The following is a 72,089-nucleotide window of genomic DNA, read 5'->3' as shown; positions in this document are numbered from 1 at the left end:
CTATTTCCATTCCTGCTCAAGCATCGCAAATTATGCCACGAAACATTTCCCCATGGTCACTGCCCCCCCCCCCCCCCCCCCCCCGCCCACAGGAAATCGTGCAATATATCCCTGGAATCTGTGCGAAAAAGAAAATGCCTCAAGTAGCGACTCATCATCTAGCTTTGGAATACATGCACAAAAAATACGCAGCCGCAACGCACATTTTCACAGATGGCTCTACAACTCCACATCACTCATCATGCGGACTTTTTGTTCCCTCTGCAGGGCAACGATTCTCGTTTCGTCTTGAGCGAGCGACACCTGCTACTTCAGCGGAGCTATATGGCATTAAGGAGGCCCTTGTGTATGTACTTCGACAGCAGCCGCCAAAGACATGGGTGATTTTCACGGATTCAGAAGCAGACCTACAAAGTATGTGGAACAGGCACAGGCGTTGCAATAATCAACCTACAGCATTTGGCATTGCTTATCTTCATCACAAGGCTAAGATTGTTGGGCATTGCATCACGTTCCAGTGGATACCTGACCATGCCGGCATTACGGGAAACGAAAGAGCGGATGAAGCTGCAATAAATAGACTCCAATAACGCAATTTCAAAAGAACATTTTTTTTACAAAAGCCGACGCTTCAAACATGTCAAAAAATATGCCAATCAAGAAAGAGACCGCATATGGAATCTGCCGCTTCACCAAGCTAACTTCCTGCGTTACATTGAGGCAGAAATGAGACCGAAAATTCCACGACCACTTCCTCGTCACTTAGAGACATTGCACCATCGTCTTCGACTGAACTTGGCATACACGAACAATTATCTGTACCGCATAGAGCTTGCCACTAACCCATACTGTGATAACTGTCGCAACTTAGAGACAATGGAGCACATATTACTAGAATGCCCCGCGTACCACGACGAGAGACAATTTTTTGAGCAACAAATCGACATGATTTGCCACGAACCGATGACATTACCGAGAACGGCAGAAATCTGAGCTAGTTGGTAAGGATTCATTACGCAAAATAGAAGTGAGGCGTGCAGACAGGACACAAGAGTAGATAAGTGGACAACACGAACGCCGACTATCAACTGAAGGGAGCACTGAGGCGAAAAAAGAAAGAAGACAGAAAACTCATCTGCGCATGCTCAGGAATGGTAACACCACGTGTCAATCGGGTACACGTGCCGGCCAACGTGAAAGATAACTGTTAAGGCACTTAATCTCTTCCTTATGCAAAGTATAGCAGGATTGTGCATTTACCCGCCATGTCACCTGTAAATATTAGTATCAGGTCCACTTGGACATTTCATATTTATTTTTATTCACTTTTCCTCCCACTCTCTGAAATCTTTTAATCCGATTCCCCATTCCTATATAGAGTAGCGTGTCAGCGGTTATATACGCGCCGGCAAAATTATCTGTTTTTCTAATAAAGGGCCCTCTCTGTCTCTCTTCCTAATTCTTTTTCACATCTTTGTCATGTGCTACACAGCTTGGCTGGCCAACCACATTCACAGAGTGGAATAGCTGATGTTGTTTTTTTCATTTCCATTTTTAAGACGATAGCATTGGATTTTTCACGGTCACGCAGTGAGGTACATAAATTGACGGAGCTATGAGTTATTGCTTAAGGGGGTATGAGCCGTTAATTGTTTTACGTGATGGAAATATTTCTTCTTGGGTAGGCATAGAAATGCTTAGGCATTCAAAAAGTCACCGTGTCGCCCAAAACGCGACGAATGGATATCAGTCGACAGCTATACGAGGCAAGGACAGTAGTGTTATCAGGCGTATAAACTTGGAAACATCCGCTTACTAACTGAATTAACAAGAATGGTTTCAGCGCGCTCAAGCAAACATCAACACATCACGTTCGATGAGCGCGGGTAGTCGCTGTCAAAACGCTGTTGTGAGCAACTGTGGCAGCAGCAGCAGCCAGCAAATTGACCGTGCGGTCTATCCATGCAACAGAAGAGCGGCGCGAATACAGCGAGCACACATGCATGAGCCATCTGCAGATCCCTGTCAAGATACGGCGCACACGACAGCGCACGGCCGTGCGAACTACGCACTTGGCCGAATCGATGCGGCCCCTCTTCCCTCTCTCGCTGCCTTCCGGCTTTCCTCCATTTATGGCACGCGAGATTGAGCCGCGATCCCTTGCCCTTGCGCCCGGTGGTCTCTACACGTCATAGATGGCTTTCAAAGCACAGCGGCCCAGGCGATGCGCGCCGCGCCGAGGAAAACGCCCCCCCTCCCTCCCTATCCACGGCGGACATTGTCCTCGTCGCAGATGGCTTTCAGCATACAGCGATCGCGCGCGGACGCACGGGCCTGCCGGAGGAGAAGCCTCCTCCGGCAGGCTTGAGCCGCAATCGCTGAGCCGCAATTGAGCCGCAATTCAGCCGCAATCGCCAGCTCAACCTCGCACGCTTTCACTCGCACACTAAGCATACGTTGCGCGGCGCGAGACAATTTTATCGCCCTTGTACTTTTCACGGAACCTCATGGCGACGGCGACCGCAAAAGTGCGCTTGGGGTATCCATATAATTGCTATCGCAATAGCAAGAGAGGTCAGATGACGGAGGAGGAGGGAAATGTCAGTGACGGCGCCTGTAGAGCTTTGTAGAAACGGCGGCAGCACGTTCGCGCGCCTTGTATACGACGCGGCCTGGGCTCGGAGCCTCATTCCACATCGCTAGGAGTGACGAGGCGCCAGGCATTAGTCACGGGCGGGGAAGACCGAGAAAGTACGCCACGGCGGAAGAGGCTAGAGCAGCTCGAAATGCCGCTCGTCGCAGCCGCCGTCGGGAGGAAGCGGCTATGGATGAAAATGCGGCAGCGGCTGACGAGCACATCAGCAGAGCGTTCATCTCAAAGTTCAACAGAAAGTTCAACAGCAGATCACCAGAAGGCACAAGTGGGTTTCGTCTTCACATTCTTAGACAGTTCTAACATCTCCTCTAATTTTTTGTGCTTGCGCTAAGTTGTCGGAACTATTGTGATCTAGATTTGAAGCGTTTTTTGAGCGAAATCCGCTAAAATCTAGTTTTTTTGGTTGAAAACAAGCGCTAAGTGATCCAAACCAAAAGGGAATTTGCTTCAATCTGCTACTGCTAAACTGCTACTCACACAAACTATACTGGAGCTGGAAAAGTTCACGAAGTTTGCGCAAGTGAACGTCTTTAAGTACATATAGCTTACGGTAGCAGCGAGGTCCTTGCGCGTCCATCAATCCACTCTGACAAGTCATTAGGGCGTCACTTGATGTCTTATTGACGTGAATGGCTGCATACGCGATTATGTTTCATTACAGAACTTCAACAGATATCTGTGACTCACCTACCAGACGTTGCTTCTCCGGGAACAGAAATTATCATCTTGCTCTGGTCAGCTATAAATGCTATAAACATTTCAAGTCACGTCCCTCAATAGTCGATCACATATCGTGACAAGCGTGTTACGTAAATGATGTAGCCCTAATGATCACTAATATTTCTTACAAATCCTAATCCTGTTGATTTTTCTCATGTATATGCGGTTTGCTTTTAAGTAAATAGCATATGGTCACGGTCACAGGTCACGTCAGCATTGTAATATGCCGTATAGGCTGTCGTATCAACGATAGGTTATCCTAGCACTTTTTTAAAGCTCAGCATGGCGCTACTTTTCAGAAACTCCAGAGAAAACCGATAATGGGCATTAGCGGCGCGACGTTAGGCCGAGTCATTGGCGGGTCCTTTAAAACGCTTTTTACTACGCCGTATTTAGACAATTTTTACATTCGCCTGCATTAATCTGAGCTGCAAGCGAGGACGCCGCAGAGTGGCGTTTGAATTCGCTTTCTTAAGTGATGAGAACGCCACACTGGCCCTTAATGACATTCCAGGGCCTTTCGCAATCAACGGCTTTTCCACAGTTGAGGCATAACGCATTGATATTAATATTACTAATACTGCTGCCACTGCCACCACGGCTACCGCTACTGGCCCTGTCGATGCTGCTTTGAAATCTACTAAGCCGAAAATGAAATGGGCGATTATTTGTGAATACAATGGATGCGTAATGCCTACCAAAAATAAGTTTATTGTGTGACTTCAATGTATCTGCCATTGCTTGCTATGAAATTTCAATGTGCAATAGGACGAATATCATTCATTGTTGGTCACACTGCGCATCAGTCATGGTATCTAAGTGGCTATGACGTTGCCCTGTTAAGCACGAAGTCGCAGGATCAGATTTCGTCTGCGCAGGAAGAATTTCGATTGAGGCGAAAGGCTAAAACGCATGGGTACTGTATATTGGGGGGAAGCTAAAGGACTCCAGATGGTTAAAGTTGATGAACTTTGATGCGGAGCTGAGGAGAATCAATTAGGGGATTAGGCCTCGCTGCCTCATCTTGCTGCCTAAAACGACGAAGGGGCTGACTCAGGCAATGTTCTTCACAATATTTTGGACGTCCACACGGGATGTGCAGCTCTAGAGCGAATTCAGCAACATTGCACTAATTTGCTCATACATCATACCCCGCGCGTCCTCTAGTGAATGCTGCGTGTCAAAATGGAATCATTAGGTGTGTCTGTTAGCAATTGCAGCTGTTCCAGAGCGTCTTTGAGCTATTTAGGGCGTTTTGACAAGCACCTCTCCCACTTGCAATGGAAAAGCTGCATTCCTAGACTGACAATTAAAAGATGCAGCTGTGTGCAAATCTGTAAGTCATATTCCTGTGTTCAGATGCACAACAAGTAAGCACTTCTTTCGGTAAAAAAAGCTCTCTTAGAATCTAGAGATTGGGGCTAACTGTCTACGTTAGCTTAATTGCTATGGGGTTTCGTTGCTGAGCACGTGCTGGTTGACCCCCGCCCACAGTGGTGGAATTTTATTGGAGGGAAAGCAAGAAACAGCCGAACCCACTTCGCGCTGACAGTCGACAGTTGTGTGTTTAGCATTGGATCAATACAGTGACACATATCGTCACTGTCGAAACGGGCTATGTATGACGCGTTTCCTTCAGCGAGATTCCTCTTTCTCGCTTCGCTCAGAACACTCAGCACCATGTGACGCCCTAGCGGCGAATCCTACGCGTGGCGGGAACGCAGTTGGCGTTTGCCTCTTGCGTAGCGCGGTGGATCGGCTTCGTCAGTGATTGGCGAGAGCCACGGCGAATTTCGTGGAAAGCAATAAATATTGCTTCCATGGAACTTCTCAAGCTGCCTGGCGACCGAGGACAGCAGTATCATCCAGGTGGGTCCATTTTTCGCAAATATATAGCGATTTTCTGTTCCCGCCTCATGGCGTTGATGGTAAGGCAAACTGCTAAGCCAGGGCGCGGGTGAAAGCAGACGGCTCGGCTTGCAAGATGGAGGATCACTCTGCTCAACACGGTTGCGATCCCGACGGCATGGCGTTGGCGTCAATCCCGGTCCCCGAGGAACAGCAATCTGCGGCTGTGGACTCCATCCTCAATGAGAACTATTTCTCTTGGTGGAGCGTCGCTGCCAGCTCAAAGCTACGATGGCGGCTGCATCGGCACCACCCGCCGGCAAGTCAACTTCAACCCAGAGAGGATCCGCCACCCACGCGGCACAATGATCCAGCGCGAAGCATAGCAAGCCTATAACGACGTGGAAGCCTATGCCTCTACCTCGACCACACCCAGACGACTTCGTCGTCATCATCAATCCTCGTGAGCCAGTGACGCTCGGAGACTTCTTTCAACGTGGCGACCTCAGCGCCGCTTTCATCTCTCTTTGTTTCTCTCCTCGGAGTACAAGAGATGGCGACGCTCAGCGTGCTTCTCTCACCGGAGCAGAACCTCGTGGTCGCTAGCACGCGCGAGGCCCAGACAGCGGACCTGATGCTTGGCGACTTTTAGCCACAAACCGACAAAGGCAAGATGGCCGCCCACGGCCACCTGAAGCAACATGGCGAGGACGTCTGCTACGGTGTCGTCACGCTAGCCAACCGCGGGACGACCGCCACCCCAGCCAGGTTCTGCAGTGGCGCGCAGGCGAACTCTTGGATATCCGTACATTCACGTCGAACAAGGCTCGACTGACCTTTGCTGGCAGAGTCAAGCCTCGCTACATTCATTACAACTCAGTAATCACCTTCGTTTAATCCTTTTACCAGACCGTCAGTGCCTGCGGACTGTGTGGCACAGTTGGACAGCGGGCTGATTTGTGTCCCAACGCCGCCGGTGCAAACTGCGCCCTGTGTGGTCAGCAGGGAGAGCTAGTGCAGGTGGTGCGAGCCCCTCATGCGCGCAACCCTTAGTGCGCGATCTGTGGAGGAAGCCACGCCACGAAGTCGCGCGAATTTACGGCCAAGTACACGCAAGCCGATTTGGCCTCCCCTCGGCAGAGCGGCCTCCCCAAATCTAGAAAGAAGACACGCCATCACGCGGCATTCTGGCGCGGCTGATCATCCCGAATCGACGTCACAACACAGCAAGCGATACCACGTGGAGGTGACGTCAATGGCCGGATGGATGGATGGATGAATGTTATGAACGTGCCCTTTGGAACGGGGCGGTGGGTTGCGCCACTAAGCTCTTGCTATTACACTGCCTAATGTCCTATGTAGACAAAAAATACACTTTGAATTCCCAAAACCATATTTTATCATCCCCAATTGCAAACGTTGCTTTTGTACGTCTCCGTTTTTTGTGGTTTGCCTACTTTTCTTCCACCTATCTTCCAATCGCCTCTTACTAATCTCTATTGCGGCCATGTTTAGTTTTTCACTGCCCTCGCTGTACACAAGGGCTTCAATGAGGCCAGTGGTGCCTAAATCGCCTGCTGGGCAGACGTCCCCACATGTTAATAAAACATGCTCCATCGTTTCCTTAGCTTTAGCGCAGGAAGCACATGCTTCTTATTTGTTCTATCTCGCTTTATAAGTGCGTGTTCTAAGGCATCCCGATCTCGCTTCGAAAAGTGATGAGCTTCCTTTGAGTTATCATAAATTGTTTCTTTCCTGATTTGGTTTTTGCTCTTAAGTAGTTACTCATGGCAAATTTATTCCCAATCGCCGCCACCAATGAAATTGTTTCAGCCTATCTGACTTTCTGCTTGACGTTCTTTGTTGCTGTGTTGCCCAGCCTACAGGGCACTTACTTGCTGGTAAGCTTCCTAGTTCTTTTCGTCGACTGTGAATCAATGCTTTTCCTGTACAGATACCTCAACACTTTCCCAGCCCATTTACTTTCTTCCATATTCCTCAGTCGATCGTCATAATCAATTTTATTGTAAGCTTCCCGCAATTCAAAATTAGTGCAGCCCATATCACCCTGCACAGCTTCGTTTGTAGTCTTCCCAAGAGCACCCAATGCGAGGCGTCTCACTGACCTTTGGTTCCTATCGAGTCCTGACTGTACCCCCGGTTTAAAGCAAACAACCACATTTCCAAATGTAAGTCCTGGAACCATTACACCTTTCCACATACCTCGAAGTACCTTGTACATAGCACTCTGTGCTTCATTATGGCAACATTTCTCTTCCGCTTCACTGTTATTGTTTTTTACTGTGTTTCCATATGTCTATTGCCTTCGTTTATCCATATACCAAGGTATTTACATTCCGTTACCTGAGGTATTTCCTTGCCCTGTATTACCACTCTCTATTCACTGTTTTCATTGAATACTATAACACCTGATTTTCTAACGACGAATTTCAAACCTAAATTGTTGCCTTCCTGTCCACAGATATTAGCCAGACGTTGCAAATCACTTTGCTTGTTAGCTAGCAACACAATGTCATCCGCATAAAACAAACCTGAAAGCTGCTGCTCTACTTCTGTACCCGCGTGTTTTTATGAGAGATTAAACCCTATATTACTTCCTTCTAGCACCCTCTCCATCTTCACCATGTGCATCATAAACAGCAGTGGGGATAAAGGGCACCCCTGCACAATTCCCTTCTTCATATCAGCTTTCTCCTGGCTCCTCATCTCGTCCGATTCAACGCAAACGGTATTTTCTAGGTAAATGTCTCTCAAAAGCTGTACACAATCGTCACCTAAGCCATCCCCTTCCAGATTATCCAACAAGATGTTGCGGTCTACGTTGTCATAGGCTCCTGTAAGGTCTAAAAAGGCCACTTATAACGGTCTGCTTTCCACTTTTGATATTTCAATACACTGAGTAAGAAGAAATAAATTATCATCTAAACACCTACATTTTCTGAAGTTATTGTGAAGTTCTCCCAAAATGCCATTATTCTATGCCCATGCTTGCAGCTTTAATTTGATTGCTTGCATTGCTAGCCTTCATATTAATGATGTAATTAATCGTTAACGGTCTATACGGGTGAATTCTATCTTTCTCCTCCTCACCTTTACATTCTACTTTGCCGCCAACTGTCTGGTATTCGTCTGTCTTTTGAAGTTTTTCCCACGGCTTTCACCAGATCTGCCTTACTTTTTGGTCCTCGTTCATTAATCAGCCTAGCGGGAACCTCGTCTATCCCTGTGGCTTTGCACTCAGGAATTTTCTCTTCAGCTTTCTTCCAGTTGAAATTTTTCAGCACCATCTTTTTTCCACCTCGGTCTCTTTCATGCTGTTTTTTTTCTTCAAATACAACCTCGTCATTGCCTTGGAAAGATTCATCTTTTTGTTTTCGGATATAATTTATTGCTCCATCCCCTTCCAGTTTGTTTTTATCTTCGCCTAGGATATGTTGTTGTATTGTTGTCGACTTGTTGCCTAATAATTTCATGTCGTTCCAAAATATTCTAGGAGCGGCCTTCTTTTTCTCACGTATTTTTGACAACCAACGTTAACTTTCAACTTTTATCTTTGCTTGCACCAGTATTTGAACTCCCGGTATATTTCCCATTTACTGGCTGCTTCATCATGCGGCAACTGCGCCTTCTTTGTCTTCTCTCGAGATGCTTTCTGTCCTTCAGCGATCGCTTCTCGTATCTCCCTGTTCCACAAGCTTTCCGGTTTCTTTCTTCCTTTACAACGCACATGCCGTTTCTCTTTCCGTATTTATGTTGTGGTTACACTTAGAAGCTCACTATATTCCCACTCTTTACTTGGCCATTTGCCAAGTTCTTCCTCGACTCTAGTGACTGTATTTATTATTTGTTCAGCGTTCAAATTTAGACTGGCCATTTTGCACTCCTTGCTTTCTTTCCCAACTACATATCCCATCTTCAAAATGATGCGTTTACGGTTACTCCCTATGCTGCTATACCCATCCTCATCAATTACCATTTCTCTCAACTTCTCATGAATTCATTCTGTCATCAGACTGTAATCAATGGTTGATTGCCTGTTTTCCACTTGTCACGTCATCTGCCCTTCACACTTAGGCCCTGTATTCACGATACCGCAATTATGTTGCTCACAAAGGTCTAGCATTGAGTTCCCGTTGTGTTCGGTATAGCCATCTAAATCCTGTATGTTGGCATTGGTGTCACCTTCTAGGATACTTTTAGCATCGTTCCCGAAACCATTAATATCAGTGGTTATGCATTCCACTAACTCTTTATTCTTTCCTGTGCAATTATTTCCGGTCCACAAATACCTAACGCCCAGCCAAGCTTTTTTACCACGCATTATACCTGATAACCAATGATGCTCTTGAGATTTCGAATTTACTCTTTTCCATTTGGTTCCCTTAATGATGAGCATTCCGACTCCCCCTCCCTTTCTTTCCGACTTAGGTCTGTTGCACCCTTCCCAAACATAACTGTCAATCACTGGCTGCTCTTTCGAGTCTCTACAGTGCGTTTCTGTAACCGCATACACCCCTATTTGTTCTCTATTTAACTGCTCCTCAATCTCTGCCCACTTTTCATTTCTTCTGGCGCCCTGCATGTTTATGTAGCTTATTGCATGGTGAGCTCTCTTTCTTGCTTTCCTACTTTTTCTGTTAATGACGACGATGATATAGTGAGGTGCCCTTAGGGGACCTTCCTAATTACTACCTACTCTGGCCTCCTGACCGCCCGTGGGCCCCCTAAAGAAGCTACAGCGCGACCAGTAAGTCGTCAGCCCACTTCTCGTGCAAGGGTGTAATTGAAATGGATCCCGTCTCGTTCAAAACCACCACACTTCCTCACCTCCCTGTTTACTTCGACAACCTCGAAACATTTCTCTCGACTCATTTTCCATATCGCCTCATTAGCAGCCACTACGGCTCTTTGTACGTGACTGTCACGTACAGGCAGCTCAGGCAGCGCGCACATCATGATCTGCACCGGAGGGGACCGCTCACGCAAGTCGTCCACCCCCTTCGTCAAGCGCTGGGCTAGTCCTGTCCATTTCCTGTTTAGGACGTCATTTAGCCCACCTGCTTCTATGACAAGGTTGCGGACGTGGGTATTTTCCGCGAGGTTTGCTTTTGCTCGCTCTATGACAGAACCCAGCGGCTGCCCCGGAAATGTTCCTACCGCCTCTCTTTTATCGCCTTTCAGCCTCTCCACAATTGCTTATGATCACCTAGCCAGGCTTTAGTCGCCGGCGATAATCATCATTTCACTCTCTCCTACCTCTCCCTGGTTCCCTTTGTCCTTTTCCGCCTGATTCGGACTCGACAAGGGGCATTGACCCATGTGCTCCTGCTTTTTCCGGGTGGCGGCCTCAAGGTAAGTGCCGCTCTTTCCCGCTAGCCCTTCACCACGTTGCACGAATTCCACGTACTTTTCTGGCATTCCCTCGCCTGTCATGTCGGGGGACTGTGTTCCATTGTCAAGACCGTTCTCGTTCACAAGTGCGGCCCTGTTCAGCTTTTCCTCGGCTGCCTCAAGTCTTTTTTCCTCTACCTTCTCTGCATCACGCTCCCTATTTAGCTCATTTTTGAGCTCTTCCACCTGTTTGACAAGCTCTCCCTCGAAAGTCTCGATTTCGTTCAGCCTATCATCGACATCACAGTGTGTGCCGATTCACTCGATTCCATCTCCATTCTCATCGGCCCCCTCATCTGCCGTAGGGAACCCCCGCCCATGGCCCGCTTTCCCACCTTTCTTGGTATGTATTGCGCGGCTTTTGCGCGACGTTTGGCGGTATTGCGTGGTTGTGCGACGTATTGGCATAAGTATTCGTTTGTTGAAGACGGAGCGTTAATTCTTGAGCTCTGTTGATGCGCCGATGAGGAGGGAAGTAGCTTCTACGGCTGAGATAGTGTTAAGTAATCTTGTAGTTTGAGGGCGTTTCCCTGTTCTTTGGGGAGACGGCTTCCGATTGGTCGGGGTTAGCGTGGTTGGCAAATTTGCGCCCGGCCCCAAGAGCCGACTCGTTGAGGTTGGAAGTAGTACACTTTATCTGACCCTGATGTGCGGGAAACCAGTAAATGAAGTGGTGCGTGATTTTCTTGCCCCCAAGAATTCTGAGGGCCAGTTTGGAAACAGTGCCTTTTTCAAATGCTCTAACTACAGACCTTGAATCACTAAAGATGATATCCCGTGAGCTATCCAGCACGGCTAGTGCAATAGCGATTTGTTCATCAACTTTCGAGTTCATCGTCGGAACCGAAGAAGCAGTGGTGATTCCTTGTCGACAATCGACAGCGACGATGGTGAACGCCCAATGTCGCTTACAAGAAGCAGCATCGAAAAAGCTGACCTGTCGCTGATCACTGTGTATTTGCCTAAGGAAGTTGGCCGCCCTTTCCCTCCTTCTATTGCGATTATGATTGAGGTCTATGTTACTAGATATGGGCGCGACTGTAATGTTCCCACGAATCGACGGAGGAACGTAAGAGAACTGCTCCGCTACTTTAATGCGGTGATATCCGAGTTCCTGCAAGATGGATCTCCCTTCCTTCGTTGTAGGGAAGAGAGTTAGCTGTGCACGTTTCTGAGCCTCTGCAATCTCTACCAGAGTATTATGAATGCCACGCTGCATGAAGCGCTCTGTAAAAGTGTATACGGTTAACCCAAGAACCCGCTTAGTAATTTTACTAAGCTGTGCGTTCAATTTATCCCGCTTTGCCCGTTTCCGTCAATGCATGGCTCCCACGGATGTAAAATGGCACAGAACTAACGCATAAATTAGTCGAATGAGGTTATCCTCTTTGAGTACATGATGCCGATTTGATACCCTCCGAACTAAACAAACGGTACTTTCAGTTTTAACCATTAGCTTGCCTATAGTCTTGCCATTTTTACACCCTGACTCAACGATCATACCCAAGACCTTGATCGAATGGACTAGATATGCGGCAACCGTTTCTTCTATATATGTTAACGTCTCTGTCTTCTAACGATACCCAACCCTTGGGCATTGGACCGCGTTTCTAGGGACTATACAGTAAGAGTTCCGACTTCAAGGGGCAGCATCTGAGACCGGTGGGTTCGAGATTGGTTGCGATAGTGTCTATGGCCTCCCGGTAAGGGTCCTTCAACCTGACTATCATTGCCTCCTGTGCACCATATATTTATATCATCAGCATACATGGTGTGTTTGATGCCTTCAATCTCGAAAACCGTTCTGCTAAGGCTGACCATGACTATATTGAATAAACAGGGAGAAATGACTGCCCCCTGTGGCCTGCCTCTCTCGACAAGTTCCAGCAGTTGTGATTTGAGATCGGCCACCCAGAGGGTAGCCTTGCTATCTGAGAGGAACGAGGTAACATAGTTGTAAAATCTTTCACCCAGATGGAGGCGAGATATTAATGCTAGGATATGCGAATGTAGAACATTGTCGAGCGACACTCGGCCCAAAATGGCCCGAGTGTCGCTAGAGTCGTTGTCTATGACTGACTTGGTGCTTGCTCAGTTACGCATGATCCTGTGCGGATAGGCCTGCTCTGAATCCTATCATTGTATGGGGCCAAATGTCGTTATTCTCGAAGAACCGGGAGAGTCGATTGAGGACCGCGTGCTCTGCTACCTTACTCACGCAGGGTATAAGCGAGATGGGTCTCAAGTTTTGAACGCTACGTTTGTGAATGAGTACTCTGAACGCCAGGTTTGGGGATTAGTACGGCAAAAGGAGTTCTCCAAGGCAATGAGATGGTTCCATTCCTCTAAATTGCAATATTTTCTCTGTGAGGTATGCGAGGGATTTATCATCATGATTTCACAACGAATTGTTGGAGATGCCATCCAGCTCTGGTACGGATCTACCATTGAGTCCATGTAGACCCCTACCAGTCTCCTCAACGCCAAACACCGCGTTCAGGCAGGAAGTGGCCTGCCCTGTTAATACAGATGTAATGGACACCGCCCTGACCCGACGTGATATATTTGTCAGCAAGCGTGGGCATTGACTCATCGTCAGAGGTCATTCATGTGGATTCATATATGGTACTATCAATGACATACCTCTGATTAGAGTTAGTACTGGTCTCGTTAAGCAGGTGCTTAGGCAAGTTGCACGTTTTACGATTGCGCATTTGGCCCTCTATGGAATCGCAAACCTCGCCCCAGTGCTGTTTAGAGAGGGTTATACAATGCTCTGCAGTGTGTTTGGTAATTTCATACATCTTCTTAGTAGCCTACAATTAAGTCACTGATACATCCATTTGTTGAGAATGGACTGTTTGGCCTCTAACAGACGGGCTAACCTACTGTCCAGTTTCTCAACAGGAACGTCGCTGCAGACCTTAGAGGTCGCACGCCGAACGTCCTCTTGAACCTGACCCATTATTGCTGTATGGTAGGTCGGGAATCTCAGGGAGGCCTCTCCTCCCGAAGCTTGAGGAATTTATCCCAGTCCGTGTACGAGAATTCGTGCTCTTTTTTACCCACGATAAAAGTCTGGGCGTCACAAATATAATGGTTACTACGAAGGTCCTTAGCCACGTTATTCCATTCGGCCTCAGTCACGTCCTTGACAAAGATGAGATCAGGGGTGTAGTCTCTACACATGTATGTCCCGATTTGGGTCGGAAAGTTAGGTTTAATATTCAGCGCCAAGTCCAGATCCATGGCATTCTGACAGAGGTGCTTACCGTTATTAGTATTATATTTATAACCCAAGACATGAAGCGTGGCATTAAAGTCCCCTTTGACAATAAGAGGGCTTGAGCCTGCGAGGTCTACGACCTTGCGGAGCAGATTCTTATACTCTCGCCTTCTATCGTTGGGACTACTGTAAATGTTATGAACATGTGTGCTGCGTTGGTGGACCCGACCAGGTGTGATCTCTACCATGACATACTCAAATTACTACCAGCCATTTGAGACCTTGTGTTACATGAGTGAGTTTCTTACTAATGAGAGTACATAACCCCCTCCCCCCTGACTGGACGGTGAGAAAGCAAAACCCAGTCATCGAGATGTCAGGCGAGAGCGTCTACTGTAATAAGATAACCTGATCGTTCCTTTTACAACTGCGTAGATATTGGTTTAGGGGAGCCTTCTTTCTAGGGAAGCACCTAAGTTCGAAGGCCAAATTCGGAATGGCTCAAGGGGCGGAGCCATCTGATACGAGCTGGACATTGTGCTTACGTGACGTGTCTTCTCTAAATGGCTGCATTCAAGAGGCTCCAGGAACAGAGCAAATAGTTTATGACATCAACGAAACCTTGTACCGAGAAACCTAACGTACAATAGCTCCGTCACTTTTCAACACCACATGATTGATTGGGTACATTACGCCCGCTCGGAAAGAAGCAATCCTAATTCCAATTCTGAAAGGCAGATAGGGTCCGTACTTAGCCAGCAGGGCTGTTCACATACTGTTGCCAAAGAAACTGTACCTTCGAATAGTATGGAAGAGACAGCTTTTTGTGTCCTCGTGCTTCTTGCTGGAGGCACGAGACACGTGCTGGGACGCGCCGCATACCAACGGCGACCGAGGAAAATACCGTTGGCCGCTAGAATATATGTAAGAGCATGAAATGGCTCCTCAAGCAACACATTTGGGCAACTATGACACCGTGTAGCTTTTACCTTCCGATACCAAAACATATCGCTCGATCCTGCATTTGCACAGCCATAGAAGTGTTTTCGAGATATATAATGGGCCAATTACCGGCTTCGCTGCCTTTTATTGAGCATACCTCCCTTTAGCGATTTCACGAGCATCGAAGGCAGTCTTCAGCGTAAGAGAGACGTCACACAAAATATCTTAACATCATTTCATCATTGAAATATTACGATATGAATTTGATGTTGACTTTTCAAGTGTTCCCCAAATGTTGTTCTATATCGGCCATTCAGCATACATGTCACGTACGCTGAGTCTACCTTGCTACATATTTATTAGTACATCGCATTTACATCAACGGCTCGCCTGTCAACGACACCCACGATAGATGTTATCAAACATTTTAAAGGTACTTTCCATGCCCCCTTTTGATTTCTGTATGAATTCTTTATTGCTTGAATAGCTGCCAATTGCCTTGGCTATATAAGGTAAGCCTCATTTGTTCTGGTAATTTAGGAAGTTGGTTGCAAAGAGGGAAAATCTATCGAAGTGCTTTTATTTGAACGTTTTCGTTGACCAGAACTCCTTATTGTAAAATTTTCAGCTTGCCATTATTGACTGCCACCCACAGCAGTGCAACAGAAATGTTCAGTAGTGCGTACAAATTATGCCAATCAGATGCTACAGTTCTTGCTAACCACATTACTGAATGCCGTTAGTAAACAGCGCTGTGACATCTGAAAAGTTTCAACTACAGAGAGCATTACAGGTAATAACGTATTTACCATAAACTCATTAACGTTGGTATGAAATCTTTCTGATTGTTTATTTCACCTTGCTGTTTATCTGAAAGATCGCTTGCATAAATTTCTTACAACTGGCATACACAAGTGTGCTTTGTACGTGAGCCATGTAAATGCACTGTAATATTTTTTCGTGTTGCAACTAGCCTTATGCTGACTTGGGTGTAGGAATGCCAGGTCCTTTCAGGCTATTCGATCAGCTTTAGTTTATTGTATTCCGTAGCAATGTTGCAAGTAAGTTCATTTCAAATCAAACAAAAAAGGAAATGCCCTATGAAAAATGTGAACCCGATTTCGTCATCGTTACTCTTTTGGTATAAGTTTGCCAGGGATGTTTAAGACGGATGCAAAAAAAAGTATAAAGGAATGTGTCTCCGATAGCCAAGCATAAGTTGCCTGAGTTGCAGAATGAACGCGCTTCATGTTTTGTAGGCCTAAAAGTTCATAAACAAGGATGTTCCGTTCAATGCTAGTTTCTTTCCCCTGCCTAACTCTCATGTGTAGTGATCTTCAATTATTATTTTTAAGTAACTAGTTAAATATATCATTGACGGTGAATGAACCACGATGCACTACTTTAGTAAATTCATTTTACGTAAACCCATACAGGTAGCATACATGATGGTCGTTGTGACCAATGATTTCATCGTCACTTTCTTGTCTTCCTGGCTTCTTATAATCGCATGCGCCACTGTTTGCAAATTTATTAACCTAGATCATTACAACGGCTTACTTTTTCGTTGCTTTTTAGGAGTCGCTTGAACATGCGAAGTCTTATACCGAAGCTTTGTTATTGGAGCGTCCTCTTGGGTAAATAACATTTATCATCGTTTCCTTTGTATTTTCTTCATAATTTCTGCGCTCACTATAGTTTCATATTTAATCTTTATTTTCTAATGAGCAGAAGTGTGTACGGAACAGTGATATTCTAAGTTTTAGCTGGATCATAAAATTACATATTTTATCAAAAGAAATAGTATCCATTCCGAAGTACTCACGCTTTCTTTAAGTCACATTATTTTATTAGTGGTTCATATGAACAAGTACAGATAAAGATAGACAAGACGAAATCAATCTTGGGGCTCCTCTTACCTGTATCCCTGTGCGTGTGATCACTTTTGCCCCTACTCTAATAGCTATGCTTCGTAAGAAACCTAATGGAAAGTTCAGCGCGTTGTGGAACAAACGGAAGGCAACTGAGAAAATCTGAACTAATCAGAAAAAGCATCGTTATCTCTAAAATTTGAACCAATAACTTTCGGGAAATAATTACGGGTTCTGGAAATGAGTTCTTCTTTAACAAAAGTGTTCATTTTAAAGAGTGTGTGCTTTCTTAACCCTCACAAGCAATTTTTGAAGGACTTCGAACGCGTACGTACCACTTCTATTTTAAGAATTACCAGCTGATTTCATTATCCGTGCTATTGACATGATATCATTGGAAACTTGGAAACCCCTATAGCTTGGCTCTTGAAATAAAGTGCTCCGTTACGCCAATGCCAAGTGCAGTATAATATGACATTATTATTGATTTAATTGTAAGCTTTGTTTAGCATACCAATAAGGTTCGCAGTTGTGATCTAGGCTACTGGATGCGAAAAAAAAAATACACGAACCGTTGTTGCATTATGAGCTTTTCGCATGGCAGTATACTTATGCATCTTGACTGTTTCACTGGAGGCTAAAATTAATTCACTCATCAGCACGATTCCAACCTTCATAAAGAAAGCATTACTAACAGTCGCAGAGTTGCAACAGTTTGCGCATGCAACTATTAATTATTTATTATATCTTTATTCAATACCTTATCAGTGTTTCGGGTACGGACAATTAAGCTGAAAAGGCTTGACTTACTAAGTGCCCCAAAATTATGGAAAACCGTAGTGGCAAGCATATAAGCGCAGGGTGCGAAATAAAAGAAAAACATAGCAATGACGACACAAAAACAATATCAGGTTACAGAACAACGTGGTAACTCTTACTGTGACATGTGTCCGTGGCAATATCTGACCACTTCTTCTTTCCGCCTATCTCCCTGTCTATCACACAAAACAAAAATGTGAGAGGATGGTGACGATTGTCAGGTAAAAGTTTGCGTGCCGACCTGGACGGTTTTGCAATCTAAAATGTGATCCGTTCGCGGGGAAATGTGCCAATGGGTATGCTCTCCTGGTGTCACTCGCCATCTGCCACCAAGTATGTTCTAACCTAAATTCAGGCGCGACCGGAATTCGCAAGAAGTCAAGGAGAAAGCTCGAGAGAGCCGCCCGACTGCGATAAACCCTTCATCCATGAATCGTTGGCAGTGCAATACGTCGCTATTGCTCGAATGCTAACTGCATTCACCTCCACTTGCATTGCCTTCGTAGACGAGCTGCGCCCAAATTTTAATTAGGCGTTACTTCTGGTCGTCTCAAATCTACGTGAAAGCGAAGTCACAGTGCCAGAACAATTACAAGAAAGGTAGTATAAAGCAGACGTGATTATGCGTGATGTAAGCAGCAACGACCGTGCTCCAGTCAGCGACGAAGCAAACACTTTCTCGCGTTCATGTCTGGCTCTACAACGCTGCAATTAGCCAAAGACAACGCAATAAAGAAACGCTTAGGCAGATCTTGTGCATATATTACAGTCAATGTGATGTGAGGAACCAGTGAATCGTCTAATGATATTGTCACGTGGAGTGATGTGTGAAGAACACAGTAGCAATACTGTGGAGCACGAAACTAACTTTTATTGGGCGAACCTGTGCCCACAAAAACAGGCTACACTTAAAGAACGGCGGCAGCGGCGAACACAGTCGGCGATCATCAAAATCTGATTAACGGGTGAAGCGCGTCGGCTTTTAAACATCAATCGTCGAGCGTTCGAGACTAGTCGTTGGGACCCGCGTGCTTTCCACAAAGTTCTACACCATTCGCGTCAGGCGATCAAATCAGATAACATAAGGTTCGGCGACAACCGACAGCGGATAGAAGCATTGCTAACTTTCCAGAAACTTCGGATACATGCAGGCGCGTCCCGCGCTGTGCGATAACATTTGTTAGGCGGCGAAACGTGGTCGCCCGATAAATATAAGTACACGCGTCAATATGCTATACATTTGCTCGTTTCATTCTGGCGTCTGTGGCGCAAAAAAAAGTAACTGGCACCAACGCGTGCATTCCCGCGCACCTGTTCTGCGCAATGTGACGGCTGCGGCCATCATTTCGAAGAGAGAGTTGACGTTGCCACAATAGAAATACACGCATAGTGAAACATACGGAAAGAGCGGACACTCAAGCCGTTTCGCGGCCGAGCAAGTAAGGGTCTGACCACCCTCCAGGCAGCGTAGCGATTTGCGCTTCCACTTTACTTCAAAGCTAGACAGCTTATCATAGATCTACGTGGTTACGTCTAAGAATTCCGTTTCCATGGAGACGTTGATGCTGCGCCGGCTATCTGCTGCTGGTTACTCCCATCCCATCGCGCTTTTCCACGCGCCCCCTCGTTCGTGCAGTACGGTGTTTCTTTTTCTCTCCAGAGATAATTTCGCACTTTCTTGCGTTAAGAACGTTGTTAGCAAGACGTTTGTCGGGCTGGGTGAGCGTATTTCGCACAGCTAGCATAGAATAGAATCTGAAGCCGTAACCCCCGTTTATACCGTGCAGCCAGCCGTTTGTTTTTGCACCCATCTTTTCCGCAGTAGCATTTGGATTACTTCCAAGGCATGATTTTTCATATGTCACTCGCAGGACTTTCCGTTTAAAGCACAGAATTTGTGATATGTGGCTAACCTGTACCATCACACAAACGTTTTATTTGGCGCGGAACAAATAGTGTAGTGCGCATTTGGGATCGTTTTTTGAAGGATGTTTACCTCACTGATCGCTGCGTGCGCCTGGCTCGGTTCGCAAGTGCCTATATTACTTGACACGTTGGTTCATATTGCTAGAATATTCTTATTTTAAGTTGTGTATTCAAGAAGTGTGTGATTCAATACTTTTTTTTCTGTCCTAGTTCTCGATGTAAGCAAGAAAACTTTTTGAAAGGAACCACTGTTTCCTTTTTGTGCAACTGAGAAAATCAGCAGTGAAACGGCATCAGAATTGCAATAAAGAGAGCCCTGATTGCAGTATTCTTCCAAGCTGCATGAGCTTCTTAAGCCTTGCTGGTTGTTCGAGAAGTTTGGCAGCTTCTCCACTGAAATGTGTGCGATCCGCGAGATCAGGCGATAATGCAAGGCAGCACGGGCCCCCATCAGATACTGTAAGGAAAATCATGATGGGGTGAAATGAAAGCTTGGCTTTAAGATTTTTTTTGTGCCACAGTAATTATTACGCTGTGAAGGGACAGACAGTGACGAGTAAGAGATTTTGAAGACACCCTGTATAACGTAGCGTTATTTACCATGAGCAGATTTATTTCGGTTGCAGATCTGCTAGGACGGCCCTCACCTCACGTTAAAAAGATCAGCATAATTTAGAAATACGTTAAGTGAGTGTGGCTGAGACACCGCTACATACATGATTTGCTTTGCTAATGAACATCCAAAAAAAAAGGGCATTACACAGTCAAGAAAAAAAAAAAAAACGCCATTCCAATTTGTGAGTTATGCAATCGCAAGCTGCGGGCCACACAAAGACCGTTTCTGGCAGAATAAGTGGCACTATTACGTGATTAACGTTGCGCCTCAATAAGGACACTATTGAATTTCTATATTTTCACACACATTAAACCAGAAAGTGCTTCTTTTACGCGAATCTATAAAAAGGCTTATAAACAGCAGTGTCTCGTGCCATGGTAGTTGGGGTGCACGGCACTCACACCTGTCTTCTTAACATCAGGCCGAACCCACCTCAGGATGAATACGCTCGTTACTGTGCGTAATCTACATGGAGGCAATGCAGCGACACACCGTATTCCCATCGCTGAAACGCGCCATGTATAAAGTTTATACATCCGGGTTCGTCTCACGCGCACCCCACTGGACACACTGCGGCATCTAGCGTGGCACATGTGTGAGTATATAATCCAACAGCATGATATGAATACATAGGAGGCATATTGATTCCAGTCCAGCGCTGAGGACATCTTAAAGACTTTTTTCTTAGAAGCAGGAGGATCGAATGAAGCTCTTGTTTTTTGGGCAGCACTTCCGATTCATCTCCTGAGACGACCGGGGACGAAATTCAATAGGAAAGCAGAGAAAAAATATAAAGATAGAGTACATTAAGAAATTATTGTGTTACAATATAAATATGATATCAGAGCATAAGTTACAAGTCGAGTTACTGAAGTGTCTCAAAAAATTCCAAATTATTAGAAGTTCTTGATTAGCGCACGACAAAGCACAGAAACTTAGACGTCAGAGACCTGCCATTTGAGCACGTGTTTGGCGAAATTCCTGGATCCCCGCGAGTAGAAAGCGCAAGTAATGACGTGGCGAATGACATCATACACAAGAACGTGGCATGATATTTAACCGGCTAACTAATGGAAAACAGTTGCCTGGCACACACTGAACATATGCCTAGCAGATGGGTGGTGACATCAGTCCCTCCTTTGTCGCTTCTCCTCTCGCGGCGTTCATTTGCTCGCTCGCTTGTTCGCAACAGCTGTACGCGCGCGCTCGTTACATGCTCTGACGTCAGCACCGTAAGGTGTACTTCGTGTGCCGCTTCGATTTTGTTACTTCGCTAGGGGGCTACGCTCCACCAGGTAGCGGACGCTGTTCTTCCTCGTCGCGCTCACTCCCTCCTCGCCCGCATGTTGTGTTAGGGGAAACACGTTCCCGTTCTTAGCCTAGAAAATACCAACGCCGAGGCGGGAGTGCCACTAAGAGACACCTAAGTCAAACATTAGGGTCGCTTAGCATTTTTTTTTCTTAAGGAGCCGCACATGCCGCATGCCTTCAGCGACACCCGTTTGCATGAACCAGGTTTATTGAAGAGCGGTGGCCGATTATCAGCGCCACATACCTACTGTTTCACGTTTTTCCAATGGTTAGTTTCCTCAGCTTGGCGTCCACGTTCCCTCGGGTTAGCAATCCGATTCTCTGCTCACTAGCCCATGAACTACACGGTGAGACTTATTGGCGTGAGAGAGGTTGCATACGCCAATAGAAAGCTACACAAAAGCTCGTGAACTATCCGAAATATGCAAATCTTATTATCGGTGCAGTGACATTGCACAGCGTTCTCGAGTAAGCTCAAGTAAGGAGACGACGGAAGCATGTTCTTTTTAAGTTATTCAAGTGAGAAGTGGTACAATGAACGGCATCCAAAAGTGGTCTGCGAGCATTCTTGTTAAGGATTAAGTTGGAAAATATTGGTTAATATCAACTCAAGTAGTTCTATTGCATGCGCGCTGACAGCATATGGGATTTTCTTCTCGAGCCATTTGGAACAAGCAACACCCTTATCTGGTTGAGTGTTTCCATTCACAAATTATGCTTTGCACGACCCCTGATATGTGAGCGCACAAGAAAAGTGTAGATTTGCAGTAGTACTGCAGCACCAGTGATCAATTTTTGTTACTCAAGGACAGGTGCTTAATTATAAAAGTTTCTTCTCATAGTCTAACAGTTGTCCTTTTTGTGCAAGAAGGGAAATGCTGAGAATGTTTTAAGACGACATTGAAGTAGGACAATGCTAAAAAATTTACACACCCGACAGTGCAACTGCCCCCCTTGGACTTTATCGTTATGCAATGACGAGCAGCGAAGCTTTCGTAGCAAATTAGCACCTTTTATTTAACAAATTGAGACAGCCAAGAAAAAGAGATGCGGACGAGAGAGACAACAAAGCCCTTGCTGTGTTTTTGTCTGCATATAGTAATATAGTGGTTTACAACTAAAATAAAAGCAGAGATATATACCCTTGCTTACATTAGTAGAGATGACTAAACAGATAGAGATAAAGGCTTAAAAATAAAGGATTTGAAACGAAAGCTTTACAATAAAGTAAGCTAAATAAGATGCAATTGCTGGCCCTATGAACCACATTGGAGTAGTAGTGCGAGAACTAAAACTGATATAAGCACACCAGCTTCAATACGTCTATCCATAGAACAATATGTGTATGTCTCAATTGTGCCGACTTAAAAACAAAATAAATTAAACAGAATCAACGTCTATACCGTGTAACCACAGCCAAACTTCGTCACTGGCCTAACTCTCATCACAGCTCCACGCACATGTAGGGCTGCGGGTGTGTCTGACGAGATCGTCTAAATAGTGGAGACAACACCCACAAAGAACGTGACATGATCGTGGCATATTACGTTAGAGACCACATGACTCTTTCCACTTGGGTGAGCTGATCCCTGACAAATTCACCACTACTGCAAATGGCATTTTCTTCCAGCGCTTTGCCGAGCATCATCGAAACCAACAGAAAGCAAAAATGGTGAGTTCTGCAGGGCATGCTATAGTGAATAGAGAAATAAACTCCACCTCGTGCGTTTTAAGACAACCAAAATAAATATTACATTAACCCATTATTTCTCCTTGGCAAACCAGTTGTGAACCCGCCGTGGTTGCTCAGTGGCTATGGTGTTGGGCTGCTGAGCACGAGATCGCGGGATCGAATCCCGGCCACGGCGGCCGCATTTCGATGGGGGCGAAATGCGAAAACACCCGTGTACTTAGATTTAGGTGCACGTTAAAGAATCCTAGGTGGTCGAAATTTCCGGAGTCCTCCACTACGGCGTGCCTCATAATCAGAAGTGGTTTTGGCACGTTAAACCCCATAATTGATTGAAACCAGTTGTGCGGAATGCCGGAAGGCGCAGGAAAAGTAAGCAAAAAGAAAATTGTTATGCACACGAATTTCGCATGCAGCTACCCAGGAAACTCATGCTGGTTTCTTAGAAAGCAGGCTTCGACATGAGGAAACATTTTTCCTAGACAATTTTCTTTTCGAAATTGAGAAGCTTCTTTCTGATAATCATGTATGGGTTTCACCCTACGTAGCACGAAGTCACAACTTTAATCCCATAAAGTTATCACAATGGAAGCTTAGCAGTTGAGTAAAAATTCTTGCAAGGCGCATTTATAACTGCGAAGCTTCCTCTCCGAGAAACCCATTGCGGTTTCACTCGATTTAACATGGAGCTTGCAGTTCAGGCTATAGTCGGATGGTTGACAATTATATTTATTGCTCAGTGTACTGTTGAAGGCACAATATCGCTTTCATTTGTGTATAAGTACAGAAGAAACACACTACTTTCCTTAGTGTGCAATTTGACTAAGAAGCGTCCTGCCATGAGGACCACGTTGGAGTTTTATCTCGTCTGCGTGACGTTATTCATCTATTCATCATTAAAGTTGGGGAAGCGCTGTACACAGCCAGCGCAGCCGTATGTGAGCTTAGTTATTGTAAGCATGCTTAGCATTCGCTGCTCGAAGCTGATTCATCAGCATAAACTTTACGAATGAATGCCGTAAATGTGCATTTCATTACGTTGTAGGATGTGCTCAGAAACGACAGATACAAACTTTTTGGCAACGTGCATTCCATGTAGTGAGGTTTTTCGGCGTTTTGAAAAAGCCCGCGAAATATGCAATCAAACCATGTGACTTCGGTCATGCGCTTGCGCATTGCAGAGATCTCAACACGTAAAACATGTCCTTCGCGTGCGTTCTGAATGGCCAGTAAGAATGCCGGAATCACATGTCGAAATCTCGAATAGTAGAAACACCTTTTGCCCTCAGGAGGCTAAGCTGCCCCGTATAAAGGTTCACTTGCCCCTTAAAAGCAAGTGATTTTTGTTTCTAGATGACTCCTTATTTAAGGATCTGCATCGCGATTCGCCCCAATAATGGCGCAGGGTACTTTATGAAGTACACTATTTAAGCTTTTCAAATACTAAACCGCTATCCATAAAATACTTCGAATAGGCGAAAATAAGATTATCTTCGAATCATCTACGAAATCGGGCAAGCAGATTTTTTGGGGGCCTTAACGTTTTCAATTACACAACGTGAAGTCTGGCGTGCACCATAGGTGAGGAATCAATGAGCTAACAATGTGCCATGCTAGCGGCGTTTGTCCTGCTCGCCATTTCCACTCACAAGTTCAAAGCAAAGGTGCTCGGCGTAATTAAAAGTAGTAAGTGGTCGGAAGACAGGAAGCTCACGCCCTTCGGAAGCATCTTAGCCACGTCGTTAGCGTTGTTGATGAAGTCGGCAAAATCCTGCAATACAGCCACGGATGCCGCCGTAATAGCAGTAGATTCGAGGTGAGCCTCGCCAACGTCCGGGACGTGTGCGTGATTGTGGCCTGTTTTTTGCTAGGTCCAGACTGAGCACGTGTTTCGCGAGCATGGAGGCGTCCGACCTAGTCCATAATCGTTTTGGTAGATCTCATGGCCCTAACATTTTTGCTCCGTGTCATCCTGACATGACAGATATCCATCACACACTCCAGGATGAAAAGTAATTCGGCAATTATACAACGACGCAAACAAAAGCTTTGTCATTTCGGTTGCATGAATATTGTCACGAGGGTAATAAAGACCAGCTCGCCGAAAGAGCACGGCCTTCTTTAATGATGGCCGAGAACCAAAATTGAGGACGACGCAACGAGCTATGGAAAGAAAAATGATAGGTGTAACGTTAAGGGATAAGAAAAGAGCAGATTGGGTGAGGGAACAAACGCGCGTTAATGACATCTTAGTTGAAATCAAGAAAAAGAAATGGGCATGGGCAGGACATGTAATGAGGAGGGAAGATAACCGATGGTCATTAAGGGTTACGGACTGGATTCCGAGGGAAGGGAAGCGTAGCAGGGGGCGACAGAAAGTTAGGTGGGCAGATGAGATTAGGAAGTTTGGAGGGTCAACATGGCCACAATTAGTACATGACCGGGGTAGTTGGAGAAGTATGGGAGAGGCCTTTGCCCTGCAGTGGGCGTAATCAGGCTGATGATGATGAGAACCAAAAGGCACGGCACAAAACTGGGAGCTGAACGTGAGCCTACACTGTCTACATTACTTCTGCCACAATGTCGCAATTTTAGAGATATCTATCGCCACGATTATAGCACAGAATCCTGATTAAGAAGTTCCCTAAAATGGTGCTATATTGAATACTGAGAGAAGTTACCTTCCGCAAACGTCAAGAAGACGAAAACTTTTAAATATGTGTCCTCATTTAGCATGGTGAACTTGCATGTAGTTCACTGTTACAAATACACTAAATAGCAACTTGGTCCTTCCATGTGGACACCAATTACCGACATGCTTTAGGTAAACTGTTTTCACATATACTTATACGGAATTTGATTTGAGTTTTTACATTACACGAGGTATGCCGAGACCGGTACAAATGGGCATGCAAATAATTGTGGCAAGGGTTCAACGTAAATAACAAAAAAAAATTTATATTTGCTCCTCCTGAAAATTATTTGCATGAAAATTGTGTCTATGAAAATTATTTTAAATAATTGCGATTTTGTTACGTGCAACGGCTTAAACACGTTTAGGTGTGATTTCTCATTTCATGCTAACATAATACCTTCACGACAAGAAACCCTGCTTACATCACAATTAGTATTACTGGAGAAAGAAATATCACCACCCTTGTGTTAAACGCCAGTTTTCGCCTGAATGAACGCGTATGTGCATTCATTATTTCAGCCAATTCTAAAGTACCTCATTAAGTAAGCTGTGACTCCATTCAGCAAGCTAATAAGTTTTACCTTCTGTAAATAATGTGGTACCACGGTGTGCCTTAGATTACCAAGTTGCATACGTTTATGTTTTCAGTATTACAACCATTGTGTTACCGCTTTTACTTTGTTATATTTATTCATGCTTACCTGCATACGCTTCACCTCTACATCATTTTATTAATAAACTGAACATTCAATCAAGCAACTTTTTCAATAATGCTCATAGCTCACCAAAGCGCATTAGAATAAAGCTAAGTATGTATATGATTATTACAAGCAAAACTTATTGTCAATTTTTATAATGGAGGAGCTGAAAGAAATACACTTTGATGCTTTCAAATTATTCTCATACATGACATCTTGACTACACGTTCATTGTATATATTATGTAATATTATGGTTAAAGAGAATGTACCTGCAGTTGTGGAAGGGGATCTTTCGCTTGGGAAAGGACTATGTCATTTCTATGTCAACAGCAAAAACATGCACGTTTCATAACTTTTGCGAATGACCAGCTGGCGTAAAATTAGTATATGTTCATAGAAGTACATTGTTTCTAGGAATCAGAGGACTCCTTTGAAGTGTAATAATAATTAATTAATTTAATTATGGGGATTTACGTGCCAAAACCACCTTCTGATTATGAGGCACGCCGTAGTGGAGGACTCCGGAAATTTAGACCACCTGGAGATCTTTAACGTGCACCTAAATCTACGTACACGGGTATTTTCGCATTTTGCCCCCATCGAAATGCGGCCGCCGTGGCCGGGATTCGATCCCGCGACCTCGTGCTCAGCAGCCCAACACCATAGCCACTGAGCAACCACGGCGGGTTTTGAAGTGTACGTTAGGAGGCCTAGTAATGTACTGTTCGAAAAGCAACAAACCAACTTTTGTATTTATTGCTGGTTGCTTACGTTTCTCTTGAGAAGACGAGGTTGCATGCTCGCATTCATTCGCTTAAAATATTCTACATTCGTTGTGCTTGTTTTCATTATGTTTTTTTTTCTCCTTTGTATGTGAACAGGAATGGAGCCTCTGACACATCCCCAATCTCATTTTACTGTAGAGCTGTTTATTGTAGTTGATAGCACACTTGAAGAACGGTTGGACGCACAAGACCAAGACGTTGAGCACTATATTAAAGGTCACCTCGAAAGGGCAAGTGCAAAGGCAATACTGCTTAATAGAAAGCATGTTTACGAAATATCATTGCACCAATAAGATTTTTTTTTATCGCCACGATAAAATGTAAAGCTTGATTTGTTTTCAACCTACACGTTTTTCGTTTGAGCGGGCTGCAATAGTCCTTCAACTACACGCTAGTGTGTACACTAGTGTGATCTAGAATAACTACATGGAACAACATTTTTATAACTCTTTCTGCTGTTGAACACCGTTGTGGTGAACAATTCATAATGAGCACAAACATATTGATCACGTGACGAACACACAGATATAAACAGCACGGTTTTGTGAATTCGATACACGCAGTGATAACCAAATATTTCTGACCAGTGTTTGTACTACGCGAAACCACACTTCATGGGTATAGAGATTGTTGCGGTTAAAAAAAAGGCCGGTTATCACCAAGAACGAAGCATTGAAACCATTATCGTTGTTTAGTTTTGTGCTCAATATATTGTTTGACAGGCATTCTCAGATCATGAACAGCAGGTTGCCATTATCTCTCAAGATAAATGTGCATAACAGCTGTGTCTCACCCGTACTCAACTATGGGGCACAAACATGGAGGCTTACGAAAATGGTTCTATTTCATTTGAGGACGACGCAAATACTTATGGAAAAAAGAATGGTGGGTGTAACGTTAAGGGGTAAGAAGAGCGCAGATAGGGTGAGGGTACAAACGCGAGTTAATGAAATCTTAGGTCACATCAAAAAAGAGAAATGGGCATGGGCAGGGCATGTAATGAGGAGGGAAGATAATCGACGGTTATTAAGGGTTACGGAGTAGATTCTAAGAGAAGGGAAGCGTAGCAGGGGGCGGCAAAAACTTTGGTGGACGGATGAGATTAAGAAGTTTGCAGGACAACATGGTCACAATTAGCACATGATCGGGGTAGTCGAAGTATGTGAGAGGCCTTTGCCTTGAAGTGGGCGTAGCAAGGCTGCTGCTGATGATGATACCCAGAAAGTGTTCTATGTATGCGTGCGAAGTGACATGTTCGTGCGGGTATGGCACGTGAAAGAACTTTTGCTGATGATCAAGATGATGTTTACTGGCCTCCACTTTGAAACAGGGCGAAAGCAAATAGCAGGCCTGCTTCACAAAGTGAGGTTTTACTACATCTATCGGTATCTAGCCTTTTGCCTCGTTAATATCGATCCTAACTTTCGTATTTATAACCTACTGTAGTATTGTATTACCTACACTTGCAATGGGTTCGGTTGAATCTATTTTTCCCTGCTTTTCTTCTACTAATACTCTATTCCTCTCTTATTTATATCGATGACTTCCCAATTATTCCTACCATCGTCTTTGAATCCCAATGCTTCTGGAAGGTGGAGACTCCCTACGGGTCGCCCTGTGTCCTTATGTTTGCATTTCACCACAATATGCTCAGTATTGCTCGGGCTTTTTTTTTTTGTAGCCCATACATTTGTCCTCAGGCCAAAAGCTAGGGCGTCAAATACCTTGGCGTTATTCTACACACATATGCTTCTGGTTTCTTTCTTGCCGTATTTGTAACTCTCCAAGGTCTTCGCTTACATCCTTTGCCTCCCATGTGCCGCCTCTATGTCTCTCACTTTCTTTTTGACTCCTGGTTGCCTATACTTTCAATTACCTTGTACGTGGTTGCCAACTTACATGACCTCTTTTTCCATTCCGTGGCGACGCTTTCGAGGAACATATTAGTGCTGCTGATCTTTTTGCGGCTTTGTGCGCTCGCGCATGAGCTTATGGGTCAATAAAGGGCAAGCGACCGGGGCGCACTTCCACAATTCTGTTACTGCGACAAGTCTTCCGGCTTAAGCTTAACGGCGGTTTCGGTTTCTCGGAGCCGATTGTAAATTAGCGCAGCTCTTTTCTTATAGTAAGGAACAAAGTAGGCTACAAAACAACATTCTTTTCAATTTTAGCTGTGTAGTCCAGCCGTTCTTGAATATATAAATACATTCAAGTAATTCCCACAGATATAGAAACTGAGAGAGTGCTCGAAACTAATTTTGGTTTGCCTGGCGTCATCTTACTAACCCTAATATACAGAAGGTGTAACAAAATCTGTACACGACTACGTAACAATCGATATTACAAACGCTACTTTGGGTTTATGCTGTACGCAAGGCACACTCTGGCAGCTCATCAACGGGAGTTTAATAATACTACCCTTTTTCGCTACCCTCGTAGAACGCGTTCGAATCAGAGGGCAACAGTAATGTAACGCTTTTTTTACTGCGTGTGCTGATCGGAATCTGACATCTTACACCTAACAATGAAAGTTCGTTTCTTCCATTGCTGCGCCAAGCCCTACTCCCACCAACACTGACCTATCATAAAGCTCCAAATTCATGTTTCCGTGTAATTACCTTCCCATTAATATCTTAGACAAACATCGCCTCTATGCTAAAAGCAGAATAACGTTTAAAATGAATTCACTGACACAAGTCTAGCCCAACCTACGCACGCTTTCACGGACAGCGTATCACGGACAAGTAGCTAATATACTAGAGATTGTCCTTAGAAACAATTATACATTTTTTTGTCCTTCCGCCTCGCCTAAATGATCATTTCGTCCACAAGGATACCCTGCATACGAGTCTATTTACCACAGTATGAGAAGGGTATTTTTCATGATGACAGGAGCAGATTCAAAGCTGTCGGAATAGTTGTATTGTTGGAAACGTGGTGCTTATGGATGCACATTGAAGGGGACGTTTGGTGTAAGTAGGCGACAGTGAGATGCCACATGTCCAGCACGGCCACAATGAAAAACGAGTCGGACGGTTGTCTTCCATGCGCCAATGGTCTTCAGGTAGTGCATACTGCCCCACTGGTGGAGTGGGAGTGGATACGGATGCGCGCAAAGGCTGGCGAATGGGACCGTAGGTCGGTGGTAGAGGCCTCGTAGCAGCTTCAGCGTGCATAAGAGCAGCGGTAGTCGGAGCCCGCTAGAAGGAAGGTGAAATGTGGTCGGGAACCTGCTCCGAGAGGACTCATTGGAGAGGGGGCTTCAATGAAGGACTACACTGGCCGTGTGTAAGATGTGTCACAGAAACCTGACCAGCAACCTCTTGACGGACGAACTGCTTGATCTGTAGCAGCAGCGATGTACTATCCGGCGCAACAGCCTTGCTCGGCATTGAAGTGACATGAGGACGAGACTGGTAGGTGGCTACGCGTTCTTTGCGCGGTTCTTCGAAGCTTTCACAGGGACTGACGAGTTGAGACACTGTTGCGGATTTTTAGACAACACCTTATTAAGATATACCTGATGTTCTCGCCATCAGGCATTGTTACGTCAAAGCGCTTACAGAGGTAGACATCTTCTATGTAACTGCTAAATGTCTCCCAGCTCTGTTGCGCAAGACCACGCAAACGTCGCTCGGCGCGAAGCTTGCGAATGTCAGGGCGCCCGAGTACCTGGGTGTCGTTAATTTTGAAGGCCACACACGTCATCAGATCACGTTAGGGGTTGCAGTGCCACACGCTGGCGACAGTGCTCAAATAAACCGACACGTCATTGAGTCTTTTTGGGGGGAGGGGGGGGGGGTCGTACCAGTGGTTGCGAATGCCCACCCGGCCGTAATCAGCGAGCCAGTCTTCTACGTCATGGTTTTCTGCGCCCGCTGAAGATGGAGGGGCCGCTTTGACGCAAGGGGCCAGGGCAGACCACGGTATCCGCTGGGCAGCAGGTTGTGGTTGTCGTAGTCCTTCTTCCTGCATAATGAACACGGGCTGCAGTGGCCGATTGCGAAGTTCGAGATTTCCTTTTGCATCTCGCTCTTCCATAAATTGTGACGGGGGTTTATTCGGATCGTAGAGCGGCAGCGACAAACGCAGCACCAGCAGGTAGAGCACAACCAGTGAGCGGACAGGGTACTAGCCACGTAATGGCGACGGGGCTTCCTTAGCTTGCCGATCTTCTTCCTCACACAGCATTTATATCTCCCTTGATATATCTGGGCTTAATCATGTCATGTGACTTATTATTTCAGCTAATCGTAATCCTTGTCACCTACTTCGCGACTTACGAATTGCTCCACCTAACTTTAAGTAGCTCGCTTACAAAACCCTCATCAGGCGTACACTCGTATATGCATGTCATTGTTTGACACCCCCACCCCTGTATAATATAATTAACGACTAGCAATTGATCAAAAACAACGCTGCCATATTCACCGCTTCTGAAGGTTGTTTCATTGCTAGCACATCGACAATAGAATCCTTGCTCAAACTTACCGCACCTTGCTTTACGACGTAAATTTGTCCGCCTTTATTCTTTTCCCCAACTTCTTTGTTTATCTGTTGCCAAATAAGACGCTGATCTCTCCAGCCCATTACATCGGAACGACCTGTCCACGCAGGCTAAGCCTACCCACAATATGCTCACAGTAAAATTTAGGCCGTTTTTCTTTGCCCATCTAGCAGTTGCTTAGAATGCTCTTCCCGCCTGTATCGTCCCTACACTTCACTTTACTGATTTCAGATCACTTCCTACCACTTACTTGTTATCGACTAATTAATAATTTCAACGTTGTTCATAAGCACACCTTTAACGTGAATACCCTACTGGACCTTTAAGGTGTAATAGAGAAAAAAAAAGACCTGGCAAGCAAGTCAGAAAAACAACAATTTGCGCGCACCACTTTTTGGAACGACAGGCCCGCCATAAATTAGGAGCGAGCAGGATTGCCGAATCAGACGACAGGCACCCTAGTAGCTATATCATGATTTAAACGTGCAAGCTCTCTAATGCATGAATATAAGTCCCGCGCCTTACTTTGGCATCATTGCATAGAGGAAAAAAGCCATTGCGATATCGGGCATGTGTCGCGTGTGCACATGACGTCATTGTGATGCCACGCAAGACGCGATAACTTTGGCCTCGTCCGGTTTGTGCAGAAAGGGGTTGCTCACCCCTACGCTTCTCAATCAGAGATGCCGAGGCTGCGTTTCAGAGAGCTCACTATGCCCCAGCATTTGTAATTCAGCGATCTGAAGCAGGCGCCCATCAAGAGCTTTAAGTCCTGCAAGTGTGACATTTCTTGCACAAATTTCGCGTTTCATTGGTCAAGTGCGCTCCTGCGTACCACACGTTGGGTCCAGAAACGGCCAATATAAGAGTCGGCGAGCAACGCTAAGAAATACATATCTCATTTGAGTGAGCAGAACGTGGTCGTCTCCACAGGAAGCGCAAGTACAGGAGATTGAATGAAGTGAAGGAGCGCCAACGATCTATGAGGGCGGTGGGTTGGAGCGGAACAGGGCGTCTAACGCGCCAGCATCGGGTCCTCCCTTTTTAACCTAGTATTCAAACAACTTCTGCAAAATTAGAAGAAACAGACCCTTTACGAATATGGAAACGGCATCCATTCGAAAGAATAGCCCCAACTTGCTGTAACATTAATTAGGTTCGGCATACAACATTTTTAACTGCTTGAATAAGTGTAAAGTGTCTTTTTTCACATCATTTCTGCAGCCTATGTGGCCATTCGCCATTTATAGCACTATAGCATGTATAAAAGGTTTCACGTACCCAATTACAAATGAACCTCTCCTATATCCAATCTATATTTCGCTCTCTCTGCATTCATGCACACAGTGAGGCGTTGGATTTCTTGTCCAATGCATAAACGCGACCAGTTCCCTAGAAAATTTTCCGTATTCAGGAGGATGCGATTTGCGAGAAAACCAATTCGCTGAGGCATATTTATGTAAAATATGTTTCCGTGGCCAATTACACTATAGTTGTAATTATTAGGGGCCGAAAGGTTAACACCAACCGGATGTTTGCTTGTCTTTGTACGCTGCAACTTATGCTGAGGTAAGTATGAGAAATCTATGTGCGATCAATAAGTTAGCTTTTGCATTTATTTAACTTTAGCTATGCCATGGCGGGTAGTTCTTCAAATGTTCTGTGCATTTCCCTAACATATTTCATGTTTCTTTCCCATAAGAAATTTTATTTGCTTTGATAGTCACACAAAAATCAGTGACATCGCCACGCATCTTAGCGATCTCTTGAGGAGCTATCTTTCCTACTTCCTTTGAATCGAAGGAATGATATTCTGCGGTTATACTTCATCATTTTCAAAGAAACTGTCTTTTGGTCAAGCTTATGGCTTTTCAATAAAGGAACGCCCCGAGGTGGGGCAATAATATCGAAAACTACAGTATTTTTTGCACGATTCGTGTCATGAAAAACGACAAGGGCTTGGATATTGGACGAAACATTTTGCGTTATTAGGTTTAGCCATTATGACATGCGATTATCGTGTCTTATATGTCCACAGATCAACAAAATCTTGGGTCAGCTTGTACCTCCAGGCAATGTCAGCTTAATAGGAGCGGAAATTTCTCGCAGGGTGAGTAAAAATGACATCCGCCATTCCTCAAATAACAAAACGTAACCTTACAGAAGGAAGAGGAACCGTACATGCAATTACGTGAAGATGGCAGAGTTAAAGTTTCAGAAACGCTTAAGGAGTTTGTCAAGTATGTGAAAAAACACCGATATATGTGGTGGGCTGATCTCGTGTTATTGTTGACAGGGTGAGCAATCGTTTTAACTTTTCATATATAGCTAAGTGTACACTTTATTCTGGAAGGGATATTACTTTGTGAATGAAATACTGACATGACACCCGTATCCTGCTTATTTTGTCGTTGTGGTATTTAGTCTCTTTCTATTATGACATGCTCTAACTTGAACGAACAGCGCTGGGTCAATATGTTTAGTGTGCGAACAAAGTGAGCAAGTGTGACGACAAATGTATTATGGGAATCCTGAGGCGCTCTAAAGTAAAGCAATTCCAAACTTTTTACTCCAATTCTGCAATCAGCCCTAAACAATTGGTCAAAAAAATTTCCGCCCACCCCCAACTCCGCCTGTCTGTCGCGCCACCTCACGTAAGCAGCAATAGCTCCCCATCTGATATGACGTGTAACCATTTATTATGCATGAATAAACCCAACAAAAGAAGTATTCCTCTATCGATGCCTTTTGACCATCAGCCCTGTGTTATTGTTCGAAAGTTTTCGGGCTGCGCCCACTTCGCCAGACGGTCACGCGACGTCACAAAACCGCGAAAGCTCGCTGTGTCAAAGTAACGTGTACACATTAAAGATGCATTAATATGCCCAAAACGAATTTTATCTCTGAATAGCCAGAGGCTGCCCCGTCCCAAAAGGAATAGAAGATGGCTGCCCGCCGATCACTGAGGCATCGATACTCGCACCTACCGGTGAGCTCGGATGTATTTCCATACAACAGACCTTTTTGCGTGCCGGTAAAAGGTTATCGAGCCCTTTGGCCACGTAAACATCGCTCTGCCAACTCCTGCTGAGGATCGGTTTTAGTGACATTCTACACCTTCCGTCGCACGCCGCCGCGATTTCCGACCCGCCACTGCGAGAGAACTAAGGCGATGCGGGCTAATCGCATACTGCAGCACCTCCCTCTTGATCAGATTATCTATTTCCACTGAGCTGGCTCGGCCCCATCGAAACCATCTCTACTTAAGCGTCTTCCTCGCCTCTTGTCGGCCAATCAGACAAGAAGAACCACTGCGTGTAGGCAACGTTATTCGTTTTGAAAGCGAACAAAAGTGACCTCCTATGAATGAGGAGAGCGATTCCTTGGCCTGTTGAAATAACGGTGCGTGTCACGGCCCGATACTTGCGTCAGCAGTTATGTGAATTTGACGTCAGGAGATTGGAATAAAAACAAATTGTTAAAAGCTTTACGCTATAGAGCCTCTGCATACATTGTTTGCATTCACCTTATTATGGCTCAAAAAGCGAAAATTCTTCAGATTCAGGGCTCGGGTTAGAATTATTCGGCATCGAAGCTTTCGTGGAGTTGTTATTTCAATGCCGTGTAACGGCTTATTTTGTCGACTGCGCTTTTATGGCGCGGTGGTTACCAGCCTGTTCGCAGATAAGAGAGAGTCTGGAATTCCGCACCGCCCGACTGACATAAGGAAAAGCACAGAATGTCGGGGGAGTTGCTACGTTGACATATTTCTGGTTTAGAGCTCGAAGGGACAGCGACGAAGGCTGTCCGTCAACCGAGACGTGGCACTAGTCCTGTCTGCTTCTAGTCTTTGTCTACGTCCCTTCGCGCCATAATTTAAAAAAATGTTTGACATAAGCAAACTGGGTGTTTGGCATGGAAGCTTGGCATGGAAGGCGAAACATTGGCAGCTATAGCAAAATTTAGGGTTGCGCCTCGACTCCTCGGCAGACGTATATACGCGGGTGGGATAAACGCGAGGTGCCCAAATTTCTGGCACCCTTGAACACTTTAACACGCCATGTAGGAACTGCAGTGGCATCGCAGCGGCTCCACTGCGCCGGCCGTAATAGAGCAACACCAGTGGAATTGAATTGCTTTCAGATTCTAAGCAATACGATGCTGTTGCACTTTATGAATTGTGTAAAAAAAAATTAAGATACAACTCATAATCAGTGGACCACATGCATCGTGACTGCTGTTTGCACACTGCAATTGTCAAAAATTAAAGGGAATGTTTCACACAGTGCTATAAAACGTGAGCTGAACAAGCTTGTCGTTTAAGTACTACAGTACCTACCTTATATATAGCCCTAAAATAGACAAGTAGCATGCATAAATGTCAATATATATGGAGCGTTACGAAGACGTGGGCGACGATGACGGAAAATTTCTTTCACTATGCGCGTCAATGCTATCGCATTCAAAGGATGTAGGGTTAAGCATGAAAAGTAGTCGATACAGAGTACCAGAATCGTGAAAACGAACTTTCAGGGGCAATAAGTAAGAGTGATCGTGTGGAGGAAGCGCTTATTCAGCACGCCGTCGTCACGCTAGCAAGTCAGGGCCACCCACCTGCAACGACGCCCCAGTAGACCTTCACGAGACACCGACGTGGTGGAGAAAAGTGGTCCACTGGTATAAGTATCTCGAGACCAGCTACTGCCTCGTCGAGAAATTAATGCCAGTTGATCGCTCGACGATGCCAGTCGAGACATCAACGCCAACCTTCCAACTCTTGCAGTGTTGTGCGAGGCTGAACTTTCGCTATGCCAAGTGCGCGAAACCAGACGCCAAAGACGAGCTGTTTAATAGAAACTTGGCGACAATCCCTACACTCCTGCCAGCTCATGATAGATAGCTTCTTGTGTGCGGGAAAGTCAAATATAACCCCGCCACCGCCAAAAACACAACGGGAAAAATTTATGCAGAGACAACTCACCCGTTGGCAGAGCTAAACAGCAAGCTGGACACCGGTATGTATTCCGCATCACTTTAAGTTGGACGGCTGCAGGAATAGTCGACCTAACATGTACAATAGTATCGGATTTGTCATTACCTACCGCGTACCGCCACGCCGATGTACCAGCGGGCGCCTTGTTGTCGCTTATATCGAGAACGAGAACGATGACACCAACGACCTTCTCACGATCAAAAGGCTTAAGAAGTAAAAGAAGCAATATCATGGAACAACCCCTTTTATTCTTCGTGCATTATCGGCTGACTTATGCGTTTCGTTCGAGCTTGGTGGAACTCAATTGGCACCCTCCACGGCCGCTGCCGCCGCAGCGAATGTGCCACCTTCTTCTACACTCGGAAAGTGATGAGGTCGGGATCGAGTTAAGCCAATCGACTGGTACCAGCAGGAAAATTTGTTCAAGACAATGACAATAAGGAGGGAGAGAAGTCTAGAAGCATGTAGGAAAAGAAGAGAAAATGCCTAGGAGGTATCATGCGGAGCAGCCAGCATTCGTAAGCTTGGTCGACCTTCTCGTTCGTTTTCTCGTCGGTAGATACATGTGTTGAGAAGAGAACGGGAAGGAGAGTGGCACCATCGCTTACATGGGAGAGGAGCAGCCGTTCTCTCTAGGCAGTCACACTGAGCACTCATACCCGAGAAATGCACAGCCAGTTCTATATGTAGAGGTTGTTTTACTGAACTCATGCCAGACTTTAAAAATAGGCAAATGCTACGTAGACAGACAGAACAAAGGAAATGTTGTTTGCCGTCGCTTGAAGATAGATCTTTCGCAATCCACTCAATCCCACAGTTACTTTAGCAATTTACCAACTTCTCAATTATTACAATCAGATGAAAAGTGTTAATGATAACATTGTACAACAACATGACAAACTCTTCCACCAGCAAATCGATCATCCTGACACTAATACACCCTTTCCCCTTCCCACAACGCCGAGTAGCAGGTCCGAACATTGAATCAGGGCGACCTTTCAGCTTTTCTCTCATAATAAATGGGTCTTTCTGTATCAGTACTAGGCTGAGAAAGAAGGCCGAAAACATTAGATTCGATGGGTCACAGCTCTTTTTGAGCTAAAGCCAGAGGTTACACTAAATGAAGAAGATGGACCATGATGTGATTGGCTGACAAAAAATAGAGCCATGACTATCACTGCATGTGCAAAGATAACTTGAATTTTCGTCATACATCTGGTGAAGTAGGAATTGTAATTTGTTCAACGTATATTCCAGAATTTATAGGATTTTAAACAGTGCTCGTGCTTCCTATTACACACAGTAATGAAATAATAATATAAAGGAAAGCACTACTGCCATACCTTGCGTATACTTTCTAGCGACAACCCTAGAAACTATAGCGCAGACCAATTCGTAACGTCTCTATATGCAGAGATGACGTAAAAAATGGACGAGGCTTCCCCTTTGTAAACCTGTAAACATAGAAGTTTGCTTATACATATACGGGGAATTTAATGCGTGAATAGATGTCAGCACTGTAGACTGCATAACACTACAAAAGTTCATGAATTTATCCGCAGGAAATTGCGGAGCGCGCTGTCGAAACCTACTTCCTTACATGATGCCGAATTTCGCACAAAGGGAACAGAGAAAATTGACGAGAAGGCTTTACAGTATTCACGCTCAGAATAAGGAAAAGTACGTAGAGACACCACTTGTAAATTTAACACACAGATTTTCATCACGTCTGAACGCTCGCATTTGCGTTCATTCCTTTCTTCTACATTTGCTCTTATTAGTTTATAATGTTTCTCTATATGGCCCTGTGAACTAATGCAAAAATTCAAGGAATAAACTATTGATTCATTGATTTGTATTTCGAGCGTGGCGGTAAAAGGTTCGTGAATTGCTTCCACGCGCTGAGTGCACAAACCATCTCTGACTGATCGCAGACTGCCTTATTGTAGCTTAAAGGGGGCATAACATTCCTGACTTGATAGTGTCTGGGTGTGAAGCGTTCCCGGTAAGCTAAGGGGCTCGTTCCGCCATTTGTTTCGTCTCTTTATCTCTGGTATAAGCACTGTCGAAACCTGTAGAAAGGTCGAAGACACCTAGCCGCTGTCAACGTTGCCTGTTTTACGTGCGGCTCAGAACAATATTCTAGCGGCATGTCTCACCAATCTTAGTATTTGCCCGGGAGCGAATGCTTTGGTATATACGCAAACGACGGTCAGAAAACGGCTGCAAAGAGACGGCCAGAGACAGGAAGACAAGGCAATAAGCGGATGGGTGTATCTCCACGCACACGTGACTCGGGGTTTCCCTATAAGCGCTGAAACGTTTTTCCTTTTTCTTGCTTTTTTGCACACGTTTCAAGTGCGGCTCCAATACGCCGAAGATATGTGGTGTACGAAGCCGCGTTCATAGATGCATGCGTAGCTAACTTCCGGAACCACAATGTTACAATATTTGAGAAATGACGCTACGTTGATCCTGCCGCCAAGAGCGGACAAATCTAAATCAAAGGCTCGTTTACTTATGTAAGGCCCTCTTGGCTGGACTTCTCCGCGATAAGGTAGCCTTGGCGCCTACAGGATTATCTGACTGAGCTTTGTCGGTTGCTCGGTTTCCATAGTCAGAAGTTCAAATCCTCGCTTGACGCTTGACAAGAGCTTTCTTTTTAAATAAGATGACGGTAAGCTCGAATTTCACCTCCTCCAGTGCAATGCATCTCCAGGCTTGGAGTGGCGCCTGACGCCGGCAAAATATGCCAAGAGCCGGTGGGGATATAGCAATGCAGGTACCACTAAATAGGCAGACGAAAAGTCCCTACGTTGGCTTTTGCGAAGTAGCGACAAGTTCCTCCTCTCTTACCCCGCATTATTTCGCGCTATTCGTTCCTACCACATTTTTTCCGCGCTTTTTGTTCCTAACGCGCATTTGGACGGTGGCGGAAATTGCTGCAGCTGCTGCAGCAAGAAGCGTCCGGAAAGGTACGCTGACTTCCAGCAAACAGCGACAGATATACAGAAGTCACCTTCGTTGAAAACCTGTAGCTGACACAACTGCACAAGCAAAAAACAAGCGTGCTAGCGCCGCCGAACTGAGCACCTGGGGCCGTATAACGTAAAACTATTCCAATATGTTTTTATTTCAAACTCCTGACGTCAACTATCCATAACCGCTGACGCAAGCACCGGGCGGTCACCCGCAGTGTTTCCTGAAGAGATCAATCAAGCGCTCTTCGTTCACAGGTCACTTTTGTTTGCTTGAAAAACAAATAACGTTGCCTACACTGAGTGGCTTGTCTTATCTTAGAAGTTTTATTAGAAGCAAATAAACCGATGCTCTCCGGCAGGTGCGAGTACCCGGCGCCTGAGTGATCGGCGGCAGCCATATTTTATTCCTTTCGGAAGTGGGCAGCCTGTGGCTATTCAGAAGAAATTTGAATTTTGTTCGGCATATTAATGCATCTTTAGTGCGTGCACGTCACTTGGACGCGATGAGTTTTTGCGGTTTTGTGACATCGCGCGACAGGCAGGTGAAGTGAGTGCAGCCCGAAAACTTTTGACCAATAGCCGGGGGCTAATGGCCAAAAGGCGTGAAATCAGAAATAACTATTTTTCTTTTTTTTCGGTCAAATCATGCATAACCAGTGTGTACACGTCATATCACATGGGGAGCTATCGCGATTTTCGTGACGTCGCGTGACAGACAGGTGAAGGGGGGGGGGGGGGGGTCCAAAAAGTTTTTGACCAGTCGCGGAGGGCTGATTACAGAAATGGAATAGAAACGCTTAGAATAGTTCTACGTTATGGCACCCCTGGACTGGCCCAGAAAGAACATGGCGGACGGAAGCAGCTCCCAGCCGGAAGTGGGCGCTGTCCAAAAAAGTGCATAAGTACCGTCGCAATAGTATTCGGTACTTAGATTTTGATAGAAAAGCTCATAATGGGATTTTAGGATACCCACTACGCTTCTAGAAAAGACGCCTCTAATCAGAAGAGGAATTTGCCTCCCTGGTGCAGTAGTCGGCCACTCCCTCCTAAATGGCTCATTCGATCAGCCAATGGCCCTCTTTCCCTGCCAGTCAATGGCCCTCTGTGAGCACCTCACCGAGGCGGCTGTCAGATCTGTAACGCAGGAAGGTGTGCTAAGAATCTCTGGACCCGGACAGGCCGCCATTGGAAACTGACCCTGGCAACCTTTAACACCCGAACCCCGTCGACTGAGGCTAGCTTAGCAGCACTCTTTAAAACACTATCAGGCATTGTTTGGGATATTATTGGACTCAGTGAGATGAGAACCAGTGAGGCTTATGCAGTGATGACTAACGGCCGCGTTCTCTACTATAGAGGTCTCCCAGATAAGAAGCAATACGTGGTAGGATTCCTAATCCATAAGGACTTAGCGGGCAACATTGATGAGTTCTACAGCATCAATGAGACGGTAGCAGTAGTCGTAATCAAACCCAATAAGAGGTATAGAATAAAGGTAGTACAAGCCTACGCTTCAACATCCAGGCATAATCATGATGAAGTAGGTCAGTTTCATGATGATGTTGAATTAGCGATTAGAAAAGTGCAAACTCAGAATAGCGTAGTTAGTAATGGGCGACTTCAATGCAAAAGTCGGGAAAAGCAAGCTGGTTAACAAGCAATTGACAATTACGACGTTGATTCTGAGAACGCTAGACGAGAGATGCTGGTAGAATTTGCGGACAGGAATAAGCTGCGAATAATGAACACCTCCTCCACAAGCGTAGAAACAGAAGGCCTCGAAAAGCACTAACGATGAAACAAGAAATGAAATTGATTCTATACTTTGTGCCGATCCTAGCGTAGTGCTGGATTTAGAATTGTTAGCTAGGGCAAATTGCAGTGATCATAGGCCAGTGAGATCTAGGGTTCAACAAAAATTGACACGTGTACTTGTTTATCTTTATCGGACGGCCACGTTTCACCGCCTAACAAACGTTATCGCACAGCACAGGACGCGCCTGCATGTATCGGAAATTTCCGCTGTCTGTGACCGAACCTTGTGTAATCTGATTGCATGTATGCGTGGCGCGAATAATGTAGAACTTTGTGGAAGACACGCGGGTCCCAGCGATTACATTGGAACATTCGATGACTGATGTATAAAAGCCGACGCGCTTGACCCGCTGATCAGATTTTGACGATCGCCGACTGTGTTCAGCGCTGTCAACATTCTTTAAGTGCAGCCTGTTTTCGTGGGCACAGGTTCACGCAACGAAAGCTACTTTCGTCTTTCACAGTTTTGCTACTGTGTTCTTTATACGTCACTACCACGTCACGATATGAAGAGAAAGTAATATTGGTCAAGATGAAAGAAGCAAACCTAGACACCGTGAGGGCAAAAACAAACCAAATTCAGGCTGCTATTTACAAACAAAGATGCAGCGTTAGAACAGACATGAAGATTAGATTGAGGTATCCAAGGAAACCCTTACTAAAGTAGCTTCAGAGGCAGCAATTTAGCTGGTAGGCAAGGCATCAAGGCAACCAGTAGGCGAGCTCTCCCCATTAACAAAGGACCGAATAAAGAAATAATAAATGAAAGTGCCCAACTCAGCAATTCGCGCAACTGTCAAAAATGGTGAACAAGAAGAAAATAAAGGATATTCGAAATTACAGCGTGCTTTAAATGCTTGAAAACTGACAGCTCTCTATACCAAGTGTCTTTCGAATTCAAGAGCCCCAGAGATCTTAAAGAATGCAAACATTATACTAATTTACTAATTAAGAAGCGTTAGGAAATTGAAAACTATAGGCCCATTAGCTCCAAGATCACCAAGATAATTTCCAATAGAATAAGCGCGACACTGCACTTTAATCAACCTAGCAAACAGGCTTTCTTCAGGAAGGAATACTCTACAATGCATCAAATTCATGTCATTATTCAGGTAATCGTGAATCTAGCAGAGTACAGTCATCCTCTCCATATGACTTTCATTGATTATGAAAGGCATTTAATTCAGCAGAGATACCAGCAGTCCATGAGGTTTTATGTAATCAAGGAGTACAGGCCGCTGACCTAAAAATTAAGGTAGCTGACAGATTTCACAGCTACCTTAATTTTCGACAAGAAATGTAGGAAGATACCTATAAAGAAAGGGGTCAGACAAGGAGACACAATTTTTCCGCTACTTACTGCGGGCTTGGAAGAAGCATTCAAGCTATTAAACTGGGAAGACTTGGGAGTAAGGATCAACGGGGAAAGCTCAGCAACCTTCTGTTTGCAGATGATATTGTCCTGTTACAACAAATGTTCGAGAGAGTGTAAGAGAGAGTGTAAGAGAAAGTGTAACAGAGAGAGTGTAAGAGTGAAGTTGAACATTAATATGCAGAAGACAAAGATAATAACGAATAGCCAGGCAACACAACAAGCGTTCAGGATCGCCAGTAATCTTCAAGAGTGTGTGAACGAGTACGTTTACATAGATCTATTACTCACAGGGAACCCTGATCATGAGAAGGAAATTTACAGAAGGATAAAAATCTGTTGAATAGTATACGGCAGACATTCTAAGCTCCTGAACGAAAGCTTGCACTTACCATTGTACAAAACCCGATATTATAATTGAAAAAGGAAGGCGTAAAAAGGTGCATTTTACCGTTGTTGACATATGGGGCGAAAACTTGGAGTCCGACAAAGAAGCATGAGAACGACTTAAGGACCACGTAAAGTACGCTGGAAAGAAGAAGGCTATGCACGACGTTAAGAGAGAAAAGGGAAGCGGTTTGTATAAGAGAGAAAACGGGTATAGTCAACATTCTAATTGACATTAGAAGAAAAAAATGGTCCTCGGCAGGTTATGTAATGCGTAGGTTAGATAACCGGTGGAACTTTAGGGTTACAGAATTGTCGCCAAGAGAAGGGAAGGGTGGTCATGGACGGCAGAAGATTACGTGGGGCGATGAAATTAGTAAATTTTCGGGCGCTTCTTGGAAGCGTTTGGCGACAGACAGGAGTAATTGGAGATCGCAGGGAGAAGCCTTCGTCCTGCAGTGGACATAAAATAGACTAATAATGATGATAGTGATGATGATAATTAATCATTGAAATATGTGACTGAAGCAGTGCTTCGAGAGGTCTCCTTTCTTATATGACCGTCTCGAGCTTCTCTAAAAAGTGTAGAATGTTTTCCAACAAAAAATGAAAGCGGGCATGATCAAAATTTGCACATACAATGCGCCAGTAACTTTGTCATTTGTGATGCCTGAGCTCAGAGCGAACAATGCGCTTTGGAGAAAGCACTCCCATTATTACAGACTCAGAACAGCTTAAGTGTAACAGAGGCCGCTACAGGAACACGGCAAAAAGTATGTGCAAAAAGAAAACATGGCTAATAAGCATAACTTATGGAGGTGCCTCGGTCATACGCAAAAGATGCCTAAAGCGACCATGACAAGTAAACAAAAGAATGTTATATCAGTGAGACTAGTGATAAACAGGATGGTAAACTAATATCGGCGCGCTGATGGAATAACCATCATGCTTCGGCGAGGGCAGAGCAAGAACTAATCACTGGGCTGCATAGAACATACCATTTCAAGCAATTGTCATCCCATCGAAGAAGCTGTTGTAACGCAGGCGTAGGAGCCAAAGAAGAGTAAATGATCGTGCCTCACCTACCAATATGTGATCAGACACTGACTATGCTTTGTGGTGTGTAAGATAGCTTTTTCGCAATTGTTCCAATGTTAATTCTACTGAGAAGTTCGAGCTATAATGCTAAGCGAGCCATACAGTAATAAGCGTTAACGAAATATGGACATGCGATGTTACTGCAAGACACTTATGCACAGTAGGAAACGGTATGCTGCTGAGGCTTTTTAAATACCTTAAAATATATTGTCGTTGTTGCGAATACCATGCTTCGAAGAACAATGATGAGATTTGTACATGTTTCGGAAAGTTGTTGCACTGGTAGGCGCTTTTCCATATCATACCAAAAAATGGCCAGGCTTAGCTTGGTTAAGCCAAGAATGCGTTGCATATTGCGTTGGGGCCCAGCTTTTCCTCCGGCTGTCGTGACGTCACGTCACGTGGTTGCGCTAAAGGTCAATGGGGGCTGCCCGGCCGCGCCCAAGGGCTGAACTGAGTGATTGCAATATGCAACGCATAAAACTCTAGTGTAGGGGTATGAGCCACTATGGTGGCTCATACCCCCAATGGTGGCTGCCCGGCCGCGCCCAAGGGCTGAACTGAGTGATTGCAATATGCAACGAATAATATATTTTGTTGCAAAAAATCACAGTCAGCGACACACCAGCCTTCGAAGAACATTCTAAAGGTTTACCCAGACATGGCCATGAAGTGGTTTGCCTTGAAGGTAGGGAAGCAGTCAGTGCTCCCAGCATTGAGACAGTGGGTTTTTTAGAATTCTCTTGTGCTGGTGATAAAAAGTAAAAAAAATTCAATGAAAGTAAGTAATTGCATTCTGTAAAACAAATTATATTTCTGTAACTAATTTTTATATTCGGAAGACTACTGTTTTTTGTATATTGTATCAGTTACTATTACAATTTCAGACGTAGCATGACCCGCATCGGTCCCAAGGGCCGCATAATCACATCAACAGGTAAGTTTTTCTAATTCGACCTCAACTTATAGATTCTCTACGCTAAAGCTCACGTTAAATTATTGGTGCTGCAAAAAAAAAGATGCACAAACGACACGAAATTTACGAGAATATGATACGAAAATAACGATACGCGCCGTAATAGAAAACTTGAGCGCAGCGGTATACATGTCTTGATTTCGCGATATATTGGCAGGCGCGTACGATCTATCTCGTGTGGCACATTGCAAACGGAGCGAAGTATGACTCGACGGCCTCATGAATTCGGAGACCACGAGAGGCAGACCTCATGCGGTGCTCCACTCATGCAGTGGTTTGTTTCCCTATATAGCATCGGTGGCGTCATCGGTGAACAGACGACGTGCAGAAATATGGCGCCATTTCCTAGCCATCGTTTCAGCAAAGCCCGTGATGCTTTTCTTCTCACGCCTTTGGCCATGCCCTCCTCCTCCACTTTCGGCTTCATGGTTCCGCTGCACCTGCCTCTTCCGGTTTCCTCTCGCGCAGTCCTTCATCCGCGCTTCGCGTTTGCTCTCGCATATTTGGTTGTACTCGTTCGCTTGCTTATAAGACCTTCAAGGGATGACGCTGATGCTCGATTCAGGAACGACCGCCTAAGAGCTGTGCTCTAATAGGATTGCCTTCATCATCATCATCAGCCTAGTTACGCCCACTGCAGGGCAAAGGCCTCTCCCATACTTCTCCAACTACCCCGGTCATGTACTAATTGTGGCCATGTTGTCCCTGCAAACGTCTTAATGTCATCCGCCCACCTAACTTTCTGCCGCCCCCTGCTACGCTTCCCTTCCCTTGGAATCCAGTCCGTAACCCTTAATGACCATCGGTTATCTTCCCTCCTCATTACATGTCCGGCCCATGCCCATTTCTTTTTCTTGATTTCAACTAAGATGTCATTTACCCGCATTTGTTCCCTCACCCAATCTGCTCTTTTTTTTATCCCTTAACGTTACACCCATCATTCTTCTTTCCATAGCTCGTTGGGTCGTCCTCAATTTCAGTAGAACCCTTTTCGTAAGCCTCCAGGTTTCTGCCCCCTACGTGAGTACTGGTAACACACAGCTGTTATACACTTTCCTCTTGACGGATAATGGCAACCTGCTGTTCATGATTTGAGAATGCCTGCCAAACGCACCCCAGCCCACTCTTATTCTTCTGGTTATTTCAGTCTCATGATCCGGATCCGTGGTCACTACCTGCCCTAAGTAGATGTATTCCCTTACCACTTCCAGTGCCTCGCTACCTATCGTAAACTGCTGTTCTCTTCCGAGACTGTTAAACATTACTTTAGTTTTCTGCAGATTAGTTTTCACACCCACCCTTCTGATTTGCCTCTCCAGGTCAGTGAGCGTGCATTGCAATTGGTCTCCTGAGTTACTTAGCAAGGCAATATCATCAGCGAATCGCAAGTTGCTAAGGTATTCTCCATCAACTTTTATCCCCAATTCTTCCCACTCCAGGTCTCTGAATACCTCCTGTAAACATGCTGTGAATAGCATCGGAGAGATCGTATCTCCCTGTCTGACGCCTTTCTTTAATGGGATTTTGTTGCTTTCTTTGTGGAGGACTACGGTGGCTGTGGAGCCGCTATAGATATCTTCCAGTATCTTTACATATGGCTCATCTACACCCTGATTCCGTAATGCCTTCATGACTGCGGAGGTTTCGATTGAATCAAACACTTTTTCGTAATCAATGAAGGCTATATGTAAGGGTTGGTTATATTCCGCATATTTCTCTATGACCTGATTGATAGTGTGAATATGGTCTATTGTTGAGTAGCCTTTACGGAATCCTGCCTGGTCCTTTGGTTGACAGAAGTCTAAGGTATTCCTGATTTTATTTGCGATTACCTTAGTAAATACTTTGTAGGGTTGTAGGGCTCTTCGGTGTAGAATTTTGTTGTACAAGGTTCAGCGATATCATAAGGGGGGGCGGGGAATACACCCACTGTGCTGCTTCAAAACACATATGTGCCGGAACAAGCGTGCAAACGTTTTACCCATATAAACTAAAAGTTCTGAAATCAAACCATTCATGAAGTTACAGGCATTGCGCTTTAGTGTAAAGATTGCAAGGAAGGAAGCAAAACAACAGGCGAAAGGCAGAAAAAGTTAAGAGAAGATAAGAAGAAATGAGAGAAAAAAGAACAGCATAAATTTGCACATTTTATAGTTTTTCAGTGAGTCATCTTTCCTTGAAGAAGCAAACTAGGGCTTTTAAAGACTTTCGTGCTGACGCCGGCGGGGACCAGGGTTCAATAATTCTCCCTTTCTTAAGGAGACGGTTGTCAGTCCTGTCGAGCGCGGTGCCGAGCACTTATCCTTGTGCACTGAAACGACGGATCACACAGAAGGTGCACTATCATCCCTTTGCACCCGCAATTGTCAAATTCTGGACTTGTCGGCATTCCTATGATGTAATAATACGCATTGGTAAAAGCTATTCCAAGCCACAGGCGACAGATCAGAGTTGCCTCCCGTCGTGGTAAGCCATGTGGAAGGCGCTACGTCATATCAGAGTCCAGGGAACGAAGGCGCAGGTTTCTTAATGTCTGTGGAATTCCATTGTGCCAAGGTAAACTGGCGAGGAAGCGCTCAGAGTTTTCCCGCTGCCTGTGTTCTTGACAACAGATAGCCACGCGATAGCGTGCACTGGTATATGAAGACGGAGCGGCTTCATCTCCTTGCTCATATCCAAGACACCACAATGACTTGGCGACCATTAAAATACGATGTCTTGTACTTTCTCACCTGCCCCATGTTAAGATTCACGTGTGTCCACGACAAGTCGTTTGTGAGATCCACGGCGTAATGCGGAGAGAAAACTCTGGAGCGCGGCCTTGGAATCGCAGAAGATGGACACTTTCTGGTGTGTTGCCTGATCAATCATTTGAATTGCGGCCTACAGAGCTGCAAGTTCGACAGTCGTCGTCGTTGTCAAGTGCGCTGCCCTGCATTTCATCACTGTAAATTTTTCTGGGACAAATACTGCAGCTGCATAAACTGGAGTGCATGACAGACCCGAAGATGTAAACATGCAAGCCGCTACTGTGGATCTTATGTAGTAGCAGTTATCATGTCTGCTTCGATACTGCTGATGGCGTGTGTGCCTTCTTCTTGATGCCTGGAATAGTAATGCATCATCATCATCATCAGCCTGGTTACGCCCACTGCAGGGCAAAGGCCTCTCCCATACTTCTACAACAACCCCGGTCATGTACTAATTGTGGCCATGTCGTCCCTGCAAACTTCTTAATCTCATCCGCCCACCTAACTTTCTGCCGCCCCCTGCTACGCTTCCCTTCCCTTGGAATCCACTCCGTAACCCTTAATGACCATCGGTCATGCCCATTGCTTTTTCTTGATTTCAACTAAGATGTCACTAACTCGCGTTTGTTCCCTCACCCACTGTGCTGTTTTCTTATCCCTTAATGCTACACCCATCATTCTTCTTTCCGTAGCTCGTTGCGACGTCCTCAATTTAAGTAGAACCCTTTTCGTAAGCCTCCAGGTTTCTGCCCCGTAGGTGAGTACTGGTAAGACACAGCTATTATACACTTTTCTCTTGAGGGATAATGGCAACCTGCTGTTCATGATCTCAGAATGCCTGCCAAACGCACCCCAGCCCATTCTTATTCTTCTGATTATTTCACTCTCATGATCCGGATCAGCAGTCACTACCTGTCTTAAGTAGATGTATTCCCTTACCACTTCCAGTGCCTCACTACCTATTGTAAACTGCTGTTCCCTTCCAAGACTGTTAAACATTAGTTTTCTGCAGATTAATTTTTAGACCCACCCTTCGGCTTTGCCTCTCCAGGTAAGTGAGCATGCATTGCAATTGGTCCCTTGAGTTACTAAGCAAGGCAATATCATCAGCGAATCGCAAGTTACTAAGGTATTCTCCATTAACTTTGATCCCCAATTCTTCCCAATCCAGGTCTCTGAACACCTCCTGTAAGCACGCTGTGAATAGCATTGGAGAGATCGTATCTCTCTGCCTGACCCCTTTCTTCATTGGGATTTTATTGTTTTCTTTATGGAGGACTACGGTGGCTGTGGAGCCGCTATACATATCTTTCAGTATTTTTACATACGGCTCGTCTACACCCTGATTCCGCAATGCCTCCATGACTGCTGAGGTTTCGACTGAATCAAACGCTTTCTCGTTATCAATGAAAGCTATATATAAAGGTTGGTTATATTCCGCACATTTTTCGATCACCTGATTGATAGTGTGAGTATGGTCTATGGTTGAGTAGCCTTTACCGAATCCTGCCTTGTCCTTTCCTTCACAGAAGTCTAAGGTGTTCCTGATTCTATTTTTGATTGCCTTAGTAAATAGTTTGTAGGAAACTGACAGTAAGCTGATCGGCCTATAATTTTTCAAGCCTTTGGCGTCCCCATTCTTATGGACTAGGATTATGCTAGCGTTCTTCGAAGATTCCGGTACGCTCGAGGTCATGAGGCATTGCGTATACAGGGTGGCCAGTTTCTGTAGAACAATCTGCCCACCATCCTTCAACAAATCTGCTGTTACCTGATCCTCCTCAGCTGCCTTCCCCCTTCGCATAGCTCCCAAGGCTTTCTTTACTTCTTCCGGCGTTACCTGTGGGATGTAGGTGAATGCCGAGACCACAGTCCCAGCGAAGGTAATGCTGCTTGGGCGTAATTCGATAGTTGCGATGCTCCGTGAGTGGTCGCGAGACGGTTGAAACTCTTATGTGGCCTAGTTGTTGGCAAGTAAGAGGGCGAAATGGTGCCCTTACCACATGTTCAATGTGCACTATTAGAGCATCGACTGCAATGCATGTTGTTATAGGGTGGTCACGCGCTATGTACATTGTGGCTGCTGTGGATACACGCATAGGGCGACCGAGGTGCGTCGGTAGAACTTTGGCTTGTGTACACTGCAGTGTGCGAAGGTTCGTTTTACTGGTGCTTCCCAGCAAGGCCTTTGGAAGCCCATAAATAATTCATGGTAAAGCTGCAGCATTGCTGCATGTATGATAGAGCTGCACAGATGAGCGCCGACTTTCCAGTGACAAATTTGAATACATGAGCAATTGCAGTCAACCTCTTCGTATATGAAATATTTCGCGTCCAACACAAACCACTGTTGATGATGAAGAAAAACGGTGCTCTGTTTCGCAAGCAATTAGTCCTCCATTTACTCCTATAACATATCGAGTCAATGTTTTGCGTGTAAATGGGACGAATCGTCACTTTTCTGTGGAGGGTTCTAGGCTTTTCGTATGCAGGTAATAAGACTTGATGTGACCACCTTCAGTAGCTTCGCTCGTACCTGCAGACGTTTCAGGCCGGACGCCCAGATGGAGATATCATCTGAATAGATGTATCTCTGGATCACGCTTGGCAATGATCCAACAAGGCCCAACAGTGGTACGTGGAAGAGCGTGGGGCTTAACACGCCGCCTTGCGGCAGACCTTTGCTGGATAGATGATGTAATGCCATCCTCTGTAAGCACGAAGGAGCTTCTATCCTCCATATAGGTGTAAATCTAGCGCAGTGCACGGCCACCCATGCCCACATCAGTCAAAACATCGAGGATTGCTTGCTTTGCTACATTATCATATGCGCCTTTTACACCAACAAACATCGCCACCATTATTCGTTTCACGCACTTTAGATATTGAATGGATATCACCAAATGACGTACGTTATCGATCGATGATCTACCGCGCCGGAAGCCCAGCACTTCATTCCGATATAGGTCCTCATGCTATAACTAGCATTCAAGGCGCGTCAGCACTATCCTCTCCATTTGTTAACGAAACTGGCAAGAGCGATGGCACGGTACCATGCCAAGTGTAATGGAGATTTAGCACTGTTATGTAAAGATACAAGACGGCTGACTTTCCAATGATCAGGAATGAATCCTTCGCGCCTGGATTCGTTGTATTTCTTCAAGACTGCACTGCAGGCTTTTTGGTCAATGTTTCCAAGTGCACTGTATGCGATCCAGTCGGGCCCAGGCGATGATGACTTCCTACAAGTCTCCCGTGCAGCTTCTAGCTCCTCCATAGAGAACATGAAATTCATGCGAGAGTCCTCAGATACCGAAACGTCGCTTGATGTTGATACAGGCAATGAGGACGAGCCACCAATTCTTGAGAAGTCCTCAGCCACGTCGATATCACGTCGTCCTTGATACAGGAAAGCAGACTTAAAAGCGTGGCGCTGTTGCGGAGACGATAGTAGGCCACTCAGAGTTCTCCATATATGGAACAAAGGCTTATTATGATCCAAAGACTCCCGAATGTTTTTCCACTTTTCAGAGATAGAAAGAGAGAAAGGGATGCATAGAAACGCAGGGAGGTTAACCAGAGGTAGTTCCGGTTGGCTACCTTGCACGGTGTCCCGATACAGTCTTCGACTCTGGGGCCTAATAATGTGGCCTACTCACGTGTAATTTTCTGTATTTTTACCAATAAAAATATAAAATTAATAAATTTTGAAGGGTTGAGAGGGATAAAAAGAGAAAGAAAGTGGAAGGGGGAGGTTGAGGGAAAGAGAGAGGAGCATGAACAAACCGCGTACACTACGGATTGGTAGGGAGCGGCGTTCTTAAAATCTATCTTTTAGCTCCGTAGGCCGCAGGAAACTTAATTACGCGAGTAAGGCCTTCAATGCGCATGTTCTTTGGAAGCACTGACCAAGAGCTTTAAGTTCTGATAGAGGACGATTGTCCAACTGGTCCAGCATTCTGCACAGCACTTGTCTCATGGCACTATATCGCGTGCATACACAGATAAGTGCGAGCGTCTCATCGCTGTTGCATGTGTGGAACGTACGGTTGTTGGCTATTCCAATAAGGAAAGCATATGATTTCGCAAGTGCAACGCCTAGCCACAAAGAGTACAGCATGGCCTGTTCACGTCCACTTTTCAGACTGAAACCTATCGATGTGGATAAGGATTTTCTTTTGGATCCGCCTCACCTCCCTCAGATCGTGAATACATTTGGTGCGCCTGTATCTTCGTTCTACTCTTCGACAAATCGCTCAAAGCCGTTGCTGTTCCCCTTCGCTTACTTCGCTTTCTGTATAGGTGCATTTTGAATCTGATTATCAAGGAATGACGGGTTGCCTCCTCGACATTCGTCTTCCCTAAGTATCCTAGACTTCGTCCAGTCAGTTCTACTCAGGGCAGCAGATAGAAACTCAACCACTCCCTCGATTTTCAAATAGATAATAACGTAATCCATGGGTTTTTATGTCTCAGAACCACTTTACACTGCTTCAAAGACACCAAGAGACCAATCCTAAGTCTAGACAGCTGCTGTAGGTCAATCCCCGTAGAGATATTAGGCTGCCGTCATTGAGACAACAAAGCTCCTGGTTCGAGGCAAATGCTGCAAGTTTTCTTCGCTTGGAGTCAATCTTGAAAGTCTTCTAGAGTGAGTGGTGTGCCTTAAAATTTCGACAAAGAATTCCAGGGCCAGGTGTTGTGGATAAAACTCACCGCGTTTTTGCGTATCAAAACAACTGGTTGGAGAAATATTTGCAGTGACAAGAGTGAATGTAAGTTTATTTGTTTTTTCTGTTAAACACTCGTATTGGTCGTCGTCGTGAGGCAAAACTGAATGTAGCACCTGAGTTCACACCAAACATAAACGACGACCTTGCAGAGGACACTACACGTTGTGGATGAGAAAGCTTCATCTCCCAAGAGTCGGATTGCAGTTTGATGGTTTGGTTCTCAGACGACGACGATAAGAAATTTGTTCGAGAAAATGGAAGGTCGAAAACCCGAAATTTCTGATCTCAGGCCTCGAGCATTCCACTGAAAAAAATCATGCTTTCTTGACATCTTTACGGAACGATAGCGGTGAATCAGCCATGATGCTATTCAGGACTTGCCAGTACTGGATTCGTCGTGTCCAGTACCTGCAATGCGCTCCATGCATTCGGGGTGTTCAAGGTCGTCAGTAATGTACGCATAACATTCACGAGTTGGTTATGGGTTACAGGCTGAGTTCCAAGGGAACGGAAGCGTAACAGGGGGCGGCAGAAAGTTAGGTGGGCGGATGAGATTAAGGAGTTTGCAGGGACGACATGGCCACAATTAGTACGTGGCCGGGGCAGTTGGAGAAATATGGGAGAGGCCTTTGCCCTGCAGTGGGCGTAACCAGGCTGATGATGATGATGATTATGATGGTGGTGATGATGATCATGATGGTCATGATGAACATTCACGAGTGACGTCAGCGTGGCGAGCACTTGCAAGTCCTGGCCTTCTGTGCTGACTGCTACACGGCCTGCCATCGGGCCTCATGCAAGGCTATTCGTAGTTGGTGGATGAGTCGCGTCTCGTAGTTCAGCAAGTTAGCGTGGCTTCAGAAGACGTGGCCATGCTTCGCTTGAAACAGCGATGGCGGGTTTCCTGCTCTCTTCTGCGCTGAAAATGCATGACGTCAGTGGTTGACGTCCAGTCTTAGACAGATTAGGCATTTCATCAGAACTATTAGTGTTTGTTCTTGACTTGCATCATGCGAAACTTGTAGGCGTAATATATTTAGAAATAAGCTAGGAAGGTATTACGTCAGTATTTGTTTTACTTATTACACGCCTTCATCAAAAGAAAGGTCTTGAGCACTTAGATGAATGCAAAGTCAAGATCCTCGTGCATCTTGTCTGCAACGTCTCAACAAACTCAATACTTGCTGTGTTTTTATATCCACAGGAATGACTTGGAGGAATGCAGCTTGCAGTACTTCGAAGGTTGCGATTGTGTCAGACACTGGTGACTCGTACAGATCTTCCTTGACCGCTGCCCACGAAATATCACATGCGTAAGTGCCTGAAAAATGGTCGACCAACATCTGGAACAGTCTCAGCTTATACCGCATAAATTATGTATGACAGGCTGCCACTTTTGCAAAGATATTTCGCAAGACTCACCATTGTACAAGAGTAAATTGCGGCAATTGGGCCACTGTGCTGCTCTGCTTGAACTTTCGGACAGCTTCACAGTAAAGTGCCGCCAAGATTATAACAGTTAGCAGCCTAGAGTAGGAATCGCTTGGAACCTCAGAATGTTTAGACGAACCAAATAAAGTTGGAAAAAGCTCGTCGTTAGGTGGTTTGTAGAGTACGAAGGAGAATTACGAATATGATGTTTAGGGCTCCACACTACTGGAAATTTGCTAATACTGCCTAAGCTGACCGGACGGAAGAATTGCGCAAGGCATGTGGTGTACAAAAATAGTATTTGCTCGCCCTCTTTAACGTAAGACTATAGGACCCATTTGGTACCGTAGTGAAGAAAGCAGCTGTGTGGCGGGTTGTTTTGCTTGTGCGGAACCGTGGAGTCGCAGCGGAGCGACCGACGAAGAGGACGAGCGTAGTAGGCTTCTAAAACAACGATGCGAGTGCTGCGCTTGCGCATCGAGCAAGCGCTACCCAAATTTCTTTCTCGTCCTTCGAAGAGAAAATGCCGACCCTAGCTTTACCGCGTTTCGGCGTCAGATGGGCGCCACATGCTCAAGTAGGCGTACCTGCTTTCAAACAGACCCGCAGAACGCTTGAAGCAAACAGGAGGCAGTTTAGAGAGGTAGCCGAAAGAGGTGGATAAATTAAAACGGGTCAATCTCGCAGAGCGCACAACAAATATTGTTGCTGCCTGTAAATATGCAAACGTAATAAAGGCGTTGGCTGTCGCTGCACGCATGTGCTAGTCGAGTGAGCTTAACCATACTAGAGCGCAGCTAAGATAGATGAACTGGCAAACAGGATAGGGAGTAGGACTCGATGCGACAGTCGGCGATCTGTCGCGAGCTTGGAGAGTAATGTGTAGAACATGTTGGTGAAGTGGCCTATCGCGGAATCTGCAAGATATTCTTTTGAACCTTCTCTCACCTCTAATAAATGCACAAGAATAAACGTAAAATAAACAAGTCTCCCTGTAACGAATCGCTCAATTCGAGTAAGTGTGGCTATTTGGTACGGGGGTGAAAGGGTATACATTTTTGCTTGGTCTTTAAGAAGGGCATATGCGTCATGTTGTTAGGAACACCTAAACCCAAAGCAAGGGTTACGCGGCTGTCTGATTTTAGAATGTTTGAAGATATCAGTTTCCACTTTTTATTATCCGCTGAGAAATTGGTCTAGTACCTGTCTCTGATATGAAAGAGTGCCTAAATTTGGGGCTAATATTAGTCACCCGGGTCGTAATTACCATTCGTAAGAAAATCTGCGCCCGGGTGTGCAATACTCTCTTGTGAATACTGAACCCTCTGCGTTGCCTGTGTGCAAGGTTCTTGTTGATGTGTGTTTTCTTTTCTATTCAGGCCTATTTGTGTTGGTGTATATTTAGTTTACTATGTCGATGATTTCTTTGATATCTGGGAATGGTTGTTTTCAGTGGTATGGAGGGGGAAATTCACAAAAATATTGATTGGCGAATAAGGTGCTACCTAACGCAATGTTTGAGAGCGTCACTACACATGCTTTTACTTCGCAATCTCTCTCCTGCGGCGCGTTCGAGACGGAGCGAAGTGCGGCACAACTGCTTCGCATATTGAGAGATCGCGAAAGGCAGCATGTGGGTGACACGTGGGGGCGATTCACATCAGCCGCTGCAGACAGATCTCCGCTCATGCAGCGCTTTGTTCCCATACAGACAACACGGGCTATTCTGGCGCTATTTCTCAACTATCGTCACCGTAGAGTCCGTCTTGCGTGGCGCTACGCTTTTTTTCTAACGCCTTCGCCATACCGCTCTTCTCTGCTTTCCGCCTCATTGTTCCGTCGCAGCCTCCCCCTCCGCTTTCTTCCTCGCGCTCTCTTCGCTATCACAGTCTATCATGCCCCCTACGCCTTGCATTCGCTCTTTCGTCCTTCGTTGTGCTCGTTCGCTCGCTTACAAGGGGTGCCCGCTCTCGCTGCAGGAACGGGTGTCTCAGAGTTGGGCTCTAAAAGGGTAGGATGGCAGTAGCAACCAATCTTAATCACTCATATAACTCAAGTGGAAGTGGTCTTGTTCTGTTGCGCTTTGTGCTTCTGGCTTCCCCTCAGGTCATGTCCGACTGCTTGCAGAAGACGACTAAAAAGATGTTGTTAAAGCGGCCAGCAAGCGCACGTTCACCGAGTATCTACAAAGGAGAGATGCAGCCGAGACAACAGCAATGCAACCTCGGCTAGAAGGCTAGACTTTGGCACCATTTGCAATCTACCTACCGTGGACCGAGCGTCCGCCACAAGAGGCTGAACATCAAAGGTGAACCGCCGATCGCTCTGCAATGTAGCTGCTGGCCTCTGCACGTCCTGGTCTTGCTCTCCTGCATGAGATGCTGTACGGCGTGCCACGTGGAGAAAGAGGAAGCAACTTTATTTCACTAATTTGGTTACACTTTTATGAAACCAAGGTACTCTGCGTAAACTCATGGTTAGTGTGCATGGTGTGCATGGTGTTCACACACTGGCGTCCATTGGAATACACTTTGGCGCGTTTCCATAGCCTTCCGTCTTGTCCTACAGAAGAGTCTTCCGGCTACCGACAGGAGGGGTAATCTCTGAGAGGTCAGTGATCGGAAGTGGTGTCACAAGCTCCCTAAAGTCGTCAAGTGCCGCTCGTTCTTGGCGCATGCTAAGTCGTCTGACAAGAATGGTCCGTCACTACAAGGTGGACTAACGACGTCTCCTAGAGGGAAGATTTTGCTTCCAACGGCGGAAAGAACACGTCGGGTCACCTATTGCAGGCGTCAAGACCTCTATAGGCCTACACTTTCAGCAGTCTTCTCTTTCATAGTTCACTCACTGAACGTGAAATAAATCTTAGGTCTAGCAAAAGGTGCCGTACGTCATTACCCCGCCGCCTCGTCTACTGACACCCATGGCCACTTGTGCTGAAAATTAGGCTAATTGGTAATTCATTACGAACGTGATATAGAGTGGCGAGAAAGCAGCAGAAACGGGCAAGGCTCTAAAACGAAGAAAATGCTACTGATTTGCCCCTTTTGAGCACTGTGTTCTTCCTTTTTAAAACGCTTTCAGGTTTCATCCATTTCCTTGCCGCGCGGTTTGAAGTTCGTACGCCCACGGCCAGTCACCATGCTAACGTCCGACGCCAACCATGAAGTGTCCGGAAAAGGAGTCGCAACACCCTGCACTTGCGAGATATCAGTCTAGTATGGAGGTTCCACGTCTTTTAACACTTTATGCGGTCAAATCACGAGCAACACTCGCGTAGGAAAAAGCGTAGTCTAAGTGGGCCTACTTGGGTACGACTCTATTGATTAAGTCCGAGTGAGCTAGACTGAGTAGAATTTTGGCGTGTTTCTGTCTGAGTGCGGAAGTTTATGCATCTTTACACTTAGTCCAAGTTTGAGTTACCATCGAATAGAACACTGGTGGAGGCCCAGTAAGCCAGTCTGAGCACAATTTCGCAATATCTAATTTTAGTGTGAGCAGCTGCGAGTAATTTACTGAGTGTGAGTACGAGCCAGCCGAGCTAACTAGAATTAAGATGAATCTAAGCCCGATTGAACAGGGCTGTGTGCAATTTTAGTAAGTCCCGATCCGCAAGAACTTGTGTCCTACATGTCATATATATATATATATATATATATATATATATATATATATATATATATATATATATAGTGTTTTTGTATTGTTGTGAACTAAGACCGCCGGCGTCACTTCACAACGTCGATACTTGCATTATTAATCGCTACCTGGTAACTGATAGACTATGTGCCACATAATGTTTCGTATATTTGCATTTCTGAAGGCCAAGTGATGTGTAGTTTTCGTGCAATGTCCTCTATTTCTTTGTATTATTCATTGAGCACTTGCAAACCATTCTGTGCGTTTGTTAGACACGTGTGCCCACAGCCGCGTTTGCGCCACTGACGTTTAAGCGAGCTTCTGCACGCTGATTCTGCATGTTTGCGCAGAGCCTGACGTACAGCATAAAGAAGCCCTCTCTTTTATCTTGCACTCTAATTGCGCTGAGACAGGCATCATTTTCGATGTGATCTTTTACTGCAGGGATGGGGAAGCTTAAACAATTTTGTCCGCAAGAGTGAAAGCTCTCGAGATTTATCGTTTCGTTGGCTCGTTGGCTCGACCAGGGTCAAAATAATTTTCGAGGGAGCCACGCTACCTGATCAAGTGAAGCAGGGCTGCGTGCGTCACCTGGTGCGTCCTTGTGTGCCCCGATTACTGGGAGCCCTATCTGCACAGGTCCGGCCTGGCCACCACATGACATTATGCATAGAAAACAAATGAAATGGTGTAGTTGCAACGAACCACACGAGGGAAATTGGTAGCAGTGCCTCCCACCCCCTCCAAAAAAAAACAAGTTGAAGATATTGAACCAAATGAGGAAAGCCAACGTTCCACAGAAAGAAGCAGCAGCGTCAGCACCTCCTCTGACGACGCGACCACGTCGTCCACGTAAACGAGCTGTATCAACAAACGAGAATATAATAGAACTCCCCTGCTTCAACCCCGTACGTCCAGAGGAAAGTAGATTAATGGCTCTCGGTAGATGATCTAGATACATTGCATCAACCGAGCAATGCAAGGCCGGACTCAGATGCCTAACTACGCTTGCCATTGTAGACAAGTACTTCGGAATATCAGAATGAACCACAGTGCGCGGACAAATCCATATCGGACCCTGCCATGAAGACCATCCTACAGTAGGTTATCGACGCGCTCACGTTCCTTCACTCTGGTTTATGTACGGAAGTGACGCAGACAGCTGCGAAAATTCTGCACGTCGTAATGCAGCGGTCGGCAACTCCTTTTCCTGAAAAGGCATGTGGCGTCGTCGAGGATTTAAGACTATCGGAGTGCCACACAAATGGGCTGAACTAAATTGTACGCTACTGTTATTGTCTTGAGTCCTGCCGCCGGCAAAAATATGCTGTGATTCGGTTATGTAAATGCGAATATTGATATCGAAAACACGAACAATCAAAACACGTTTCTGAACGTTACTAATCAACAAGAATCGCAAGAATAACGGCGAAATGTGTGGACTACACATACAAAATTGAAGATTAGTCAACAATGATACGCCTGTGAGTGTTGCTCCTAGTAGAGCAGCGACCTTTCCTATTATGGTGCAGTAATTCGTTGTTGATGGGCGACAAAAGTCCTTTTTCTTGGGCTTTAGCAAGAGGAATGTGCATGCACGAGGCAGTTATGCAAAGAATCGCTCACAGATTTTCATCAGTGAAGGAAAATAGATATTTGGACTAGTACTTCATCACTAAGAACGTCTTCTCGCATATGTAGGTGGGTCCGCAGCTGTGGTTTAGTGGCCGATAATCTGATTATATATAACGTCATGTACAGTGCATGCACATTAAGAAATATATATTTTCAGGCTCGGATCTGCTCACGATGGAAAAGAAGCATCCAAAGGGTGTCCAGAGAGTGATCGTCACCTAATGAACCCCTATCATGAACTGAGGAAAGAAACGTACTCAGATTGCAGCCGAAAATCCATCAATAAATTTTTGAAGTAAGTGTTTTTTCACATGATTCTTCTTACAGGTTCTCTTATTATTAGGGTAATATCACACAAACGCTTGGGTAATGTTACGTTTGTAATCACTGCTACCTACGCAACGACAGTACAAGCGCTCGCCAGACATAGTGGCTCTAAAGCGACAGTTTATTGGCTTCGGAATCATCCTTGACTTGTAGACACTAGCATGGATGCATAATGAAATTGATATGTGCTTCATATCATCCCATATAAGGCGTACTTTCCCGTTTAATTAAGTTCTTTTTGTTTTTTTCTGCCGAAATTTTCCTTCAACCTTTTTATAATCTAAATACAAATCTCCAACTTATGCAACTGCTTATTTGTGTACCGCTCGTATTTCCTACTTGCGCAGGAACGCCAAAGCTCTCTGCTTGTTCGGAGACGTAGACATCAGTCAACCTGAATTGGGAACAAGGCTTGAAAACAATCTACAACTTAAGCATCTAAGGTCTGAAGCCTGTCAAAATCGCATGAGTGATGGCCAGTCAATCCTGCGCATTGAAGTACGATGATTCTTTATGTAGAAGTTATAATATAGTGCTCCAAATATGCTGTGCATATCACTTTACAACACTCATCCACTCGAACTATAGCGAGACCCTTGAATGGTGTGGCCTTGGCCTTTTTTTGTTACTGGTGCAGTGCGCTAAATTTTGGCCGTTCTGAAAATTAAGAATAAAATGTCATATTATAATTCAAGCCCATATTGGCGTCTACCAAAAGTCAATGTTTTTCTCAGCTATATTTGGGGGTGTAAATGGGGCGGAGCGACTGCAGGCAGCAGTCAATCGCGTTAATCCTCACCTTAGAAGAGTAGGACAAGCGTCAGACAGCTGAAAATTTTTTACTGCACTATCTCAGTGATCGGCCCACGTTTATAGAGCGCACATGCCCGCAGAAAGAAGGTCGAGTTTCAAGCGCAAAATGCGCAGAATGTCGTACTGCGCACAGCACTCTATGATGTCACCCCTCGTATGAGAGGAGTACATGAAGCGTTGGATGGCTTATATTTTTCAGTGCTTTAATTTTGTGGCCAGCCTAAATTCTAGGACTGCGTGATTTTAGGTTAGCGCGAAAGACTACTCCAGCTGCAGTACACGACTTATACATACCTCGTTTCGATGGTGGCAATACGGTGGATCGTTATGTTGGTTCAATATTAATGAATTACGGTTGAAAGTTCTCGATAGTCGACATCCAAAATTTATTTTGCTGTGGTGCTGAATACTTACACAGTAGTAGTCAAATAGTTTTCTTGAAAACTTTTGGTCACTGTTTTGGCATTGGTAAACAGTGCCGTAGTGCCTATCATTCTACATTTGCATGATTTTTGCCCTTTCTTTTCGGTGATTTAGACTGAGGCACCCTGCCAATTTTCATGCACCGTTCGCTACAACGAAACAAACACTGGTAAACTTGCAGATTATCTTCTTGATAAAGACGATACGCCCTGTAACAATAAAAATCCCTTCCAGGTAAGTTTTCATATTTGCACAAAGAAAATAATATAGAAGCGTAGGAATTGGTGATGATCGTGATCGGGGTTTATTGGTGCAAGGGCCAGAACTGGCGAAAGATTGCGAATTTAGCAGTGATTCATCAGCAGCACAAATCATTTGCATGCGTTTAGGTTGTAGTTCTTTGTTGATTTCTTTAAAGAAAACGTACGCTTACTGAAGTACTCAGAGCGATGAGTTTCGTGTTCGGTGACTGTGCTTATGCCATGTCACATGTTACACTGAAAATTCATTTCAGACGGTTAAGTTGTCTGGTGGACGCATGTCCAACGTCAATCAGTTTCACAATTTTTTTTTGCGAAATTAAGGTTTCAAACACTTGCGCCTAATTAGCAAGGGCATATATTATAAACCATACAAAGCCTTGTTTCAAAATGACATGTGGGAAATATATAAATATATGCAACGTGCTTTCAAATACCTTCTTCCACAGTGACATCCCATAATGAAGGGCAATATGCAAATAGACGTTTTTATTAAGGACAACCTAAATCAGGGAAAAATTACTGTTTTACTTCAGTAGATGCATTACACGCAATCAAATTGTTGGAAATACTTCACAGTTAAATGTTTCTTAGAAGACATTATGTCATCTTTTAGAGCAAAAAGCAGTCTTTTCAAGAACTCTCCGTTAATTGTTCATTTCTGAAGCATCAAGCCTAGAACGCTCCAATACATCACTTTCAGCAGCATGTATCCCGCATTCCCTGGAATGCTTCTTCCCCGCCGGTACTCCAGCTTTTCTGTTTGGCTTGCCTTTCAGCTTATCAGCGAGACACTGATGATGATTATGGGGTCCGCCTCGTGGGCAGGGCTTCCCCATTTGGACGCGAGATAGCTCACCAATATTCGCAAAATGTGAACTTTTTTGCTTGCTTGAAAAAACAAAACGCAACATTCCTGCTTTTTCAATATTCTGTATGAATACGCGCACTTTGCTAGGTTTGAAGAATTTTGAGAATGTGAACAACGATAAACGCAATTGCTGCCACGCAAACAATAGAGCCGCCACAAACGCTAAGCAAGGCACTTTTTCGGTGAATGTTCGAAATTCGAATGAACTAATGTTATCTATTAAGCCACATCTTCAACCTCAAAAGCAAAAAAAAAAAAGCTTCTTGCAAGTGTCTTGCGATTTGAAAAAGCAAATGCGTAAAATTGCTATGAATTCAAACCGAATATTATAGGCGGGATGTAACTGGCATTTCTGAAACATTTCTATTCCTTGTTTTCGTATGCAATTAGGAGCATATATTTGCTATAATAGGAAGTATCCTTTATCTTATGTATTTTTATTTTTTGCACCCTCAAGACCGAAGTATTAGAGGGGAGTGGGTACGAAAAATATACAAAAGTAAATAACAAAGCACCAAAAGGTGGTTAGTTGTTACAGCACAATTGATTATTTAATTGTATCCGGGAGGGATGATGTCTGATAAGGCCGAACGAAACTTTGAATTGTCCTTGATTGCGGCAACTGCACCGGGATGGTGGTTCCATTCCTGAGAGGTCCTAGGAATAAATTATTCGTAAAAGGTTCTGTTGTGGCACTGAATTATTCCAAGCTTATGGTTATCATCAATGGGAGAGGAAATGTAGGTAGGAGTTGATATAAGACTATCGCGCAAGTAGCAATTGCGGAAATGCAGTTTATAAAAATGAAGCAACGCGAAAGCGCTTGCGTCGGGCAGAGAAAGGAGTAAGTAGGAAAGGGTTTTTCATGGCAGTGAGGCTTCATTTGCGGTTATCATTGCTATAAATGAAACGCGCGGCATTGTTTTGGATTAGTTCAAGTGATTGAATAAGGGTTGCGATGCGCGGGTCCCAGATGGATGAGGTGTACTCCATTTTATTCTTAATAAGCGTTTTGTATGAGATAAATTTTAATAATGTAGGAGCAGGAGAAAAATTTCAGCAATGTTAACCTAGCATGCGCTTAGTATTGTTAATTACCTTATCGATGAGCTACGACCAGGAAAGCGGCGAGGTTATGTGCATGCCTAGGTATCTATAGGTGGTTGAGACTTATAGGGGAGTATCAATAAAGTAACAGTTAGGCAGAGGAATATTGCTGCGAGTGACACGCATATATTTACATTTTGTTACGTTAAGTTGCATTAACCATACGTCACACCAGTTGTAGATAGCGTTTATATCGTCTTGTAATAATTTGTCTCAGATTTATCTGAGATTTCACGGAAGATAACACAGTCATTTGCGAAAAGGTAACTATTACAGAAAACATCATTGGGTAAATTTTTATTGTAAATTAAGAAAGAAGATCGGCTATACCTGATACTTGGGGCACACCAGAGTCTACGGGATTAAATGGGCACATATTATTTTAAGTAACATACTCTGAACAATTAAGGGGAAAATGTTCAAACCATGCAAACATGTTAGGATCAAGATTAAGTTTACTAAGTTTAATTAGAAGCAATTTAGGACACACTTTGTCGGAGGCCTTGGTAAAATCAAAGAAAGCACAGTCTGCGAATGAACCTTGGTCGAGAATAATGAAGGCTGTTAGTAAAAGGAACTTGGAGTTTCGCAAGTGAAATTCTTTCGGGAACCATGTTGTGCTTTTGTGAAAAATGATTACTGTCTAAGTGTTTTGCTAAATGTGAGTACAAAATATATTCAAGAACCTTGCATGCAATGCTGGGGAGGGAAATTGGGCGGTCGTTGAGGGGCTAATTCTTGCCACCGGACTTGTGAAGTGGGATTACCTTCCCTACCTTCCAATCTTCAGGTAGCGGATGGGTATGTAAAGATTGCTGAAAATTTTTTTTAAAGCAGTGCACATGAATAAACAACAATATTCTTTAGAAATTTCACATTAGGCAAATCAGAACCAGGATTTGATGACAACTTCAGATCTTTGATTATATTTTTGACCCCAAGAGGTTCAATTATAAGAAAGTCCATAGCTGGGTAATTGCAGCGTTCAAGAGTTGAAAGGACCGGGTCATTACATACGACAAAGTTGTTACAGAACACATAATTAAGGACTTAAGGACTTGGACTTGGGGACATACATCATCTGGTACGGGTGAACCACTGGAATAGATCTGCGTGACCGAATTATCTTTGGAACTGTTGATGACAGGCATAAACGTTTTAGTGTCATTCGCAAGTATTGTGGGCAAAGGGTGTTCTTGAACCGCCTTTTTGGCAAGTTTTACAGCTGCTGTGTGAGTATTGTGCGCCTCATCAGGAATCCATTTGGTTGCCATTGGAGTTTTATTTGCTATTCGATACAGTCGTTTGTTTTTTTTTTTTTTTGGTTGGAAAAGCATTTTAACTTGTAGTTGAACCAGGGCTTCCCATCATCGCAGAATATTACACATGACAGAATAAACTTGTCGCTGAGCTCATGTATATTATTTTGGAAAACGATCCAGTTCTCATGAGCAGTGCGATAATCAAATTGGCTTAGGAACGGATCAAGAAAATTAGCTTGCTCAATAACAATGGCGTCAAAATTTGCCCTATCATAGCGGTGAATTATTTTGTTTCAACAACTGGTTTTAACACAGGAGGTATGCACGTCAAGTAAAACGAATAGTCCGTTAACCTTTAGACCTATTTCACTCACGTCATTGCTATGTAAAATTCTTGAACATATCATTTTCACGCATCTTATTAACTATCTCGAAGATAATAGTTATTTCCAGACTTAGCAACATGGCTTCCGTAAGTTTTTCTCGTGTAAAACCCAACTTATCACCTTCAATAGCAACTTCAATACGTATATTGACTCTGGCTTTACTGTAGTGCCACGGCTTGTCATCCGTTCGCCGTCGGCGCGAAGTCGTCGGTTGGTCGTTCCGTACTCAAGCCGTATACAAGTCGGTTGGTCGTTCCGTACACAAGCGAACACAGAGAAGGAGTCAGAGTAGGGAGAAAGGTAAAAAAAAATATTTATCGACTGACGACGATAGACTATTTAAACGAAACACAAGAAACACAAGGACGCTAACACGAATGCACCTAATCTAGATCAACGATGAAGACAAAAGAAATGTATCGAACAGTTAACAGTAAACATAGAAATTAAGACTAAACAAAACACACTTAACGGTGGTCAACTAAACAGAACACAAAAGAAAACAAATGGTCGCATACGCATGGCCGGGCAGCAGTAGCATGTCCATAAAGCATGGAGTCGACGGCAGAGCTTTCCCGAAGAAGGCTCGCAAGCCGATCTAGTTGGAGTGGATGCGATTGCTGGGCGGGGTTTCCCGGGAACCTAGGTCTGACGTCTTCCCTAGAGTATGTTAAGCTAACTTGATGGGAACTACCGTGAGCTTCGTTGCAAGCGTTGGTTTGTCGTCTCTTACGTCAACTAGTACCTCGCAGTTCAGACGTGGCTAGGCGGCCCAGGAGATACTGGACGGCACAAGCTCTTTGACGTTTCTGAGCACATTGTACGCTAAGCTTCTAGACTACTCAGTTGGGTCTAAAACCTTTGTTTTGATATCTTCTGCTTTTCCTAGTTCCCTGTGTTGGGGAATGGCAGATAGGGGTGACGATCTAATCAAGTTACCCAATTGTATCCCGGCTTCTCCCAAGGCCTTCGCCGCGCCCCTTTTAATTAAGGCCGAGGAAACAGGTGATTCCCCCCCCCCCCTGTTGTTACAGGTCGTGCACTCGTATTGCACCACACACACACAGCCTTGAGTACGTGGAGGGCCTATATTGTCCGTTCACAAACACAAGAGAAACAACGGCAGCGGGCCACATGGCGCTGTCAACACACACTGTCAGCAATACGTGGACACAGGATCGCACAGAGACACCACCTATTTCGGAGTATTCGCAACCCTGCCCTTTTGGCAAGTTTCTCAATGTACGCGCGGGGCAGCGAATACACAGGGATTCCTACAAGAACTGTTGGGGCGTCACGGTCGCGCCGACAACAAAATGACAATAATCTCTAAACCTGCCTTTGACTTCTTTCGGGCGCTTGCCCGAATGGCCGGCAATAACCGTCTTGCTCGTCGGTACCTATATGTACGATCTTCTGGCGCCCATTGATCGGTGTTTCGCCGAATCGAATGCTGCCGCACCGTGACAACTGCCCCCCACTTTCAGAATGTTATAAAATATTATACGCTTTCAAGAGCGGCATTTTCAAGAAAAAAGGAAACTCCGTTCTATGTTAAGAAAACCCTACACACACATACAATGTGTACATACCAAAAAAAAGTTAACCTAACAGAAAACTACACGCCTATGTGTAGAACACAAAAGATCTACAGTTGCAGAATACCTCTATATTCGGCTCAAATAATCAACTCCCACATTCGTGCCCGAGGCGTTTGTACGGAGGACGAAGGCCTGATTTAAATGCGGGAGTCGCAATTATCGGGTCTTTCGAGATCTGGCATTTCAGTTCCCGAAACGCTCCTTCGCTTGCCAGTGTTCATTTGACAGAGTTTCTCTCTTGCTGCCGGATTAATTCGCGAGGGGAGCGCTGACTTTGGGGTAGTTCGCGATGAATTGCCGATAGTGCCCGGTCAATCCGAGGAAGGCGCGTACTTGCCGCTTTGCTGATGGGCGTGGTGCAGTTTCCATCTTGTCCAGCGTCTTACCCAGTGGTCCTATAGGACCGACTATGTCGACAGCCACCAGATTGAGTGGGGTTTCAATTGTGGGCATCCTTCCAAGTGGAACGCGTGACACTCTGCCCTTTGGAATCGTGCGCTGGCAAATATCTCAAGAAGCGACAAGCCTTTCCACATCGGCCGTGATGCGCGGCCAATAGAATTCATTAGAAATCCGAACCTTAGTTTTCTGAGCGCCTAAGTAACGAGCCATTATACAGTCATGTGCTCTTTTTATCACAGCGGCTCGGTGACACCTCCGCACGACCTGATGACGCACTTACCTCCCGTTCTTCTCCGCGTAGCAGCGATCAAGCAACCCTTTTCCTAATTAAATTCGACAATTCCCTTCTGATTTGAGCATGTCTGTTTCCGATTGATTCTTGCGAAACATTGCTTAAGCGTGTCCTCATTTCTCTGCTCGCTCGCGTACCCGTCCTCGGCTGGTAACTCCACTTCGGCCTCGAGAGCATGGAGTTTGCGAAGCCTTTCTTGCTCTGCCTGCGCCTTGGCGCGGGTGACAGCTGCCACCACGGGCTCTTGTTTCGTCTCGTTCTTACCGCCATCTTGTTTGGTCTCATTTTTCGGATAGTACGGGGATCTTACGCCTTATATATTTCCCACAGTTATGTCATACAGCGGTTTTCGCATACATAGGGAAGTAAAGGGTCTGGAAAGTCGGGGTGTCGACGTCAATCCGCGCCTCGGGCAGAAGCTTGGCAGATCCGTCAGCCTAGTAGACGAGGCTGCTTGCACCCGTTAACTGGTCTTCGTTCACCAGGTCAGCCTTTACAACCGCCGTGTTGCACCCTGTGTGCCTCAACGCTGAGATCTCTCTCCCTCCTAGGATCCAGGAAGCAACCCGAAGGGCCTTGGCGAGAAATATTGGCTGCGTCGCCATTATCCCATTGATGACGGGAACCTTGTCCTTATTTCCCAGCTCGAGATAGACGTCGCGTATCTGATCCTGGTGATCTGCTTTGGTGGGGGCGTAAACACACGATGCGTGTATTCTGTTATTAGAGCTGCCTTGGCAGTTGGACGATCTGCGGCCCTTTCCACCACAGATGTAACGGACGATGGCTGCGTTGGCCGTGGGTTTGTTGCGACATAGCTGGGGTGGGTGGTTTCCACGATTGCAGAGGTAACAACGTGGTAGTGGCGGGTGGCCGTAGCCTCTCTTTTCAGTTTCCTGTCTCTCGACTACGACTGCATCAGCTTTCTTTGTTTTCCAGAGATTTGCTCCACCCCGAGCTTCCCAGAACTAGTCTGCTAGCTCTAACACGTCGCCCAAAGACTCTGCTCCTCCTTCAGTCTAGGGCGCTCCTTTCTTAATTAGGGGTGAGAGAACGGGTGATTCCCCCTTGCTGTAGAGGTCGCGCACCTGTATTGCACCACACACGCACACCCTTCAGTCCGTCGCGGGCTGAAGTTCACAAACACAGGAGAAACGACGGCAGTAGGCTATATGGCGCTCGCGCCACACATACACTGTTAACAATTCGTGAACACAGGACCGCACTGAGGCACCGCATACTTGTCAGTATTCGCACCCCTGCTTTCTTAGTAAGCTTCTCAAAACACGCGTGGGGAAGAGTATACACAGGGGTTCCTAAAAAAAGCCGTCAGGGAGTCACGGTCGCGCCGACAACAAAAAGGCGATATTCTCTATACCTGCATTCGACTTCGCTTGCCCGAGTGGCCAGCATTAACCGTTTTGCTCTTCCGTCCCTATTTCCACGAGCATTTGGCGCCGGTTGACCTGTGCTTCGCCTAATCGAATAATGCCGCACCGTGACATGTGGATTGCATTTCTTTTTTTTAGATTTCGCCAAGGCTTTTGATAAAGTTATTCCCTCTTTATTGCTACATAAACTAAGTGCGTTAAAAATTGACCCGCAACTTTTTAATTGGATTTGGCATTGCGTTACATCTACTGGCAATGATTCTCCATGGCTCCGGTCGGTTCCAGCATAACTCAAGGGTCAGTCCTTGGCCCCCTTTTATTTCTCAGTTATATCAATAATTTACCAGTTAACGTTTCTACTAAGCTTGTTCTTTCGCCAACGGCTGTGTCCTTTCCCGCAAAAAAGCCAGCCATTCAGACGAATTATCATTTCAACATGATCTATATATGGTAACAGAGTGGTGACGCACCTGACACATGGAATTAAACGTTGCTAAAGGCAGAAGGATGGCCGCAACAAGGCAGGACGCTATATCTCCGTCTTACCTTCTTAGCAACTCCCTGCAAACCACAGCTTCCTATCGCTGTCTTCGTTTTATCATATGCAGTGACTTATTATGGAAACATCACGTTGAATATTTAATAACTAAAGCGAACGAAACTTTAGGTTACTGGAAAAGAAACTTTCATCTTGCCCTGCTGTCAGTCAGACTGTTACTTTACACAACCTGCTTTCCCTCTACATTTATACACGGCGTGGAGGCAGCGCAAAATCGCACCGCTCGCTTGATTTCAGCTAGCAATGATCGCAATACCAGTGTCACAGAAATGAGAGCTACTCTTGGTCTTCCTTCCCTAGCCAACCGTAGAAAGCAGTAACCCAATTGTCTTTTTCACAAAATGTACTACCGCAACCTCGCTCTTCAATCCTGGTTCACCCTACCAGCGCTATATCGCTGACACCGACTCCATCATTCACACAAGGTTAGCATACCATATTTTTCAACTACTGCAGGCTCGCAATCATTTGTCACCAGAACCGCAAGGGACTGAAATTGCTTACCTCGCTACATAACGGACAGAGCGGATTGACCTGCCTTTAAAAATGCCCTATCAATTTTTTAATTATGGGGTTTTACGTGCCAAAACCACTTTCTGATTATGAGGCACGCCGTAGTGGAGGACTCCGGAAATTTCGACCACCTGGGGTTCTTTAACGTGCACCTAAATCTAAAAAAATGCCCTATCAAACCTAATATAACACCATACATTACTTTCTCGCTAGTAGTTTTCTCTACGGCAGTATGTAATTATTCTGTATAAGATTTCGTATATGCTGTATAATGCTTTGCATAATTATTCTGTAGGATGCTTCATTCCTTTTGTTATTATTTTTCGTGTTCACTTTTACAATGCATGCCTCTGCCCTCTGTAAGGTACTTGTACCCTGAGGGTATTGGAAATAAAGAAATATATAAATACCTTGCGTTTGAACGGATAAAAAAGCTTGGAAAATACTTGTCACGCCCAAGTTCTAAACTTCTTGCTGTATATTATGCCATACAAGCGCCGCATGCCCGCGGAGTGAATAATACCAATAGAATATACCACGCCTACAAAATATAAGGGCACCGAAACTGCTTTGCCCAGTGCTAAAGGTGCGCTTACCCACCGAATTTTTTACTAAGATACATTTCTATGATCCTTCAAACAATGTGGCCGCGCAATTCAATCTAATTTTTCACTGGTGCTCAAACAATTTTACCACTTAATGTGCCACATTCTATAATTCCACAAAGAATTTGCGGGGTGGGGCACTTTTAGATAAGTTTATTCACCGTAGCGCATTTTGTTGCAGTACTTTTAGTGCAAGCACGTTCTGTATCTAATCCCATCCGTCTTTTTACAAGTGCAGGAAAACTATTCGCTGCTTTTCCTAATTTACCTACTTCTTGTATCAAGAGACTATCCAACAGGACCATAATACGGTAACTGTGGCATATTCGCTTGATACTACCGCTCCTTCCTTCGTTACCATATATTATCTTTGCAATAGCTGTCGTTGTGGTTATTGTTGTAATAAATATCCATCTTCTTAAAGAAAAAAAAACAGTTCTGAAGGTTACACAAGGTCGGCTAACATAGAGTCACACAGCTTCCCTTGAAACAAAAACAAGAAAATACCTACAGATGAAGTAACGTAATCGTGCGCATCTTGGTACTGCAAAATTAAAGCAGCTAATTACGAATGCCGAGGCATAACAAAATTTTAGGTTTACCATTTTAGCATAAGTCAGGCAATGAAGTTACACAATATCAGAACAATTATTTTAGAGCGAGCTGCAGAATTTGCTGCCCCTTTGGCATATTGAGGCATGCGCGGTACTACTGATTGCCTCTTCTTCTCATTTCAGAAATGTAAGAAAGGAAAATGCCAGTAAAAAAAATTACAAATGCTTTCGATTTGGGATGCCGACCTTGGTATACACAAACTTCAAATCCTTTTAATAAAAGAAATCGTTGCTCCTTCCTTGTCAAGTACTTCAGAAGACTTCTCTGGAATCCATATAACGCATCTTAATCATCATCAGGCATTTTGAAGCAGTACTCTAAGCGTATAATTCCTAAGATAGAATTTTTAATGTGCTTACTCAATAATTTTGATTGATTCAACCTCATACTACAATAAAAACTTTGTTTGTGTATTGAATTTTGGGCTCCAGGCGCCTGTGGCACTTAGCGTCGACGAGTGGTCTTCTCAGTTCGGTAGAGCGGCCTCAAGACTCAATGCAGCTCGCAGTCCGCACTGAAGCTATAAGGCGCGAGCTTACTTTTGTAGAGTGTCCTGAGTAGTGACGCAAGGCAACTAGGGTGCTTTGCGATCAGTCGTCACCTAGACTGCAAAAAGCCACCGTAAAGCTACTGGAAAACTCAACAATCGCCGCTTGCTGAGAAACACAGGCAATATTTGCGAAGAAGCCGAGATGTATCTTCTTATTGTTGTATATATCATGTATCAGCATGAACAAGAGTTTTAGGAAATAGAGATATTTTAACGGATAGTTACATATTTGACTAACTTACTCTACGACGGCGTCAGATCACGTAATCTCTGTACTGTAAGCAGTAACCGCTTGCCTGTATTTTCATACAGGTCAGAAGCACGAAGCAATTCGTCTTCACCGAAATATTACCTCGGAAACGATGAAACACATTATTTTATTATTATGCAAAGTTGACTGCCAGGATATAGCACGAAAAAAATAACGTAAAGCTAGCATACCCCTTGTTTAATTACAAGTATTGCATGTGCCATCTTATCGCATTTGAACTGCAATCTAGATCTATAAAATCTAGGGAGTCTTGATTTGACAAATAACTTTATAGCCGTGTAAAGAAGAAGCATGCGTTTTGTAGCAA

General features: G+C 44.9%; 1 protein-coding gene and 1 long non-coding RNA gene across 3 annotated transcripts; both read left to right on the top strand.

Annotated features, from left to right (window-relative positions):
- The first annotated feature begins 2,681 nt into the window (after window positions 1-2,681).
- Window positions 2,682-27,484, top strand: LOC140213800 (uncharacterized). Of its 2 annotated transcripts, none has more exons than XR_011890783.1 (4): window positions 2,682-2,921; window positions 16,383-16,441; window positions 22,978-23,019; window positions 27,314-27,484. It is a non-coding gene; the product is annotated as an uncharacterized lncRNA (long non-coding RNA). The 2 variants fall into 2 exon arrangements; XR_011890784.1 differs by lacking the exon at window positions 2,682-2,921 and adding an exon at window positions 5,116-5,245.
- A 6,283-nt stretch (window positions 27,485-33,767) lies between these two features.
- On the top strand, window positions 33,768-71,337 carry LOC129380650 (uncharacterized). Its single transcript, XM_072285128.1, has 8 exons — window positions 33,768-33,834; window positions 33,888-34,021; window positions 45,258-45,307; window positions 54,034-54,142; window positions 59,692-59,829; window positions 60,209-60,359; window positions 61,212-61,331; window positions 71,084-71,337. The coding sequence occupies exons 2-8, from the start codon at window positions 33,906-33,908 to the stop codon at window positions 71,108-71,110; spliced, it is 711 nt and encodes a 236-aa protein (XP_072141229.1). The 5' UTR covers window positions 33,768-33,834; window positions 33,888-33,905; the 3' UTR covers window positions 71,111-71,337.
- Window positions 71,338-72,089: the final 752 nt, after the last annotated feature.

The sequence above is a fragment of the Dermacentor andersoni genome, chromosome 10, assembly GCF_023375885.2.
Source record: "Dermacentor andersoni chromosome 10, qqDerAnde1_hic_scaffold, whole genome shotgun sequence".
Classification (NCBI taxonomy): Eukaryota; Metazoa; Arthropoda; class Arachnida; order Ixodida; family Ixodidae; genus Dermacentor; species Dermacentor andersoni.
Note: the sequence above shows the minus strand (reverse complement) of the source record. Positions and strands in the feature narration are given on the sequence as shown.

Bases quoted from the DNA above. Each gene is read 5' to 3' on its own strand.
- LOC129380650 (XM_072285128.1), top strand. From the start codon at position 33,906: ATGCAATTACGTGAAGATGGCAGAGTTAAAGTTTCAGAAACGCTTAAG. The intron at 34,022-45,257 runs GTGAGCAATCGT...TTACAATTTCAG, and splicing joins CTCGTGTTATTGTTGACAGG to ACGTAGCATGACCCGCATCG. The intron at 59,830-60,208 runs GTAAGTGTTTTT...CTACTTGCGCAG, and splicing joins TCCATCAATAAATTTTTGAA to GAACGCCAAAGCTCTCTGCT.